The 52,251-nt window shown below is 41.2% G+C and overlaps 1 protein-coding gene and 2 pseudogenes across 7 annotated transcripts; 2 read left to right on the top strand and 1 right to left on the bottom strand.

Moving 5' to 3' along the window:
- Nucleotides 1–1,895: 1,895 nt before the first annotated feature.
- Gm2011 (predicted gene 2011) lies at nucleotides 1,896–22,781 on the bottom strand (annotated as a pseudogene). Its single transcript, NR_160689.1, has 4 exons — nucleotides 22,601–22,781; nucleotides 11,781–11,881; nucleotides 2,230–2,308; nucleotides 1,896–2,122 (listed from the first exon to the last, which is right to left on the bottom strand). The product of NR_160689.1 is annotated as a predicted gene 2011 (transcript).
- Gm10731 (predicted gene 10731) lies at nucleotides 14,452–16,261 on the top strand (annotated as a pseudogene). Its single transcript, NR_045392.1, has one exon. The product of NR_045392.1 is annotated as a predicted gene 10731 (transcript).
- A 75-nt stretch (nucleotides 22,782–22,856) lies between the features above and the next one.
- On the top strand, nucleotides 22,857–51,672 carry Mfsd8 (major facilitator superfamily domain containing 8). 5 transcript variants are annotated; one of them, XR_867172.3, is made up of 12 exons: nucleotides 22,857–23,096; nucleotides 30,232–30,323; nucleotides 32,605–32,648; nucleotides 34,328–34,568; nucleotides 35,680–35,793; nucleotides 37,580–37,724; nucleotides 39,058–39,113; nucleotides 42,755–42,863; nucleotides 45,776–45,910; nucleotides 47,425–47,542; nucleotides 47,627–47,874; nucleotides 50,017–51,625. XR_867172.3 is itself a non-coding variant. In NM_028140.5 (12 exons), the coding sequence occupies exons 1-12, from the start codon at nucleotides 23,032–23,034 to the stop codon at nucleotides 50,221–50,223; spliced, it is 1,560 nt and encodes a 519-aa protein (NP_082416.2). In that variant the 5' UTR covers nucleotides 22,883–23,031; the 3' UTR covers nucleotides 50,224–51,672. The 5 variants fall into 5 exon arrangements, 2 of the variants coding, with proteins under 2 accessions (NP_082416.2, XP_006500851.1); NM_028140.5 differs by having other exon boundaries at nucleotides 22,883–23,096; nucleotides 47,439–47,542; nucleotides 50,017–51,672; XM_006500788.4 differs by having other exon boundaries at nucleotides 23,006–23,096; nucleotides 34,432–34,568; nucleotides 47,439–47,542.
- The last annotated feature ends 579 nt before the right edge of the window (nucleotides 51,673–52,251 follow it).

Raw genomic sequence — 52,251 nt, 5'->3', positions numbered from 1 at the left:
TATATAGGCGGCGCCTTTTTGGTGCTTGGGGTCTTCCTCTTAATGTTGAAACTGGTGTAATAAAGTTGCTGCAGAAGGATCCAGTTCCTCACGAGTGTGTTCTTGCTGGCGAGACAATAGCGTGTGTGAGAACCTTCTGCATTTGATCTACCACTGAGACAACATGGTTTAATGTCCCATTTTTACATCATAAATGCTTTCATACATGATTATAAACTTTTATTTAAACTGAAAAATGGTTAATAATTGTACTGAGTATTTAATATTCTGTATAACCTATGAATTTATTCCCACCTGAAAGTGAGAAATCAGATATAAGAAGGTAAGTGGCAGGTATAGGTCACAAGTGCAGAAGCAACAAACAGCACAAGCAACAGTGCCCTCCAGTTTCATGAGCCAGGCTATATATAAGGACACTGTAGCTGTCTGTAGACACACCACAGGAGGGCATCAGATCCCATTACAGATGGTTGTGAGCCATCATGTGGTTGCTGGGAATTGAACTCAGGACCTGTGGAAGAGCAGTCAGTGCTCTTAATCACTGAGCCATCTCTCCAGTCCTGTATATTTCTCTTACTAGCAGAAATGTGCATCACTTTCTTTTTTGTGTGTGAATAATCTGACATCAACTTGAAAACTAATTATTTTTCTAAACGTTTACCTTTACTATAAATGCATTTCATTACTTTAATAGCAAACATTTAACTAAGTCCAACATAAGTACCTTAAGAAACAAGTAAATTTATCATTACTATAAATATAGGAGTAAAATATTTATGTTAGCTGGAATATCCCACAAAGGGGAGGGAGAACTTTTCTTTTTTTCTTTCCATTTTTTATTAGGTATTTAGCTCATTTACATTTCCAATGCTATACCAAAAGAACTTTTCAAGACCATATCTAGAGGTTTATCTAGAGGTTAGGCATGGTCCCCCAGATAAGGAATGGGGCTACTCACCCATCTCCAAAATTTTAACCCACAATTGCTCCTATCTAAAGGAAATACAGGGACAAAGAGTGGAGCAGAGACTGAAGGAAAGGCCATCCAGAGACTGCCCCAACTGGGGATCCATCCCACATGCAGACACCAAACCCAGACACTATTGCAGATACCAAGAAGTGCTTGCTCACAGCAGCCTAATACAGCTGCCTCCTAAGAGGCTCTACCAGATCCTGACCAATACAGATGCTGGATGCTCCAAGCCAACCATCAGACTGAGCACAGGGACCCCAGTGGAGGAGTTAGGGTAAGGACTGGAGGAGCTGAAGGGCCCTTATCTGGCATCAATGGGATGGGAGGCCCTTGGTCCTATGAAGGCTTGATGCCCCAGTGTAGAGGAATGCTAGGGTGGTGAGGCAGGAGTGGTTGGGGTAAGGGGGAACGAAATTGGGGATTTGCAGAGGGGAAACTGGGAAAGAGGATAACATTTGAAATTTAAATAAATAAAACATCCAATTAAAAAATGTGTACATTAGTCTCATTATACATCTAATGCTGGTTGCACCTCACAACCTTTCTGCTTCAAACTTATGAGCTCATTACAGGAATTTACCACCATACATGGCGCACTCTTTACGTTTTTGTTTTTTGTTTTTGTTTTTGTTTTTAATATAGAGTAGTTGTGGCTGTCTTGGAAATTGCTATGCCTCAAATTCACAGAAAACCTCCTGGGATAAAAGGCATGCACCACTATATCTGGCCTTTACTCTTTGTTGTTGGTTTTTGGTTTTTTGTTTTTTTGAGCCAGGATTTTTTGCAGCTGAGGTTGGCCTCAAACTTATTATGCATCCAAAGCTCGCCTTGAACTCTGCTTTCCATTACATTTCTTTTTAAAAGGGCATAAACAGTATTTTCTTCTTTTTCATTCTTTCTAATAATTTTCTGAAATGATATATGAATTTAACTAGTTTTGAAAAGTTAGTTACCATGGGGGCTGGAGAGATGGCTCAGTGGTTGAGAGCACAGGATGTTCTTCTTTTGAAGAGTAAGTACATAAACAGAGAGAAAGAAATGTTTTGAGTATCACAAAAGGATATAATAAGGGTTTTCTAACAACAATGAAGCCATCCTGGCCTCCTTAATCATAGGACGAGCCATGAGTGTTCTGCGCCTCCAGTAATGCTATGGAAAGAAGAGATGATACATTAAGAATACAATAATAGGCAAGTGCTGAGGAGAAGTGCTAAGAACTTTCTAGGTTTGAAGTCCTATGATATCCCAAGCCTTACATGGTCTCCTGTTCCAGCCAGATGAATGCACACAGGTCGGTACCTGCTGTTCCATTCCTTAGGCACGATAAACTGGAATCTATAAAAAATGAGATTTTTTTTTAAAATGAAAATTAGCCATAAACTATACACACATATATCCATGTATATGTTTTTGATTACTTATGTTTAATTAATTCATGGAGAAGGTCTTGTCATTATATAATTTAGGCTGGCCTGAACTTACTATGTAGGTTAGGCTGGCCTCAATCTTGTGGTCCACCTGCCTTAACCCTCTGAGTGCTGGGATTGCAGGTGTGTATCATCATGCCCAGTTCTAAACTAACAAGCTAAAAAGTATCATAATTAAGCGCTCTCTCTCTCTCTCTCTCTCTCTCTCTCTCTCTCTCTCTCTCTCTCTCTCTCACACACACACACACACACACACACACACACACACACACACACAAAGGATGGGCCAGAGGATTTACATTTACTAATGGGTATTTGTATGTGTGGGGATGAGTGTGCCCTGGTGCAGGTCAAAGGTCAGAGAAGACTTGCAGGAGTTCTTTTCCTCCACCACAGGAGTCCTAGGAATTGAACTCTGTCAGTCTTAACAGGGTGTCTCTACCCACTAAGCTATCTGACTGGCCTATACTTTAACTAACCTGAAGTAAGTACTTAGAATTTTGACATTCAATTTGTACTTATGTGTCCAAAAGCTAGAATATTATAAACCTAATTTCTGTTAGGAGGAAAAAAACATGAAAGCAGGAAAAAGACTTAGAAAGATTAGGGATTTGGTGGGATGGAGAGGGAATGAGAATACTGGGTATAGAATGTTGTAAAGAATACTATGTTTATGAATGAAACTGTAAAGAACTAAAACAAGTACTATTGTAGGATCCCGAAATACCTCTCCTGGGCATATATCCAGAAGATGTTCCAACCAGTAAGAAGGACACATGGTCCACTATGTTCATAGCAGCCTTATTTGTAATAGCCAGAAGCTGAAAAGAACCCAGATGCCCCTCAACAGAGGAATGGATACAGAAAATGTGGTATATTTACACAATGGAGTACTACTCAGCTATTAAAAACAATGAATTTATGAAATTCCTAGGCAAATGGATGGACCTGGAGGGCATCATCCTGAGTAAGATAACCCAATCACAAAAGAACTCACATGATATGTACTCACTGATAAGTGGATATTAGCCCAGAAACTTAGAATACCCAAGATACAAGGTACAATTTGCAAAACACATGAAACTCAAGAAGAACCAAGACGAAAGTGTGGACACTTTGCTCCTTCTTAGAATTGGGAACATACACCCATGGAAGGAGTTACAGAGACAAAGTTTGGAGCTGAGATGAAAGGATGGACCATGTAGAGACTGCCATATCCAGGGATCCACCCCATAATCAGCATCCAAACGCTGACACCATTGCATACACTAGCAAGATTTTATCGAAATGACCCAGATGTAGCTGTCTCTTGTGAGACTATGCCGGGGCCTAGCAAACACAGAAGTGGATGCTCACAGTCAGCTAATGGATGGATCACAGGGCTCCCAATGGAGGAGCTAGAGAAAGTACCCAAGGAGCTAAAGGGGTCTGCAACCCTATAGGTGGAACAACAATATGAACTAACCAGTACCCCTTAGAGCTCGTGTCTCTGGCTGCATATGTATCAGAAGGTGACCTAGTCAGCCATCAGTGGAAAGAGAGGCCCATTGGTCTTGCAAAGTTTATATGCCTCAGTACAGGGGAACACCAGGGCCAAGAAGTGGGAGTGGTGGGGGGAGCGAAGTGGTGGGGGGGAGGGCTTTGGGGACTTTTGGGGTAGGATTAGAAATGTAAATGAAGAAAATACCTAATTAAAAAAATAAAAATAAATAAATAAAAAATTAAAAAGGGAAATTACCTATGATGCCACTCATGGGGAGGAAACAACAAATAAGCTGCAGGCATGCCAAACTTCTAGCAAGTTTTAGAAATGGACTTATTTAATGTGGCATGGTGTTACTGTCAGATGAAACTAGATGACTATTCTCTATAGAAATTGAGCAGTGAAGCTGGGGATACAGTTAAGTACATAAGCAGGGCTGGAGAAATGGCTCAGTGGTTAAGAGGAGCACTGACTGCTCTTCCAGAGGTCCTGAGTTCAAATCCCAGTAACCACATGGTGACTCACTACTGTCTGTAATGAGATCAGATGTCCTCTTCTGGTGTGTCTGAAGACAGCTATATATACTTACATACCTAAAATAAATAAATAAATCCCTGTTGGGAGGCAGAGGCAGGTGAATTTCTGAGTTCGAGGCCAGCCTGGTCTACAAAGTGAGTTCTAGGACAGCCCAGCCAGGGCTACAGAGAAACCTCGTCTCAAAAAACAAAAGAAAAACCCAAAAACAAAAAAGAAAGTAGTGGAGTCAGGGTTCAGTCCAGATACATTTAATGCCAAAGTCCTTGGTTTTTGTTCTATACAACATTGCTTGCATTTTATTTTGATTTTATTAAAAGAAAAAAAAATCAAACCAAAACCAGATACCAAAAACCAACCAACCAACCAACCAACCAAGTCTGGGAAAACGGGTCAGTAGTTCAGAACACTGGCTGTTCTTTTTTTAAAAAAAGATTGATTTATTTCTCTTAGGTATATGAGTACACTGTAGCTGTACAGATGGTTGTGAGCCATCATGTAGTTGCTGGGAATTGAACTCAGGACCTCTGCTTTCTCCCGTTCTGCTCACTCTTTCCCAAAGATTTATTTATTTTATATGTAGTACATACACTGTAGCTGTCTTCAGAGACCCCAGAAGAGGTCATCAGATTTTATTACGGATGGTTGTGAGCCACCATGTGGTTGCTGGGATTTGAACTCAGGACCTCTGGAAGAGTAGTTAGTGCTCTTACATGCTGAGCCATCTCTCCAGCACCCTGGATGCTCTTCTAAAGGACCCAAGTCCAATTTCCAGAACACACAGAAATCCAGTCTCAGATCTAGCACATTATTTTGGCCTCCTGGGTACCAGCACATACATGATGCAGACATATATGCAGTTAAAACACCCACACACATAAATAAATGAATAAAATTTAAAATAATAATTATCTTAGAACAAAGAAAAACTACTGCCTACCACAAACAAATACATGTTATGTTGGTTCTGTTTTGTTCTGTTTTTCTTTTTTTGGCTTTGAGACAGGGTTTTTCTGTGTATCCCCAGCCATCCTAGAGCCCTATCATCTTAGAATTTTTTTTTTTTGAGACAGGGTTTCTCTGTATAGCCCTGTGTGGGGAGCCGCCCTCACATTCGCCGTTACAAGATGGCGCTGACATCCTGTGTTATAAGTGGTAAACAAATAATCTGCGCATGTGCCAAGGGTAGTTCTCCACCCTATGTGCTCTGCCTTCCCCGTGAGGACAACTCGGCCGATGGGCTGCAGCCAATCAGGGAGTGACACGTCCTAGGCGGAGGATAATTCTCCCTAAAAGGGACGGGGTTTCACCATTCTCTCTCTTGCTCTCTTGCGCTCTTGCTCCTAAAGATGTAAGCAATAAAGCTTTTGCCGCAGAAGATTCTGGTTTGCTGCGTTCTTCCTGGCCGGTCGCGCGAACGCGTGTAAGAGTTGGTGCTGAAACCCGGGACGAGAAAACCCAGGACAAGAAATCCTGGGATGAGAAAACCCGGGACGGTTACCATCACCTGCGCAAGGAAGATCCCTCATTCCGGAACCAGAACTGCGGGTCATAAAGGTTCCCGTAAAACAGACTGTTGAGAAGGATCCAGCCTGGATTCAGAACTCCTCAGCTGGGGAACGGTGGTAATGAAGTGTTCCCGTAAAACAGACTGTTGAGAAGGATTCAACTGCGTGAATTCAGAACTCTTCAGCTGGGGAACAGGGTACCCGTAAGTATAGCTTTACAAGGTAAGTCTGGTCTTGAACTTTCTAACGAAATTCAAGACAGTCTATCAGAAGTAAAGTGGGAAATAGCTTTACAAGGTATGTTTGGCCTTGAACTTTCTCTAGTGTTAGGAGCCTTTTTGTTCCTTTTCACATGTTATCAAGCGGTTAAGGCAGGGCTGAAAATTCTGGATGAAATTCAGGGCAATCTATCAGAAGTAAAGCGGGGAGAGAGAGTAGGAGCAAAGAGGAAATATGGCGCACAAAATAAGTATACAGGCCTTTCCACGGGTCTTGAACCCGAGGAAAAGTTTAGGTCAGGTAAGAATACCTGGGGAGCGATTAGAAGGAAGGAAAAGAAAAAAGATCAATTAGCGGAGGTCTCTAGGAGAAGGAGCCTATACTCATCACTAGATGAGCTCAAGGAGCCAGCTCTTAGTAGCTCTGAATCAGATGAAGAATTCTCCTCTGAAGAAACAGACTTGGAGGAGGAAGCAGCTCATTATGAGAGAAAAGGGTACCAGCCAGATAAAATGCTAGCTAATCAGTCAAGGAAAAAGCCAAAAGCGGCTGGCGAAGGCCAGCATGCTGTTCAGCCTCCGGGCAGTCGGCTTCAAGGTCATAGTGCACTTCCGCCCTATGCGGAGCCCCCGCCCTGCGTAGTGCGTCAGTCCTGCACAGAGAGGCAATGCGCAGACTCGTTCATTCCAAAGGAGAAACAAAGGAAAATACAACAGGCATTTCCGGTCTTTGAAGGAGCCGAGGGTGGGCGTGTCCACGCTCCGGTAGAATATGTACAGATTAAAGAGCTTGCCGAGTCGGTCCGTAAATATGGAACCAATGCTAATTTTACCTTGGTGCAGTTAGACAGGCTTGCCGGCATGGCACTAACTTCTGCCGACTGGCAAATGATTGCAAAAGCCGCTCTCCCTAGTATGGGCAAATATATGGAATGGAGAGCTCTATGGCAAGAGGCTGCACAAGCGCAGGCCCGAGCAAACGCTGCTGCTTTGACTCCAGAGCAGAGAGATTGGATTTTTGACTTGTTAATGGGTCAGGGAGCTTATACTGCTGATCAAACAAACTACCACTGGGGAGCTTATGCCCAAATCTCCTCCATGGCTATTAGGGCCTGGAAGGCGCTCTCCCGAGCAGGTGAAGCCACTGGACAACTAACAAAGATCATCCAGGGACCTCAGGAGTCCTTCTCAGATTTTGTGGCCAGAATGACAGAGGCAGGCTCTTGCAGCCTACAAGGTCTTATTGTCCACCCTGGAGTTGTAGATCAGGATTATAAAGGGAAACTTCAGGTTCTCTGTTTTTGTCCTCAAGTTGTCTTTTCTATATCACAAGGAGACAGAATAGCTCAACTAATAATTTTGCCAAGCCTACGTGGCTGTTTTTCCTTCCTCTGGTATTCCTTGAGCTGCCAGAGGGATTGGTTCTACTGAAAATGATTCTGATTACTTAATAATGCCTTTAGATTGTTGTCAAATTTTATCTACTCATGTAGGGGTAAACCCTCGTGGCGTCAGGCCATTATAGGTCTGGCAAATGGATGTCACGCATATTTCCTCCTTTGAGAGAAATCAATATTTACATGTCCATTGACACATGTTCTGGCATCATGTTTGCTAAGACTGATAATGGACCAGCTTATACATCTCAAAAATTCCAGCAGTTCTGCCGTCAGATGGACGTGACCCACCTGACTGGACTTCCGTACAACCCTCAAGGACAGGGTATTGTTGAGCGTGCGCATCGCACCCCCAAATCCTATCTAATAAAACAGAAAAGGGGGGCGTTGAGGCTCTACCCCGAGTACCAAGAGTGTGTCTATGGCACTCTTTACACTCAATTTTTTAAATCTTGATGCTCATGGCCATACTGCGGCTGAACATCATTGTTCAGAGCCAGATAGGCCCAATGAGATGGTTAAATGGAAAAATGTCCTTGATAATAAATGGTATGGCCCGGATCCTATTTTGATAAGATCCAGGGGAGCTGTTTGTGTTTTTCCACAGAATGAAGACAACCCATTTTGGATACCAGAAAGACTCACCCGAAAAATCCAGACTGACCAAGGGAATACTGATGTCCCTCGTCTTGGTGATGTCCAGGGCGACAAAGTCTTTCTCAGTATATGTTACAGAATTGGATGGCTGAATTTGAACAGACCCTTCGGGAATTGAGACTTCAGATCAACTCCACGCGCTTGGACCTGTCCCTGACCAAAGGATTACCCAATTGGATCTCCTCAGCATTTTCCTTCTTTAAAGAATGGGTGGGATTGATATTATTTGGAGATATACTTTGCTGTGGATTAGTGTTGCTTCTCTGGTTGGTCTGTAAGCTTAAGGCCCAAACTAGGAGAGACAAGGTGGTTATTGCCCAGGCACTTGCAGTACTAGAACATGGTGCTTCCCCTGATATATGGTTATCTATGCTTAAGCAATAGGTCGCTGGCCATTCAGCTCTTGCACCCCACGAGGCTAGTCTCATTGCACAGGATAGAGTGAGTGTGCTTCTGCAGCCCGAGAGAGTTGCACGGCTAAGCACTGCAGTAGAAGGGCTCTGCGGCATATATGAGCCTATTCTAGGGAGACATGTCATCTTTCAAGAAGGTTGAGTGTTCAAGTGTACTTCTCCCCAGGAAAAACGACATGGGACCAGACCAGGACCCCTCTGGGTGATGAGCCTGGGAGGAGGTTATGTGTACGGCTCCTTTACCTGCACACTGGGGATTTGACCTCTATCTCCACTCTCATTAATATGGGTGGCCTATTGCTCTTATTAAAAGAAAAGGGGGATCTGTGGGGAGCCGCCCTCACATTCGCCGTTACAAGATGGTGCTGACATCCTGTGTTCTAAGTGGTAAACAAATAATCTGCGCATGTGCCAAGGGTAGTTCTCCACCCCATGTGCTCTGCCTTCCCCGTGAGGACAACTCGGCCGATGGGCTGCAGCCAATCAGGGAGTGACACGTCCTAGGCGGAGGATAATTCTCCCTAAAAGGGACGGGGTTTCACCATTCTCTCTCTTGCTCTCTTGCTCTCTTGCTTGCGCTCTTGCACTCTTGCTCCTAAAGATGTAAGCAATAGAGCTCTTGCTCTCTTGCACTCTTGCTCCTGAAGATGTAAGCAATAAAGCTTTTGCCGCAGAAGATTCTGGTTTGCTGCGTTCTTCCTGGCCGGTCGCGAGAACGCAGGTAAGAGCCCTGGCTGTCATGGAACTCACTCTGTAGACCAGGCTAGCCTCGGACTCAGAAATCTGCCTGCCTCTGCCTCCCAAATGCTGGGAGGCAGTGCCCAGCATAGAAATTTAAAAATGAAATGTTTTTATTTGTGTGGGGGGGGGCACACGTGGAAATCAGAGGACAACTTGTGGGAATTCTCTTCTTCTAACATTCGAGTCCTGGGAATTGTCATCAGGCATGCTCAGGTGTTCTTACCTGGTAAACTGTCTCACTACTTGTACTGCTTAGTTTTGTGTCAACTTGACACAGGCTGGGGTTATCATAGAGAAAGGAGCTTCAGTTGGGGAAATGCCTCCATGAGATCCAACTACAAGATCTCTCAACTAGTGATCAAGGGGGAAAGGCCCCTTGTGCGCGGGACCATCTCTGGGCTGGTAGTCTTAGTTCTATAAGAGAGCAGGCTGAGCAAGCCAGGAGAAGCAAGCCAGGGGAAGCAAGCCAGTAAGGAACATCCCTCCATGGCCTCTGCCTTAGCTCTTGCTTCCTGACCTGCTTGAGTTCCAGTCCTTACTTCCTTTGTGATGAACAGCAATATCGAAATGTAAGCTGAATAAACCCTTTCCTCCCCAACTTGTTTCTTGGTCATGATGTTTGTGCAGGAATAGAGACGCTGACTAAAACAAATTGGTACCAGCAGAGTGAGGTATTCCCGTGACAACCTGACCATGTTTTGGGGAGGACTGTGGAAGGACTTTGGAACTTTGGGCTAGAAGATCCATTCGGTGTTAAGAGCTCTGCAGGTATTGTGTAGGAGTTTGGAAGATAATATTGAAAACAGTGCAGAAGATGGAGGCCTGGCTTGTGAAATTTCAGAGGGAAAATTAAAGTTCTTTTTAGGGCCATTGTTACTTTGGTTGTGAAGATTCTGTGGTTCTGGTTAGCTGGGGTTGAAGAATCAGCTGTGATTAACAAGATACCAGAACTAGTAAAGTGAAGCTTTTGTATTACTGGGACTATTGATGCTGGTTAGCTGGAGGTAAAAATTAGTGGTGATTAAGAAGAGACCAGCATCACTGAGGTGACATCTTCTGGGAAGTGTTTTTTTGAGTCACAGAGGCTGTATTCCAGAGATAACCAAGGTTGTACCTCATGCTGCAGTGGGACTTGGTAATGTGTAAGAGAGTCACCCAGGTGATACTCGTTTTGAAGGCATGAAGGGGTCACGCAGAGCAGCCGAGGCTCGGCACTGTGAGAGGGAATGGAAGGCCATTGGTGAAGGTGCAGCCTCAGTTGCAATTGACGACCCAGGACTGAAGGGGTCATGCAGTGTTTTGGAGATGCCAGTACCATGAGATGACCACCAAGAGCAGCAGCAGTGGAGTACAGGCATCTGGAGCCTAGAGGACAACTTGTGTGCTACAAAGAGCATGGCTGGAGAAGTGACCCAAGCCCTTGGAGGAGCCCAGAAGATCGTGAGTTGGATCTCAGACATTGGACGGTTGGAGATTGATTTTTGCTTTTGATTGTGACTGTGCCCTGATATTTTCCCTCTTGAAGGAAGAATCTATTTTAGTGGAGCCCACAGTTAAGAGACTTTTAATTGTAAAAAGACTTTGGATTTTAAAAGAGATGGATCTTTTAAATAGTTTGAAATTTTAAGAATATGTAAAGACTGTGGGACATTTAAAGTTATTTAGACCTTGGGGATGAATAAAAATGTAAGGGTTGAGGCTTATTAGTAATGTGTTTGTGTGTCAGGATGACAAGGGGTCAATTGTACTGGGTACTTTTGTGTCAACTTGACACAGCTGGAGTTATCACAGAGAAAGGAGCTTCAGTTGGGGAAATACCTCCGTGAGATCCAACTATAAGGCATTTTCTCAATTAGTGATCAAGGGGGAAAGGCCCCTTGTGGGTGGGACCATTTCTGGGCTGGTAGTCTTGGTTCTATAAGAGAGCAGGCTGAGCAAGCCAGGAGAGGCAAGCCAGTAAGGAACATCCCTCCATGGCCTCTGCATCAGCTCCTGCTTCCTGACCTGCTTGCGTTCCAGTCCTGACTTCCTTGGTGATAAATAGCAGAAAGGAAGTGTAAGCCGAATAAACCCTTTCCTCCCCAACTTGTGTCTTGGTCATGATGTTTGTGCAGGAATAGAAACCCTGACTAACACTACTAAAAGTGAACATTTAAAAGGTAAACTCTACTTAGAAATGAGCAGAGCTGGTATATGACTAAGATCCTTTGGAAATATTTCTATGGGACTGTGCATGTCTGAATTTTTACAAAAATGGTGTTGACTTCTTAAGCTTTCACCTCACCTTGATATCACTAACTATGCATGGAGGGCAATTAATCTCCTAGTGTGAATGTTGAGGGCATTATCCACACTCTGTAAGCATAAGCAGTACTTACATGCACTGCTAGACACAACTCACTCATCTTACTTGCCAAACAGATGCTTACCTTGCAACAACAGATTCAATTGGCATGATACCAGGCACATAGTGGGCCATGGGAGAAACAAAGTGTCCATCTAGGATCTTACAATCTGACTGTTCTTCAACCTAAAGGAAAAGAAAATGGAGGTGTATACAAAGTAGACTAAGATAGAGGGCTATCATGTACTTTTTTTTCTGATAAAAATAAAATCTATTCAACTAATCACTAACATTCTCTTAGTTCTTGCACACGAGCATCATTTTTACTTACAACAACTAAGCTACATTCTCAGAACCAAAACTTTTTCATTGCTTACTTTTTTCTTTTTTGCCCCATTTTTTAAACCAAAATATATATTTTCATTTAAGACTATCTACAGTTTCATATTTATTTAGTAACTACGTAACTGATATGTTCTGAAATATTTCATGCTTTGTCTTTCAAACTCCTTCATTTATATTTACGTAGCAGGGAATTATCTATTGTGTCCTTTTTTTTTTTAAAGATTTATTTTATTATAGAGTACACTTTCATTGTCTTCAGACACACCGGGAGAGGGAGGGTATCAGATCCTATTATAGATGGTTGTGAGCCACCATGTGGTTGCGGGAAATTGAACTCAGGACCTCTGGAAGAACAGTCAGTGCTCTTAACCACTAAGCCAACTCTCCAGCCCCATTGTGCCTTTTTAAAGACACTTTCACAAATATTTGTTTTCCTTCTATGCTGGAGTATAGTTGGAAAATAATAGATTTAATTCACACACTGGCAGGCAATTTTCAAAATAAAGTACAAGTTAAAGGAATTCAGTACCATTCAACAGGGCTAGGAGTACAGCTTAGTACAGAGCATGTGGCAAGTAGGGAGAGCCTGTATTCAACTCTAGGTACCACAAAAACAAAAACAATCAAAATCATTCAACTATATAAAAGCAATCAAAAGTACAATTTGGAAGCAGCAGTAACTTGGTGCAATCTAAGCTACTATCAAGCATTCAGAGTGGTTTGATATCACATTTCACTATGTGATATGCTGATGCATTATGTAAGGACAAGGGGGGATTTTTTTCTGTAGTAAAAACAATTCGTAGGTACCTGTACTAACATATGTTTAAAATCAATTCAATTTTGAAGCTGAGGCAGGAGGCCCATGAGTTCAAAGCTAGCTTGGGTTGCATAGCAAGACATGTCTCAACAACAACAACAACAACAACAAAAAACCCCAAAACAAACAATAATAAAAAAGGCAATTTGCTAACATTCAATACCTGAGCTTACTTCTCAAGAATTTACTTTTTAGTATAAAAAATCCTATTTCAAGTCAAAGGTTAAAATTAAAGTAGCAGGAAGGTATCACATATTTTCACTATAATAAAAAAAAAAAAGCAGACAAAACAAAACAAAAATCTATGTCAGTGGCTGCAGTTGTTCAGATTCAGTATTTTGTACCTGTGAATTAAGATTAGTAAACTGTTTTTCTTCCTTATAGCAGGTATTCTATCAATGATCTATATTTCTTGGCCCCATCATTAAAAAGACAAAACTAGAGGCCTGGAGAGATGGCCCAGTGGTTAAAAAAGCACATACTGCTCTTCCTGAGGTCCTGCATTTGAGTCCCAGCACCCACAGTAGGTGGCTTACAACTGCCTGTAACCCCAGCTCCAGGGGACTCTCATCCCTCTGAGCTCTGTGGGCACTTGCATTCATGTGCACAAACAACCCCCCCCCACAATTAAATATAATAAAAATAAATCTAAAAAAAACCCCAAAACATGCTGGGTGTTTTGGGGCATGCTTTAATCTCAGCACTTACAGGTGGATCTCTGAGATTGAAGCCAACCTGCTCTACAGAGTGAGTTCCAGGACAGCCAGGGCTATATAGAGAAACTCTTGACAAAAAACAAAAAATTCAAAAACAAACCAAAACAACCAAACCACGCCCCCCCCCCCCAAAAAAAATCCTACCAGGAGCTGGAGAGGTTCATGAGTTAAATGCACTAGCTGCTCTTCCAGAGGACCCAGTTTCAAGTCCTAGCACCCACATAGGCACTCACAACTGTCTGTAATCCAGTTCCATGTGATTTCATACCCTCTCATAGATATGCATGCAGGCAAAACACCAGTGCAATAAAGAAAACAAAACACCTCACCCAGAAAACCCCAACCACCCAACCAACCAACACCACCAAACCCAAAACAAACCACAAACCCCTAAATAGTAGAAGCAACCCAAATGTCTACGAATTTATGACTAGATAATAATTATAAGTCACTGAAAAGATTACTGATGCATGGTAAAACATGGACAAGCCTTATAAACATACCAAGAGGGGCAAGAGGGCAAATGCACTTGTGGTGCCAGATTGACAACCCGAGCTCAAGTCCCAGAATTCACTTAAAGGATAGAATCATGTCTACAAAGTTGTCCTGTAATCTAGGAATTGACATGTGTGAGATGGCTTGTGTGCCTACCCACACAGACCATGTACACAACATAATAATGAAAATTAATAAACTCAAGAATACTTTCTAAGCCAAATAGCAAAGATCACATACTGCATAATTCCATTTCTAAGAAGTACCCTAAATATGAGACTCCATAGATACAGACACTCAAGTACTTGATAAAGGCCAAGGTGGCTTTGTGACGCAGTTAGAGCTAGGGGAAAGCTGAGGCGCGCGCTCTACCAGCCCTCTTCCACCGCGGCCGTGGGAATGGACACATCTTTTTCCCACGTGCGAAAAGCCAGCCGGCCATGACAACGAACACATCCACCACCACAACCGCAACTGTGGCACGCTCTATCTCCTCCTTTACGGACCCTCATCATTTCCCCTCTCACAACCACATTATAAGGATGGCCTCGGCCAGTCAAGGGCATTTTGATGCTTACGAGGCACTGGATCTTACAGAATTTGCCAAAAAACAGCCTTGGTGGCGCAAGCTTTTCGGGCAGGAGAGTCGGTCTGCAGGTGAGAAGTACAGTGTGGCAACCCAGCTCCTTATTGGAGGTGTCACTGGCTGGTGCACTGGCTTCATATTCCAGAAAGTTGGAAAGCTGGCTGCCACAGCAGTGGGAGGGGGCTTTTTTCTCCTCCAGCTTGCAAACCACACTGGCTACATCAAAGTTGACTGGAGTCGAGTAGAGAAGGACATGAAAAAGGCCAAGGAGCAGCTGACAATTCGGAAGAGCGCCCAAATACCAACTGAAGTCAAGAGCAAAGCTGAGGAGGTGGTGTGCTTTGTGAAGAAGAATGTTTTAGTAACTGGAGGATTTTTTGGAGGCTTTCTGCTCGGTATGGCATCCTAAGGGTATCGCTTCACTTCCACTGTTCACCAGCCTCAACACTCCATCGTAGGAAACTCCAGACTCTTCTTCCTCTTCAGGCCCTCCTCTCTGTTGTAAATCTGAACCGATTCCATAGGCATCTTGCCCATGCAAATTTACACAGGCTCTCCCATGGCCTTGACAAGCAAAGTGGGAAGCATGTTTTCCATCTGGAGGCCAACAAGAATGGTCCTTTTCCCGTATGTAAAATCTGTCCTAAAACATGTTTTAAGATCGGTCCCTAACAGTTGAGCTCGAAGAGGGATGCACAATTACCTTACTATGCTCTTCATGGGAAGGAACTGAATATATCTGTCTTTGAGCACGGGAAGAAAGAAAACCCAGTTTTGGGAGTACCATGCACTAGCCAGCTATTTTAGGGGGACAGTCTCCTTACAGAATTTTACAAGTAAACTGATTGATGCCTTCTTTTCTTCTTGACAGCTATCCCAGTAATATAATGATAGTAGTTATCTTAGTTAAGAACTCAGAAGTATGTCACTTCAAAAACGGCCATAACATAAATACTACGACCTATTTCTTGGGTCCCTTTTTAGGGGGGTGGTTGGGGTGCGCCTAGGGCCTTGCTCATACTAGGCAACGGCTACTCCACAGCTATACTCTTAGCTTTTTGGGTTCTTTATATTTTGAGAGAAGATCCTACTAAATTACTCAGGCTGGCCGAGTACTGACATCCTCCTGTATCAGCTTCCTGAAGAGGTGGGATTACAGGCCCAAGCCACCAGGAACAACTGCCCCAGGACCTTAAGAAAGAACTGAAGAACACATCGCTGAGTCTACTTTGCCCCTTCTCAACATTCTCATTTGCCTTTTCCTCCAGGAATAGGTTGCAAGAACCTACATAGTTTGGTTTCCTGCATCAGGGCCTCATCTTCTTCAATCCAATATCAGCTGGGTGAAATTTTCTTCTAGAAGCTTCAGTGGAGAAGAATCTGCTTTCGGGCTCATAGGTTTGGGGTACAATTTATATACATGCAACTACAGGAGTTATTCATATTTGGTCCTTTGTCAGCAAAGGACAAGCTCAGCACTGGGATGCTATCCGCAGTTCTTCATTTTACACTGACTGTGCTCTCCATATAAGTAAAAAACTACAGACTTCCTTTCTTCAGGGCCCGGTGGAGAGAAAAAGAAAAAGAAAAAGAGAAAGAGAAAGAGAAAGAGAAAGAGAAAGAGAAAGAGAAAGAGAAAGAGAAAGAGAAAGAGAAAGAGAAAGAGAAAGAAAGAGAAAGAGAAAGAGAAAGAGAAAGAGAAAGAGAAAGAGAAAAAGAGTACCCCCTTGGAGTCCAACACCTCTGCAGAAAGGGAAGTGTGTAAATTCAATGTTTCCATTTTATGTTGATTAGAAAGAAAAATCATGGCTCCAGCCCAAACTCAACACTGTGAGTGTCAGAACACAATGATCTTAAAGAACAACCTTGGAAGCTATATACTACATGGGAAGAAGAAACTAACTGTACTTCTCAGCCTTTGAGTATAGGTTTACCCTTTATTACCAGGTTTAAATCTTCATATTTCCACTAGTAGGGGAAAAAAGAACCCACACAAATTCAAAATAACAAAAAACCATACTAAAACCACAGACTTCATAGACCTAAGGAACCACTTATTTATAAGCCAACTGGCTCTTTGCAGTTTGTTTAAATCATGTTTATATTCTTCCATTCACTTAAAACTGTTACTTAAAATTAACACTTCCCTGCAGAGTAAATTTGTCAATTAGTACTTTGTATTTCAGTTATTAAAGAAATGGTAAACGGAAATTGGCTTTTATGGTTTTCTTTTTGAAACAGGATTTCGTAATTACGGCTGACCATAAACTTCCAATCATTACCTCCACTCATGCAACTGGAAGATCTTTTTAAAATATTCTCATCTCCATATCTCCACTATATACATTTTCTACTGAAACAATTATTATTATTTTTCTTTTTCCTTTTAGATAGGGTCTTACCATCTAGCCCTAGGTGGCCTGGGAACTCACAGTAATCTGCCCCCTGAGTGCTGGGATTAATGATATATTAATGTATACAAAATTGAACTTTTAAAAACATTTTAATTTTTTATTACATATTTTCTTCATTTACATTTCAAATGCCATCCCAAAAGTTCCCTATACCCTCCCCCCACCCTGCTCTCCTACCTACCCTCTCCCACTTCTTCGCCCTGGCATTCCCCCGTATTGGGGCATATAAAGTTTGCAAGACCAAGGGGGCTCTCTTCCCAATGATGGCCGACTAGGACATCTTCTGCTACATATGCAGCTAGAGACACGAGCTCTGGGGGTACTGGATAGTTCATATTGTTGTTCCACCTATAGGGTTGCAGACCCCTTCAGCTCCTTGGGTACTTTCTCTAGCTCCTCCACTGGGGGCCCTGTGATCCATCCAATAGCTGATTGTGAGCATCCACTTCTGTATTTGCCAGGCACTGGCATAGCCTCACATGAGACAGCTATATCAGGGCCCTTTCAGCAAACTCTTGCTGGCATATGCAATAGTGTCTGGGTTTGGTGGCTGACTATGGGATGGATCCCCAGAATCACTTAAGTCAGTGTATCCTTTACCCTGTTAACAGAAATCTACGGCTGGTGAGAAGGCTCAGTAATTAAAAGTATTGGCACCATGACTGATACTTCTTTGATCCCCAGGACATACATGTTTGGAAGGAGAGAACTGACTTCTGTAAATTGTCTTTTGGCCTCCACTTGCACACCACAACATGTGTTTATATACAAATACAAACAAGTTAAAAATGTTTCATACTCCCAAATGATCTCGGGTCTTTGGATATATGGGGTAGGATGGAGATACATTTTACAGAAATACAATTCTAAATGACGAACAGTTATGGTTTGGATCTGAAATGTTCTCTGAGTATTCTAAAGATTTGCTGCTCAGTGTACAGGGAAGTGGTACAACCTTATGAAATGGTTTAGTTCCTGGGTATGTGTGCTTGAGGTATATCAAGAGCCTGGGTCCCTTTCTACTCTGTCTTTTTATCTCTCTCCTTCCCAGTCCATGACTGGAAAGGAGGTTCTCTGCCATAAGTTCCATGTCATGATGTTCTTCCTTGCTACAGGTCTAACAGCAAAGCCATCAAATGAACACTAACTCGGAAACAATGAGCTCAGATAACCTTTTCCTGGTAGTTTGAATGAGAATGGCCCAATAGGCTCATATATTTGAATACTTGGTTCATAGTTGGTAGAACTATTTGAGAAGATTAGGGGCATGCATAGCCTTGTTGGAGGTGTCACTGGGGGTGGGCTGTGGGGTTCCAAACACCATCCCCAGTTAGTTTTCTTTGACTCATAATTGTTGATCAGAATGTGAGCTCTTAGGTACTGCCCCAGCACCATACCTACCTGCTGCCACATTCTCACCACAATGGTCACTGACTCACCTTCTGAAACTAGACCCTCCAAATAAACTTCTAGAAGTTGCCTTGGTCATGGTGTTTCTATTACAATAGAAAAGTGTTTAATGTGTTTTTCAGTTTAGGTTGTTTTTTGAGGTATTTTGTCACAGAGACAGGAAGCTAACATTGATTTAAATTATTTTACTACTTAGGTCTTTCTGTGATGGTTCATAAACTTATTACTCATATTTTTGTATGTATTTATTAAATTGCAGAGCAGTTGTATACTATAATAAAGGTCTTGTCTTCCTCAAGTATACTAGGATCTACATTCACCTTTGGAATATCACGTATCATGACACTAAATCAATTATATTTGAGAAAACAAACAAAACCCAAATAATCTTCAACAAGAAACAGTGTACTATTACAAGCTTTTTTTTTTTTTTTTATTTCTACATAGCCCTGGTTGTCCTGGAACTCACTATGTAGACCAGGCTGGACTGAAACTCGTAGAGATCTATCTTTGGCCCATGTGTGCTAGGATTAAAGGCAAATGCCAACATGCCCAGAGCACTTTTTAAAAATTATATTAATTTCTGCATGTGTAATAAAGTACCTAATGACAATGAAATTTCCATTATTTTGCAGTGAACAATATTCATTACATACCAAATTGTTCACTCCTTTGTTTTTTAACCCAGTACTGCAAAATTTCCCACATCACTTTGCTTTTCTATGTAATAGACCACTTCAAGTCTAGAGGCAGCATAGTTTCTTGCTATATTTACCTACTATCACGTATCTCACAGGTAAAAAACAGAAAACAAATCAAACACATATAGGGCTTATTATGTATTTGGTTTTGAAATTTGGTATTATACAGATATTCAAAAATCCAATTTCAGTCTCAGAGCAGTATAAAATGATTTCTGAATGTCTAAATGATATAGTTCCTTCTTTTTTTTGTGTGTATTTGTGTATGTGTGTATGCTGCATGTATGTAGGTTTACATGACAGTTATATACATCACTCGCATGGTAGTAGCGTCATAGACACAAGTATCAGTGACCAGTCTTTTACAAAATGTTGGTTCCTTCGACTCAGATCCTCCTGCTTGTATAAAAAGTGCTCTTACCTATTGAGCCATTTTCACATCCTCTAAAAAAATCTTTCTAGGCAGAGCTGGCTATGTTCAGGATATCCAGAACTATGAATCTTCTGAGTTGGGATAAAGACAACATCAGTTTACATTAAAGTGCCATCTGGAGCTATTCCAGGCACTAAAAGCCCTCAGGTCAAGCAAGACACCAGTGAGATCCTGTAGAAATAGCAATCCCTTTTGAAGTACCAATGGATACAAGGGACATCTGTGTTTTTAAATAGCAAGTGTGCAGAGAAGAAACAAAGTGGAACAAAAATAGAAGTGCCATCACAGTGCCAAGGAATAGAATGTCTTTCCTAGAAATGAGTTTTATTGCTAGCGTGGCACTCACAATCTACAAATATTACTCCATCTAGTACTTTTTAATCTCCTATTACTTTGATATCTAAGTATTTAAACAAACATTACTTTTTCTTGCTAGACTTTTGTTTGTTTGTTTGTTTGTTTTTGAGACTGGGATTCTCTGTGTAGTCCTGGCTTGCCTTCAAGTCATAGAGAGTAGCCTACCTCTGCTTCCCAAGTGTGCCACCACTGCCTGGCTCTTCCTAGACTTTTATGTATGTGATCTCAAAGGCATAAGTAAATTTCAAAATTGTCATTGTGGTGAGAAACCCATTTCTGCAATCTGTCCTCTGACCTCCTCGTATCCTCTGTAGCATATGTGTACTGCAAAATAGATTGTAAAAATGTAATATTTTTTTAATCTACCATGTGTGCCAACTTCCCTCTTGCCCCCCCAAGAGACATAATTTTCATTTTTTAAATGTTTATTTGTCTGAGTGTATGTATGCATGCATGTTCCTAGTGCTTATTGATGTCTAAAGAGGGCATCAGATTCCTCAGAATTAGATGACATGTTACCATGTGGAAATTGAATTTTGATCCTCTGCAAGAGCCATAAGTGCTTTTAAGGTCTGGATCAACTCTCCAGCCCATGTCACACATTAAAATCTCTCTAGCTCGCTCTCTCTCTGTCTCTCTGTCTCTCTGTCTCTGTCTCTGTCTCTCACACACACACACACACACACACACACACACACACCAGCTATTCTTAGGCTACTGATTTAATTGCTTTTATACTGAAGAAGAGTAGGAAAATAAGTGGGAGGGATGTAACTATTCTAAAAAATCATTGAAGAAAACCCAACAAGGGGTTGGATGTATAGCTCAGTTGATAACTTTCCCGTTAAACACTTGAAAGGTTTAGTGGAATTCCTAGCATCACCAAAAGAGAAAAGGGGGTAGAGTGGGGGGACAAATACCTAAGTCCCCAATTTTTGAGTAATACATTCAGAGAGGTTTAGTCTCTTCAACTTTGACTCTTTTTTCTTGGTGGACTATTTAAAAAATATAAAACAAAACAATACAAACAAAAACCACTGTTTGTCCTCCCCCATGTTGCTTTGATTGCTACCTTTGATATGTTTCTGAGTTTATTTAGACTTTAGGAGTTGTCTGTGTCCTCACTGAATGTGTTTTTGTTGTCTGAATTCATCACTTGGAGACAGTAATGGAAAGACCTGAGTTTCCCCACTTAGCTGTGTGACCTTGAGTGAGCCACCTCAACTGGAAAGTAGAAAACTATACTTGGCCTAATACAGAGCAACAAATTATTTCATTTAAATAAACACTAAATACTTGCTTTGCTATTAGGAAATATGAGAAAATATTCTTGATATTCTGTTTACAGGAAACCTGGTGGTAAACAGCACAGGTTTTGTTGTTAGAGGAGTCCTGTTTCTTGAATTCAAGCTACTGTTGGTTAGCTCTGTAGCCCTCTGCCATCTTCCTATTCTCTCTGCCTTTCACTTCTTTGTCTACTTGAGTCAATCTCTCTCCTCTTTAGAAAACCATTGTAGGGATGAAATGAGGACCCGAATAAGAATAAAATTTCTTTCAACATATACCAAATTGTACTTGATGGAATGCTAGTTAAATTTTTCTTCCTCTATTACATATGAGTCACAAATTGTGCAACTGTCCAGGGATTAGAAATGACAACCATAACACAGGAAGAATATTGAGGTTAAAAAAAAGGACTTTATTTTCTACCCATCTGTAGTCTTGGAACCAATAACGAGAATCTCCTTGTTTCTGTTACTATAGATAAATGTGCAGGACTGAATACAATGAAGTATCTAATAATCAGGATTGGATTCAAAGATAATTAACAGAAGACATTTCAAGTTTAACAGTTCTCTAGTAGGGTATGCCTGATTGGCTGCACATGAGATGATCACAAATGAAAGATCAAAGGAGAGGAGATGGGAATACCACACAACAGAGAGCTCCTGAGGCAGGACAAACGCTAAGCGTTCAAGGAGTTCAAGAATTGAGACTGGGCCCCAACTCTGAGAGATTCCGGGTAACTTATCTCGACCTCCGGTCTTGATCAGATAGATAAGTATCTGCTTTACCCGTGTCCTAGGAGAGATGTGATCCAATGAAATCACATGACAATCTTATCTATAGTTAAGAAAACATTACTTTAGGAGACACACGATGACTTCTAGCAGCAATTAGCTGACAAGTCCAATGGCAGGGACAGAGACTAGGAAGTCAACAGTATCTGAGTCTGTTGAGTGTTTATGTTCCTGGTGCTGAAAGCAGCGGGTTGGAGCTAAGCAGGCTTTGCCTAGGGGCTGGTTTTTTGCAAAGTTGAGGTTCTGGGGCCCGGAACCAGCGAGGTTGTAGCCTCCTCAGACCCGACCTTCAGTCCCCTCAAGTGAGGAGCCGGCGGGGGCATCAGTGTCTGGCTGCCATCAGCCGCGACTTCCAAGTCTCTCAGGAGCGGAGTCAGGGGTATAACAGCGGCTGCCTACCATCAGCCTCATCCTCAGTCCCTTTCAGGTGAGGCGCTGATGGCCAGCAGGGTTGGGTCACAGGGGTCCCCAACGCCCTCTGTCGGACAGGACACTGCTGCCTTCATGCCGCCTTGCACGTAAGCAGATGACAGAGGCTGTTACTTACAGGCCGCTCGCCGAGGCACACCTGAAGGGGAACTCGCCAAGCCTCTGGCCACCACCGCTCTCCACGCTTAAGGCACCGGACTTTCGCCTCAGCTCGGACAGCAGAGAGCTGAATCTGCTCAGGTACAAAACAGCAGGCGAGCTGCCAGCCAGCCTGACAGGGAGGACGTCCTCGGGGCGGGGCGTGGCGTCCGCGGGACACGCCCCCAGAGGCCGGCTCTGGCCTTGCTCCACCTCTTCCGGCCTTCTCTCTGTTTGCCACCACCGCCTCCTGCAGGGCCCACACACTTCACATTTCCCTTCGGCTGCCGGTCCGCTTCCGGCCTCACGGCGCGCAAGCGCACTCGTAGGAGTGTTTTGACAGCTCCGGGCCTGGAGAAGGAGCAGGTGTCGCGAGAGTGGGCAGCGCGCCGCCTAGCGAGAGCTGGAATTATGGCGAACCTGGGAAGTGAGGCCGAGCGGGAGCCCCTCTTGGGCCCGGGATCACCCGGAAGCAGGTGAGCAGGCGGGTGGGACTAGCTGGGAACAGTGAGTCCACTGTCCGGACCCGAAACCCGGCTGCACATGCGCATGCCCAGCAACGCCTTCGGAGCCGCTTAGGACAGGCTCCGGGATAATGGCGTGTACTTGGGAATAGAGGAGAATCTTGGTGCTTGGAGAACTTGTGTACCTAGAAAGCTGGGCAGGGGGATGCTTCACAAAGGTCACAGCAGTTTCACATTGTAGCCCTTGTGCTGTGTGTCTTAAGCATCTGCCTGAATCCTGTTATGGTAATTCCTTCTTGCTTGAGAGCTTCTTTTTCTTCACTATTTTTCCTTTGTTTTGTATGAAGAAACCTAAGCTGCCTCCTTTACAGCAGACACTGCATTCTGTTGACCCTGTGTAGCTGTCCACTGTCACAAAAGCCCCAAATGGTGGTTTTAACCGACACTCAAGAGCTAAACTTGAGTTAGACTTTTCCTAACCTGCCTAATAACGTCTTCATATTTTGCAAATAAACCCACTTAAAATGACTCACATTTGCTCAGTATCACATGTCCAAAATAAAGACACCTTTAAGCGTTTCATTAGTATTTTCATCCTTGTAATTCTCATTTTGATCCTAATTTATGAGCACTAATTTAGAAAAGTTGGGCTTGTCTTACTGTAGCAATATGTATTCTTACTTTTACGAAGCAATAAGTATTATTTCATCGAGTCTTTTATTTGAAGCGCAGTGTGTGTTTTATTAGGTTCATTTTTTGAGGGGGAACGGGTGGCACATGCATCATGCTTTGTACAGAGGCCAGAGGATGGATTACAATTTTATGTTTCTTGATTTTTATCTTGAGGTGATTAAAATAAGTAGCAGTGTTGACATTTGTTTTAAAAGAGCTGCATCCCCCAGGCCTGTTGAGACCTTCGAAGCTGTTGGCTTCTGCCCTGCTTTTTGCTGTGCCGCAATCCTTTTGGAGTTCTTACAGCTCTATAGTTGCCCTGCGTATTCCACGCCTAGAAGAGGCCATCCCTCTTCTCCCTTTTGAAATCTGTCAGCAACCCTCATTTATGTTACCTGCAACTCCTGCCAACAACTTTTTTTCTTCCAGGCTTGTTATTTGCCGGGACCCTGAAGTTATTTTTACTTACTGTAATTTTGTGCTTCTGATGTACAGGCTCTGCCAGGCTAGAGCTCCCTGTTAGTCACGTGCATAGGGCTGTGGCATTTCCATTTCCTAGCCTTCTTTGTGCTGCTTGCTTTTCTTTTGTTGTATTTCATGTCTGGCCTGTGTTTTCCAGAAAGAGTGTGGGATCCTTGAGTTATATATGTACAGCTAACCACAGAAATATGATTTTGATTGAAATAAGCTTAAACACATTTTCTCTTACTTTTCTCTCCCTTTTAAATAAGTGATTGTGTTAGGCTTCATCTATAGGTGAAGATGGACAGATGTTCCTGTCCATGAAGAGTTCATTAGATTGAACTCTATGTTCTGTGTTTAGCATTTTAAAAATTAAAAGGAAATATGTATGCTGTTTTTAAAATCATAAGTTGATTCCCTAGCTATGACTAACTGCAGGGTTTGCTCACTTGTACTTTACTGTACAAAGTTCAGTATAGTAAGCCAGCAACCCTTATCAAACAAGATTGACTAATCAGGATTTATTGATGTAATTGGATTAGATCCTTCTTCTTTTCTTGAGTGTCTAGTGCTCTCAACTGACTTCCTTTATGAATTCTATTTAAGAGAACAGAGGCCGACCACTTTTTCTGTAATAGTCCTATTGGTGTATAGTTTAGATTTGTTGGTTCAGGCCCAAAGGCAAAGTCATGGATAGCATAGATACTTAGAAGAGAAAATCTGCAGATCATACTAAATGAGTGCATTGTTTAGTCAGTAGGTTGGTCTATTGGCGAGAAACTTGGTCTTTGAAGTTAGTCTTTTGTCATCTGGTAACAACTATTCACCTGTAAACCAGTTTTATCTATCAAGCTAAAGACCGGTGGTGTCTGGATTTGACCTAAAGATTATAGATTGCTAGCCTTACCTTAGGTTTTTTTGAAATGCTACAGACACTTCAAATTCTTATTTCAGTGTTTGTCAATAAAAGAAATATTACTGCACCCTCTGTCCTAACATGTCTGCATTACCTCCCTCCTCTCTTCCCTCACTCCCTTCCTTTCTTCCTTCCTTTCAGGTAAGTTCTCACTTTGGAGCCCAGGCTGGCTCACAGCTCAGTCTGGTAGAGGCTGGCCTTGAACTTAGGGTCTTCCTGCTTTCCCTCCTTCGTAGTGCAATAACAGTAACAGGCAGGTACTAGTATGCTTGTCTTACAGTGCAGACCTTTTGTTTCTGTCATATGTCTGCAGTTATATCAGTATGCTCTCTCCAGATGCTCACCCTTCTTGCTCTCCAGTTCTGAGTCTGGCTGTTCTGCCTTTCTGTAGTGAGACCAGAGCGAATTTTGAAAGTGCAGTGCTGCTCTGCCCCAGACTCTGTGCAAAAACACTCACTGAATCATATTGTTTTACCCAGGTGTTCAGTTCATGCCAGTGTATTATGTATTTTTCTTGGATTTTAAGTCATATATTTGTTAAACATTCTGCCATCTGGAGCTGTGGTTATCAAAATATTAGAACACCATGGTTTTACTTGAGAGAGAATTCCATCAGGAAAATGAATGCCAGGATACAGCAGAACTAGTAGATAGAAGGTAAACGTTAAACAAATCCCCTTGGAAAGAAGTACAGCATTTTTTGCTTGTTTGTTTGTTTGTTTTAGGTTTTGTTTGTTTGTTTAGACAGGGTCTCACTATGTAGCCCTGGCTGGCCTGGAACTACTATGTACATGGCTTCTACCTTCAAACTCACAGAGATCCTGCTGTCTCTGCCCCCTAAGTGCTGGGATGAAAGGCATGCGCCATGACACCCAGGTTCAGTTTTTCTTCTTACAACCCTGTAAAGCAGAAGTCTGTAAAGCTCAGCCTCAGCCATCTAACATATGTGTCATCAAAATAAAAAACGTATGCTAATTCAGTAAATCAACATCCATATTCTGTTATTCCTTCTAAATTAAAAAAGAGCATTATGGGGGGGGGGGCTAGAGAAATGACACAACGGTTAAGAGAGCAGACTGTTCTTACAAAGGTCCTGAGTTCTAATCCCAGCAACCACACTGTGGATCTGTAATGAGATCTGATGCCCTATTCTGAAGGGTCTGAAAATGTGTACTTACATATAATAATAAATAAATAAATCTAAAAAAAGCGTAATATATACTTATTACTTTAAAAGATTTCAAATACATGGAAAGATTGAAATAATTTACCTAATACCAATTAGTTTTTCTTCCCAATTAGTTTATCTTCACCAGTCAATTGTCTTTACACACACACACATCTAATGCTAAAGTAAAGTAAGTTTCAGATATTACGAATATGTTATTGCAGTCTGCCTTTTCCAAGAACAAATACATCCCTTACAAAACTCCACCAATATAATTAGAAACACCAATTAAGGAGTATTATACAATTTATACTGTGTTCCATTGTTTCTCTAGTAGCTCTAATAATGCAATGAACACATACATACTCATACAAGCCAAGTATTGTTCATGTGTTGGTTCCATCCTGTTTTGAACTCTAGTTTAGAACTGTCCCAGCACTTGGGAGGCAGAGACAGGCAAATCTTTGTAAGTCTGAGGTCAACCTGGTCAACATATCGAATTCCAGGACAGCAGGACTACCTAGAGAGATGCCGTATCACAAAACAAAGCAAACTTTTACTGGCTGTTACTGGTCCTATCTTTGCTCATGTAAGAGTTGACTACTAGGTCTGGGTCAGTGTACCTAAGGGCTATCTCACAATCTAGTTCCATGGACTTTCTTAGTCACAAGAGTGTCACATAACTAATACTGAGAAATGCTAATATATTCCCTGAGAAGTGCAGGCTGCCAGGTCCCCATGATTGAGAATGTCAGACTGAATGTCGTGCACAGATACACATGAAGGCAAAACACTCGTGCACATAAAAGTAAATTTAAAAACAAAAACAAAAAAACTAGAGGCAAAGTCTTGCTGTCTGTCCATCCCAGGCTGGTGAGGAGCTTGCCATCTTCTTAGCATCTTGACCTTTTTTTTTTTTTTTTCTTCCCAGAGTGTCTTGGGCCCCAGGCTGACCTTGAAGTTCCTATGTAGCCTGAGAGATGACCTTTAATTCCTGACCCCTTGTCTAATGTTGAGACACCTGTTATGCCTCAGTTACTTAAGTGCTAGGATTATGGGTTTGGCAAAAAAAGTTTGTTTTTGTTTTTTTTTGTGAGACAAGTTCTCACTTTACAATCCTGGGTATCCTGGATCCACTACATACCAAGGTTGGCACTGAACATGTAACTGCCTTTTGGCCAGGAAAGATTTTTTTCTTTTAACTAGGGTCTCACTATGTAGCTGTGACTGTCCTGAAACTCCCTGAAGCCCAGAGCTCCACCTGCCTCTGCTTCCTGAGTGCTAGTGCCACTACCACCCTGATCCTTCTTATAGAGTGATCATGTGTTTCATTTTTAATCATCTGAGATTAATAATGCGTCTCTAAAAGTATAATACTAGCAAAGTATTAAATTGATACAAGAATCCATATTCTGAGATTCAATGATGCATGCTTTTCCCAGTATGTAATTAACTGCAATGGTATACATTAAATTCAAGTATGTTGATTTTGTAATACATGTTTATCTTTTTCAGATATTTTATATCACGATTAAAAGGTCTGTGTGTAGGTCACTATATTATATCTGCAGTGCTTTAAGTACTCAGAATGTATCAGTAATGGGGGCTGGAAAGATGGCTTAGTGGATATAGGAGATTGCTTCTCAGCTTGATGACCTTAACTTTGATTCTTGGATCTACTGGGTAGAGAAAACTGATTCTCAGTTTATCCTTTGACCTCGACATGCATGCTACAGCACTCAAACACAAATGTAAAAAATAAAACATGAGTAAATATAATAAAAACGAAACACACAAATATCAGTAATGAAATATCCTTGGCAAATAGTACATCTAAACATGTTTCTTCTTCCCTGCCATTTTTTGGTGGTTTGTTTGAGATAGGGTTTCTCTGTGTAGCCCAGGCTGCTCTGGAACTTGATCTAGGCTGCCCTACAACTCACAGAGAATCACGTGCCTCTGCCTTCCGAGTGCTGGGATCAAAAGGCATGTGCTACTACCAGCCTCCTTCTGACAATTCTAAGCCGTTAAATTTGAAAAAAGAAAGCTTTTCAATGATGATTAAATTTGACAGCATCACAGTCTATTTTATAAAATATTCTGGGACCACAGACATCGTGGTACCAGAACTTTACTGAGGGAAGAGGATTTAGACTCTGTGGCCAGCCTGGCATAGAACCATTTCTTAACAAATAATAGTGGTAACAGAAACAAATCAACCAATCCCTTTCTCCAAAAGAAAATACTCTTGGAACATAAGTGGGCACTTTTTCTGTTTAAGTGTTTCTGGATTTGTTGAAAGAGCAATAACCACATCAAGGTAAATTTGCCAACTCTGTTTGGTACTTATACGGTCATTTAATGAGCATAAAACTCAGGCATCACCTACAGAGGTAGGATGTCAGTTATATACTCACTTTTAGTGAGTTACAAGTTTATTCAGAAGACAAAAACCAGTCTGCTCTATCACATAAGCTCTTTGGTCCACGAGTAGAACTTATTTGGTAATTCATGTCAGAGCAAAGGGCGGTGGTCCAGGAAGCTCCAGGCTGGCACCGTCTTAGGTTCCATCATTCCAGTCAGAACAGCTCACAGCAAAAGTAATATGCTTTCATCAAGAATGAGTGCCAGCAACATGAGAGTAATTACAGAAAAGTAGATCTTTTTAAAAAAGACTTATTTATTTATTTATTTATTTAATGTATATGAGTATATCATTGCTGTCTTCAGACACACCAGAAGAGGACATCAGATCCTGGAATTGAATTCAGGACCTCTGGAAGAGCAGTCAGTGCTCTTAACAGATGAGCCATCTCTCCAGTCATTTGTGTGTGTGTGTGTGTGTGTGTGTGTAGGCACGTGTGTGCCATGTTATACATGTAGAGGTCTCTAATTCTACTGTGTGGGTTCTAGGAAGGGAATCCAGGTCATTGGGCAGGAACCTTTACCCATCTCACCATTCTCATAGTAATTAATTTTCAGTATATCCCATTTGGGGCACATCTATTTCTTGTAGCTACTTTATGTAACTTTTCTTGAGAAAGGGTGTTCATTCATCCTGTTAGGTTAATACCTTTCTCTTGCATGTAGCAATAGAAAAGGGGAGCTGGGGACATGGCTCAGTGGTTAAAATGCTTGCTGTGCAAGCGAGAGGACTAGAGTTTGGATCCCTAGAAATTCATGTAAATGCCATGTGGTTATGATGGCCCACCTGTAATTCCAGCATCGAAGGAAAGAGCCAGGGGTCCCAGAGCAACCTGGCTAGCCAGACTGTCCATATCTTCCATCAGGCCACCATATGCACACTCACACCATATAAACACTAAAACTTGAAAGCGAAAAAAAATAGTGAAATAATTGCTTTGAAAAATGTTTTACTTTTAAAAGGTATCTTGTATCTTCTAAATAACTGTGTCTAGTGGTGCATTAATACAGTCCTAGAATCCAGGGAAATTTAAAATGCTTTTTCAGAGGTGAATTAGTGTAACCATAGCCAATATTAATAAATTTTGCTTGTTATATACGTTTCATATCTTTAGTTTGTTGGTTTGGTTTTTTGAGACAGGATTTTCTATTTAGCTTTGAGTGTTCTGGAACTTGATTGTAGACCAGCTAGCCTCCAACTTAGAGATCTGCCTGTTTCTGTCTCCTGAGTGCCTGGATCAAAGCACTGTGCCACCACAGTGTGGCCCAATTGTTAATGCATAAATACCTGCTCCTAGTGATCAGGAGGTCCAGAACTTGTGCATTACCCCAAATGCTTGGGGTTTTCTAGTTCCTGGATCTTTGGAGGAGATAGTACACGTGCATTTTGCTGTAATTCACTGAAGTCAGATGGGGGAATCTCCGCCCACAGTTAACATTTTGGATTTGGAGTTTTGAGATTAGGAACTCTCAACTCTGTTAACCCTTTTCTTCTTTCCACCTAGAGAATGGAGCGAGATAGAAACCCAAGAGCATTACAAGAGTAGATGGAAGTCTGTGAGGATTCTCTACCTTACCATGTTCCTCAGCAGTGTGGGTAAGTGCCGGAAGCTACACAGCTCTACAGTTCAGAGTAAAATGCTTTAGCTTTGGACAATTTGAAGATTAGTTACCTATCCATTTATTTGTTGTTTTTTGAGATAGGTTTTTCTGTATAGCCCTGCTTGTCCTGGAACTTTCTCTGTAGACTAGGCTGGCCTTAGGGATCTGCCTGCTCCCTCCCTCAAGTGTTGGGATTAAATGCATGCCCAGTTTACCTATTTAGAAAAAGCCTTACTATGTAGCCCAGGCTGGCCTTGAACTCAGGGTTCTACTATCTGAACCTCCCTAGTATTGAGATTATAGGTGTGTACCATCATACCAGACTGATTTGATTTCTTCCTTTAAAATAGTTTTTATTACTCAACTGTCTTAAGAAACGATTTCAAGTTTTATTACAGAAAACAATTGCTTCAGATATTAATTGGCATGCTAGAGATTTTACTTGATGTAACTTTCTTTATTGTAAAATGTACTTTTTTAATGTTCTGGTTGGGAGATATTTTGAGAGTTTCACTGTGTCCCCTACACTGTTAATCCTCCTGCTTCAGTCTCCTAAGTGCTGAGATTACACGTGTGGGCCACCAGGTCTGCCTAAGAATTAGCTTTTTAACTCTTTTATTCATCAGAGACAATTCAATTCTAAATACTTAGAGAGTTGTGTACACCTCAGTAATAGAGTGCTGCCTAGTATGGTCAGAGTCCTGAGGTCCCCAACACTGCCAAAAAATAAAATAATAATAATAATAATAATAATAATAATAATAATAATAATGAACACAAAACAAAGCCAAAACACAAAAAAAACTTTAAAAAACAAAAACAGGAAGATGAGGCTAATAATAAAGTCGGCTATATTCAAAACAGATGTTGGGACACCAGGATGACTCAGTGGATAAAATTCAACTAAGGACCTGAGTTCAATCTCTGGAACCTATATAGCACAGGCTACATACTGCGCCTCTATCTCAAAAAAACTAGACTTCTATTTTTTCTTTTGCAGTTATTATTTTGTCTATGTGAGTATTTTTCCTGCACGTGTATATATGAAGAGGTCAGAAGCTGTTGGGTCCCTTGGAACTTGGGAACCAGAGTTACAGATGGCTGTGTGCCAACATATGGGTGCTGGGAACTGAATGCAGGTCCTCTAGAAGAATAGGTGCTCTTAACCACTGAGCCATCCCTTCAGCCCAAGCCAAGGCTTTGTGAACGAAACACTAATAGTAGAACAGTAGAAACACTACTACATGGTGCATGAATCTTAGGGCTTTATGCTTAGTGAAAGAGGCCAGATCTGCCTGACTCTACCCCCTCTCCTTAGCACTAGGGTTAGGATGATGACCTCTGCATCCAGCTTTTTATAATCCTGAGAGTCCAAACTAAGGTCTCCATGCTTGTGTGGCAAGCACTTTACACACTGACCCATCATCCCAGCCCTATGTAGTGCACTGTAAATACAGTCACCCTCCTGTTGCCCTCTCCTATCCCCTACATGAATTGTATACTTTAAACATACATTTCTTTATGTAAAGCAATGTCCCAAGTTGGTTTGAATCTCTTGATCCCCTTACAATAGCCTCCCAAATGCTGAGATTACAGAGATGGGCCAGTATTCCCAGAAATAAAGCTAAACATTTAAGAGTAGGCCTTCCATAATTTCTGACTAGATTTGCCTAACATTTAGAATGGACAATAGTGCTGGGCTGTAACTGGGTGGTAGAGTACATACCTAGAATTTGAGGTTCCCCTATGACTACAGAAAAGTAAAACAAACAAACAGAAAAGGGCAACATTGACAAACAGTGTAAGAGTTTTTCCATTATAGTATTGAGTGGGGAAACCTATCAGAAACCAGGACTTTGCCTCTGAAGTATGGCATCCTCAAGTAAGTTAGTTCATATTACTTCCCTTGAGATGGTGTTCCAGCTCCCTCGCTTCCTTGCAGTGAAGTGCTCTTTCAAACAGTACAGACAATTTCCCTCTGATAAAGTGGCCTTTCTTGCACTCATGTGTGCTATGAGAGGAGAGAGACAAATTTTTTGCCCTTGCTAGATCAAGCATAGTCAGGGACTATAATTACCTCGTTGTTTCTATTTTGTTATTAGAATTTATTATTATTCCGATAACTAACATTTTACTGCTTGATAAAATAAGCATTGTGTATATAAATTGTCAGGTTTAGAATATCTTAAAAAAATCTTTGCTGTATTTCCAAAAGCTATGGCTCCAATAGTGATTACATCGTTATAATGCAAGTAAACATGTCTGCCTCTTTGCAGGTTTTTCTATTGTGATAATGTCCATCTGGCCATATCTTCAAAAGGTTTGTGCACTTCACTCTGTTTTTGAACTAATAGTAGAGGTAACTCTAATGTTACTGAGCATTGTCTAAAGAGTGTCTTTAGTATTTTGTAGTTTGATCTCTTTAGAATAACTTAGAGTAATAATTACTCAATAAGTTGGTCATATGCTTTATTGTACAGACAGAAACATTTGAAGCAGAAAGGGTGCTGGGCCAAGAAGCAGACAACTGCCTGGAGAGTAGCAGACAGAGTAAAGCTGTGGTTACCAACTTACTCAGTTGTCCCTGAGTCACTACCTTGTTGCATCCTCCCGAGGGAAGAGCAGCTCAAGAAGACAAGTGGATTCTTAAAGTGTACAGATCATATTTCTGAGGAATAGTTTCACGTTTTCCTGTGGAATTAATTTGGGTTTTCAGGAAAGCTGGTGTAAAGGATAGGCAATGTGGCTCTCTTGATATTCCTGGGAGATTGGTTTTCAGGTCCCCCAAAAGTATACCAAAATGTGTGGATGTGCAAGTCTGTTACATAAAGTGATGTAGTATTTGCATATAAGGTGTGCACATTCAGATGTATGCTGCAGTCATCTCTAGATTACATACGATGCCTAGGACAATGCCAACATTATGTAGTTGCTAACTGCTCTGTCCTAGAACAGTGACAAGAAAAGTGTCTGTGTTTGGTTCAGTCTCGTTCTTCGTGTGTGAAGGTCAGAGCTTACACCGTCCTCTCCTCACCTGGAACTCTTAGCCTCTTAACGCTGATTACTTAACTGTAAATTCTCTGTATCTCTATCAGCTCACTCTTTGCTTGCTGATTTTGCAGAGATCCATGTGTGTTAGGCTTTGGCCTATGGCAGATAAGCAGACAGCAATGTGTTTAACTTACTTCAGTGGCCCAGGCTCTGCAGGGCTGCACACAGTCATCTTAGCTCCTTACCAGCTCCTTCTCTCTCTCTCTCTCCTTCCTTCCTTCCTTCCTTCCTTCCTTCCTTCCTTCCTTCCTTCCTTCCTTCCTTCCTTCCTTCCTTCCTTCCTGTGCTTTCCTTCCTCTCTCCTCCCCTTTCTCCTTTCTACCTTTTGGCTCACCCTTCACATCTCTTCACTTCTCATGTCCTCCAGAAAGCTGTCTCTGGTTGCCATTACCCAGTTTGGGCCAGAAAACGTGTGCTGTTCCTCCTCATCCTGAAGCTGTATCCAAAGGATTTAAGAAACCATGGTTTGGAAATATCTCTCCTTGAACTGTCCTGAGTGGCAGCTATGTTTACAGAATTTGCATTGTAGTAGGCATTATAAGTGATCAGAGATGACTTACACCCATAGAGGATGTATGGTTGGTTTGCAAACATGTTCTATGTAAAAGGCTTATGCGTGCACTCATTCTGGTGTCCTGGAGTCAGTTCTGAGGATGTGAAGGGTTGACATCACTTCATCTCTGTATCATTAGTCCTCCACAGAAATACTAACCCACAACCGTTCTGGTAGGAACTCAGGTGGTTCAGCCACTCTACAATACAGCCTGGGTATTCGCCACAAGTAATTATAGTTTTACCAAGTGACCTAGCAGCCATGTTCCCAGGCACTTAGTTACTTGTTTCTGAGACTTACGTACATGTAGAAATCTGCCTTGGAATGTTTGTGACTGCCAGAAGCTAAGCCTGCTGTTGTGTAATGACTCTCAAAGCATTTACTTCTCTCTGCAGATTGATCAGACAGCTGATGCAAGTTTTTTGGGCTGGGTTATTGCTTCATATAGTCTTGGCCAAATGGTAGCTTCACCTCTATTTGGCTTATGGTCTAATTATAGGCCGAGAAAAGAACCTCTTATCGTCTCCATCTCTATTTCGGTGGCAGCCAACTGCCTATATGCGTATGTCCACGTGCCAGCTGCTCATAATAAATACTACATGTTGATTGCTCGTGGATTGGTGGGATTTGGAGCAGGTAACTGTGCATGTATGTGTGTTTGTGTATGTTAGGTCACATTCTTCCTCCTGTTCATAGCCATGTCTCCCCTGTGTCATCCTTTCTCAGTTTCACATCCCTGGTTCAGCAAATTCTGCCTCTGTCCATGATCCTTCTGTTATGTGCATGTTCACCAGTCTTCACCCTCAGGGCACACATTAAGTGCTATGTGTAGTGTGGAGCCCTCTCAGGCTTCTTGAATGCATCCTTTTCTATTTTTGGCCTTTGCTTGCCCTATTGTATTGGTTCTATCTTTCCCCACCAATTATAGTATGCTCTTTTTTTTTTTGCATTAGAAGCAGTAAATGATATTTTAAATGTTCTGTGGGTCCTAGCAGAGAGTCTTTTCTAAAAATAACTGCTTGATACATTTTTAAAACTTTTATTTTATTATGTATGTCTGTGAAAATGTGTAAGTGTGAGTAACCTCAGAGGCCAGTAGATGGCACTGAATTGCCCAGAGCTGGAGCTACCTTGCCTGTGAGGTGTCTGAAGTGGGTGCTAGGAACTGAGCTCAATTGTGTTACAAGAGAGCACTGTGAATGCCTAACCCCTGAGCCCTCTCCAGCCAAAAGTATTTTACTTAAATTCTTAGTGCAGTTATTAAGTTTCTGTATTTCATATCTATGCAGTTTGGGGCACATTTCCTTAAAGCAAGTCAGTCTGCCATTAACGTGCAGCTGCCTACTATTTGATAAAATCTTGAAATTGTAATGTCATTTTACATTATCTAGAACTGTGTCTTTAGTCCTGTGGGTGGCATGTTTTCTTTTGATTCTTGTTTTGTTGTTGGGGGTTGGTTTTGAGACAAAGTCTCACCATAGACCTCAGGCTGGCCTAGAACTCTGTGCAGCCCAGGCTGACCTCAGCCACCCAGTTGCTGGGAGTACAGATGTGCACCCCTAGCCTAGCTACATCGTTTCTGTATCCAAGACAATACATAGTTATGTGTTTGTTCAGTCAAAATCTTACACCTGTTGTGTGGTAGCATGGAAGGGACCATGATATTCATTAGTATTTCTTGCTCTGTGTAAAGCTGGGTGAGGTAAGCTTTACAGCTGAAGGCTGACTCCTACCCTTTACTCTCTAGGAAATGTTGCCGTTGTCCGATCATACATTGCTGGTGCTACTTCCCTTCAGGAAAGAACAAATGCCATGGCTAATACAAGCACATGCCAAGCCCTGGGCTTTATTCTCGGTCCAGGTAGGTGGTCTTTATGTGCCTACTTAAATTTGAATCAGGATAACCTTTGCGGTTCAAATTTACATGTAATCCACCTGTGAGACTTTGTGGCTAAGGGAAGAAGGAGGGAAGAGCCGAGAAAGTAAGAGGGGTTAACATGTGCAAAGTACAGGGATCCAGATCCGTAACTAAAACCCACTCTAACTGTAAGAAAGCAAAGCACTAATCCCCCGGATTGTGTGTGTGTGCCACAGATCAGACAGAACTCAAGGCTTTGTGCATGCGAGGCAATCATTCCACCAGTGAGCCTTAGCAGGGAAGGACACTAGTTTTGTTTTGTTTTTTTTCAATAAGTCTTTTTTTTAAAGATTTATTTATTCATTTCATGTATATGAGTACAGTGCTGTTCTCTTCAGACACACCAGAAGAGGGCATAGGTTTCCATTACAGATGGTTGTGAGCCACTATGTGGTTGCTGGGAATTGAACTCAGGACCTCTGGAAGAGCAGTCAGTGCTCTTAACTGCTGAGCTATCTCTCCATCCTGAAGGTAGTGTTTTTAATACACTACTATTTGCCTCTATACCAGAGCTCTTAGTTAGGCATTGTTTGCCCATTTTACAGATGAACACAATCTCTAATCTCATGGTAAAAAAAAGTCTATCTAGAATCTCCAAAATAGGTGGTTAGTCCTGGGCCCAGAACTGACGTTTTTCTGGTTGCTTTGAACCCAGTGCTATTGTAAGGACAGCACCTGCTCTTGTCCTTAGCTGAAGTTAGATCCCAGTTACTGACAGGGCCCATGGACAATCATCTCAGCCAAGTTTCAACATGGACTTAATATTAAGTGATAGTAAATGTGCATAATTTAAAGACCACCTACACAGTAATATTATGAATATTTGACTTGAAAATGTCATATTTTTCTTTCTTGTAATGAAGGTGACTAACATTCTATTAGTTTAGCCAACAGGATTGCTCAGTGGGTCTTTACCTTTGCACTCACTGCCAACCTTGGCGGGCTGAGTTTGCTTCCTCGCGAGCACACTGTGGAAGGGCAGGTCAGAGTCTTCAGCTGTCCTCTCACCTTCACAGGCACACCCTGGCAAGTGAGCGCCCTCCCACCCACATGCACAGAGGACCATACAGCAGTTCAATTGAACATTTATAATTTACTTACTGAATACATTGTAGCTTAACTTTCATATAGAGTAGCTTTCTTTTTTTTATTTGAAGAAAAGTAGGTGCTGGGGTTTACTCAGTGGTAGTAGATACTTGGCATGCCTAAGACCCCATTCTCAGTACTCCTTCTCCCCCACAAAAATGAAGAACATGTTATAGATCCATGAAAATATTATGATAAATCCAATTGGGTAAAAATAGTATATGCTAATAAAACGGAAAGATGAAGAGATTATGAGTTGGTTTGTTACAGTTTGTCAATGCACACATCTGTCTCATATCTTTAACAGTTTCCCTGAAGAGCCTTCTTAGATGTTTTTGCTACTTATTCCATCCTGCCTGCAATGTTAATGCCACATATTTAGTACATATAATAATATATGTGCAAGTATGTATATATGTATACACACACACACACATACACACATACACGCATATGTATGTCTGTGATTTATATAAGAAAAGAATAAATTGTCTCCACTAACCAAGAGCCAGTTTTTCACTCCTGTTGAGATTCCTTAGTACACATTGTAGCTCCTATGTACTAGCAGTCTGTGGTAAGCATCTTTTATAGTTTTTAGCTTTTGGTGCCCATATCAAAACTGACGTGTACACATATTTATTAGTTTTTCAGACTTGCTTTGCACTCATTGGAGAAAAAGGTGTGACGTGGGACATCATCAAGCTGCAGGTCAACATGTACACAGCACCAGTTTTACTTGCAGCCTTCCTGGGAATTCTAAACATTATTCTGATTCTTTTTATATTAAGGTAACTACATAGAAATGATAAGCTATGTCTGTAGATTCTAAAAGTTAACAAGCCTTCTTATTACTGAAGGATAATCATTCCTATGAAGTCTTTTTGTGTATATAGGACTGAGGATTGAACCTTGGTCCTCACACATGCTAAACATGCTCTCTACCACTCTGTACCCCCAGGCCTTAGCCCCCTTTATAAATATTTACTTTTATGTTTCTAAGTGTTTGCCTACATGTATATATGTGAACCACATGCATGCAGTGCCTTCAGGAACCAGAGGGAGAATTAGGTCACCTTGAAGTGGTATAGTTAGGTTTCAGAACCAAACCTGGGTCCCCTGCAAGAGCAGCAAGTGCTTTTAGCTGCCGAAGCTCTTCTCTAGCCACTTTTACTTCTTATCTTGATATAGGGTCCTGTTAAATTGCCTAGTCCTGTACCAGGCAGGCCTTAACTTTGCAGCCTCCTGCGTTAGCCTCCAGGCAGCTGAGATTATAGGCCTGAGCGGTGAGGCCTGGCCCTGTGAATTCTTTATGTTCTGCTGTCTATAGATGGGTTCATATTTTTTTGATCAGCTAAAGCATATTATATTGGCAATTGCAGTAATAAAACAAATTAGGAATGAACACAAATTAGGGAGATCTATTCTTGATTTACTAACTGTAAATTTTTAAATATGGAAATGGTATTTCATTTTCTAAAACTAGTACCATTACTTTGTGTTTCTTGTTTTTAGTTTTTAGAAAATGTCTTACTGTGTAGACAAGGCTGCCTGAGAACTTAGACTTCTCTTACCTTAACCTCTGAAATGTTGGGATTATAGATGTTTGTTACAAAACCTAGCATTGTTACATTGTATTTTCTTAGAGTGCTTCATTCAATTTCCCAAAACCACTCATAGTTTTCAAAACATTGAAAAAATTTAAAATGTACTAAGGTAAATCACGTATGCTTCTAAATAAAATTTGAAGAAGTCTTATATGATGATATGTGGTCTTCCTGATCAGGAGAGTGAGGCCAGAGGATTACTTGATCCCAGGCGTCTGACAGCTGGTGCCAGGTGAGGGCCTTTCCTTACCAAGCTCACTCTGGAAATATAGCTCAAGGCTTGCAGCATATTTGTCCAGCATGTATAAGGCCCTATTCTTCATGCCCAGTACTGAACAAAAAAAAAGATATTTTTAGGTTTATTGGTTATATTTATTAGTAAATCATTAATAACCCTATTTCTCAGAAGCCAATAAGAAAAAACTATGTCTGACTATGGAAAGGATAGGGTGCTGATAAAGCAAACGGCTTCTGAATTAAGTAAGGTCTTGTTACTACCTGTGCTTTTCTTTTTAAGAGAGCATCGTGTGGATGACTTGGGACGTCAGTGTAAGAGTGTGAATTTTCAAGAAGGTACTGTTAGCCTGTGTGGCACCACCTGAGTATCCTGATTGTTTGCTTGGTATTCACATGGCTTTTGCCCCTCAGCACAATGCAGTGGGTAACTGGGGAATATTTTCAAAGGTAAAAGAAATATACATTAACCTACTTAAACAAACCTATACCTATCTGTTATATGGTGTTTATGATTGGCAAGACTAAAGCCATTGCTAAAGATCACTTGTGTTTTTCAAAGAGGGTGTCTCAAAACCCTTGTATTCCCTGCCATGCTTCTGGTAACTCTAGGACAGGGTCTGTCTCAAGCAGTTTTTGTGGTTGTTTTGAAACAGTGTCTCAGTATGTAGCTCAGGCTGACCTTGAAAATGATGTGCTTGAGAGCAAGGCTGTCTTATAAATTGAGCTCCTCTGCCTCAGTACTCATGTCACAGTTGTACTACACCTGGCTTCCAGCAGTTCCCAGGACGTTAATCACAATAGTAGGCAGTCTGTTATTTTGTAAATGTGAATTTTCATCTTTTAAATTATTTTGTGGTGTATCCATGGGTGTATGTGTACAGATGTGGGTGTACTCAGAGGTCAGAGATCTACATCAGATGTTTGCCTTGTTTGTTCTCCACCTTACCTTCTTATATTACTATTATTACATCTCAAATGCTATCCCACTTTCCGATTACCCCCTCCACCAATCCCCTATCCCATGATATCCCACTTCCCAGTTACCCCTGTCACCCCCCCAACCCCCCATTCCACGTCTGCCCTCCCTTTTGCCTGTATGAGAGTGTTCCTCCACCCTCCCACACTCTCCCGTTCCGCTGCTCCAGCATCCCCCTACTCTGCTGCATCAAACCTCTCCAGGACCAAGGGCCTCCCCTACTGTTACTGTCCAGCAAGGCCATCCTCTGCTACATATCTCTGGAGCCAAAGATTCCTTTAGGTACACTCCTTGGTTGGTGGTCTAGTCTCTAGGAGAACTGAGTGGTCAGGCCAGCCTATGCTGTTCTTCCAATGGAGTTGACCTCCACTCTTCCAGTCCTGCCAGCTCCCCCACCAGGTTCCCTGAGCTCAGCCTGATGGTTGACGGATGCATCCACATCTGCATCAGTCAGTTGCTGGATGGACCCTCCCAGGAACTGCCACACTTGGTTCCAGTCCACAAGCGCCTCTCAACCACTGCAACAGTGTTGGGTTTGGTGTCTGCAGACATGATGTATCCCCAGATGGGGCTGTTCCCCAGTTGGTCTTTCCTTCAGTCTCTGTTCCATTTTTTTGTCCCTGTTCTTCTTTTGGACAGGAACATTTATAGGTAAAAAAACTTTGAGATGGATGGGTGGCCCTATCACCTTACCATCTGAGTCAGAGTCCCTCACTGACCTACTCTCGCCATCTCGGGTTACTGGTCAGCACCACCACACCTGAGTTTCACATGGACACAGGGGACCTGAACTCAGACCTAAGTGCTTGCACAGAGACACTTCACCAGTCTTCACAACCCACAACCCAGTTCTTTAGAGCTTTTTTTTTTTTTGGCTTATTTAGAAGTTCCCAATATGGTGAGTAGGAATATTTTACTTTAATAAATTGTTGTTTGATTACTGGTTGTGGCACTCAACCATGTGAAAGAATGCAAGCTGGTACTTGCTTAGGGACTTCATAAGATTATACAAAGCCAAGTATAATTTTACTAAATACTTGCATATAAAATCATTTTAATATTTCAATAAATGTCTTGATAAAATGCAAGTGGTAAAAACTCATTTGATTTTCTTTTAAATGTAAAGGTAGTCAAGTTTAAAGAGCTTTTCATTGCGTGGGATTGTAATTTCTAAGTACATATAATTGGGGGTAGGGTGGAGTGCAGTTAACAGCACTCCCTGCTTTTGCAGAGGACCTGGGTTCAGTTCCTAGCACCCACGTGGTGGCTCACAACTAACTGTAACTCCCGTTCCAGCGGTTCCGAAGCCCTCTCTGAACCTTTACAAGCACTAAGTATATACTTATGTGCAGGCAAGACACTGATATACATACAAATCAATTAATTTCACTTAAAACTTGGATCAATATATTGAAGTAGTCTTACCTTAAAATCCTTGTAATTAGGTACTTAGTCAACTTCCTCAGCCTATGATACATTTCCAAGATTCCTACAGCTACCAGCACTGTGAGGCTGCAGGAAACTAACCATGTATGTTGGAATTGCCACTCTGAAATTAGGCAGCATTCATACTTGACTGGAAGTCAAGAGAGGCTCTGGATAGTAACTAAGAATTAGAAAGGTGTTCCCCAGATAAGACGAGGGTCAGAAGAGCGAGGGACTGCTTCTGTGAAAGGATCCCGATGAAGGAGACCAGTACTCTTGGTGTGACTGAAAAGAAAAGTCAGAAGTGATTCCTATAAATACTACAGACCATTTGTAAACCTCCTTTCTCCTGAGATAGAAACTTACACATGCTTTCTATGGCTTTCCCTGAAGAAAGCCATACCATGCTTCTCCCTTGCCACCACACACACATATACACATGCACACAGCTTGTCCATTCCTGTGTTATTTACATCATCCACACTGAGTAACAACATGAGGAATGGATGTCCTTGGATTTATATGGCTGTGGGTATAACTTTGAAGTTGTGTCAGGTATGGTCTGTACTGAATACACAATTAGTTCAAGGTGAGAAATTGTGCTTTGCCCTCTAAAGCCACTTCCATGCAAAGATACAAATGATTTTCATTTTTGAGATAGGTCTTGTCATATAGCTCAGGCTGGTCTTCAACTCATGATTCTGCTGCCTAAGCCTCCTGAGTACAGAGATAACAGTGTATATCACCAACCCTGGCATTAACATAACTTGTAATTAATATATTCTCAGACAGTTTAATTTATGTACACAACATACACTGACTGCCCTCATTCCCGCCCATTTCTGATCTGCCTGCCACTCCTGCTCAACCCCCTTACCCCCAAAAGTCTAACGTAACTTTTTTAATTACAGGGAAGTAAAATTAAACATTTTAAATGTTTATTTTGTGTATGTGACATGCTGCACTTTGGGAGTCTGCTCTCAGCACAAAGGTCTAGGGAATCAAACTCCAGGCTATCCTTGGTGGAAGGGCCTTTTGCCATTGAGCCATCTTGCTGGTCCCAAAAGAAAGACTTTTACTAGCACAAATTTCATATAGTGTTGAAATTAAAAAAAAAAAAAAAAAGGCCATTGAAATGAACCAAAGAACTGGGAATTGGTTTAATGAACTACTGATAGAACTTAATGAAATCATTAAGTTTAAATTTTAGATAAAGTCAAAAAATCAGTACCTGGCACTGAAAGCAAATGCATTTTCCATGATGTCTATAAAATGCACACTTGGATTGGGAGACACCAGTTGGAGAGACATAAGCTAGCCTGAGTAATTCCCGCAGACAATGGACTCCAGTGTGCTTCCTGAAGAGTGGCCAAATTACTTTAAATACCATTGAAGACTGCTTACTCTCTGAGCACTATTCCCCCCCCCCACACCCCCACCAGCCCCATCCAGCCTTGGCCTCCCAAGTCCTGGGATTATAGGTGTGAGCCACCACTCCTGGCTAAGAATTTCCTAGTACTTTACCATCATGTGAAAATTAGATATATAGCTAATACTAATTTTCTCCTATTTATAGAAAATACAGATGAACCTCAGATTCCTGAAGGAAGTATTGATCAAGTTGCTGTTGTGGCTACCAATATTGTGTTTTTTGTGGTTTTATTTATCTTTGCTGTTTATGAAACGTAAGTTTTATTCTGTATTTACTTAAATCACATTACTTACTAATCCATGTTCTTTAATGCACTCCTAATTATGCATAGATTTGGATTTTTTTTTTTCGAGACAGGGTTTCTCTGTATAGCCCTGGCTGTCCTGGAACTCACTTTGTAGACCAGGCTGGCCTCGAACTCAGAAATCTGCCTGCCTCTGCCTCCCAAGTGCTGGGATTAAAGGCGTGCGCCACCACTGCCCAGCTAGATTTTGACTTTTAAAAATTTATGTAAGAGCCAGACAATGGTGGTGCACATATTATTTCAGCACTCAGGAGGCAGAGGCAGGCAGATCTCTTGAGTGTGTGGCGAGCCTGAGCTACAGAGTTAGTTTCAGGACATCCAAGGCTACACAGAGAAACTCTGTCTGGAAAAAACAAAAACCATCCAAACAAACAAAAATTATGTTAAGGCACAGTTTTCTTAAATAAGACTTTTGTTTGTTTTGTTTTTCCTTCCTTCCTTCCTTCCTTCCTTCCTTCCTTCCTTCCTTCCTTCCTTCCTTCCTTTCTTTCTTTCTTTCTCTCTCTCTCTCTTTCTCTCTCTCTCTCTCTCTCTCTCTCTCTCTTCTTTGAGACATGGTCAAATTCTTGATTAAGACTAGTCTAGCATTGGACTTATAGAGATCTGTCTCTGCCTCTCAAGTTCTGAAATTAAGTGGATCTGCCACCATAACCAATTTAAATAAAAATGCATGTAGATTATCATAGCATAATTAACACCAAGTCTGGCAATATTAGCTACATTTAATCTTTGATCAATAATTATAAAATTTGTAACTCATTCACAGGACCCTTTCAAGAGAGAAAAGTATGTGTATAAAACTAGATACTGTAAATGATTCAGTACCAAATGCATTATACACACACACACACACACACACACACACACATACAACCTGCAGGCACTTTATAGTTTTTCAACCAGGAAGGGGAGGAATATATTACATTTGCATAAGCTGTAATGTTGCCATTTGACAACTTGTTTTTTTTTTCACATACACTGTAACATTTTTGTGTTAATACATACAGATGTGCTTGGTGTATGTATTTTTAAAATTATTCATCCACATGAAAATCACAATTCATTTCAGGGAAAGTTTTTAATGTAAAATACACAGCACATAAAATTTACATTAACCTTTCTCCCTAATACTGGGTATTGAATTTAGGTCTCCAGCATGCTAGGCAAACTGAGCTACACCCTCAACCTGCTCACTTTTTATTTTGAGGCAAATTCTCGCTAAGTTGTCCAACCTGGCCTTGAACTCACTCTGTACCCCAGACAGGCCTTAAATTTGGCTTATACACTGTACAACATTGCCCAGTATTTTAAATAGTTTAAACATTTTTTTAGACTTATTTTTATTTTGTTTAATGTGTTATGTGTTTTGCCTGCATGTATATATGTGCACCATGTGTGTGCATGATGCCAACGGAAGTTAGAAGAGAGCATCAGTCCCCTGAAAATGGAATCACAGATAGTTATGAACCACCATGTGGTACTTAGAGCCAAACCTGGGTCCTCTGTAAGGGTAGCAAGTTCTCTTAACGTCTGAGCCATCTTTCCAAACCTTTTAGGAGAGATGGCTCAGTGGTTAAAAGCACTGACTACTCTTCCAAAGGTCCTAAGTTCTATTCCCAGCAACCACATGGTGGCTCACAACCATCCATAATGAGATCTGACTCCCTCTTCTGGAGTGTCTGAAGACAGCTACAGTGTTCTCATATCAATAAAATAAATCTTTAAAAAAAGAAAAAAGGAAGAAAAGTAAAGTTAAATACAGTGGCATTAAGTATGGTCACAACTTTGTTTGTGACCATGACAAGAACCTTACCATCATCCCACACAAGCTGTTTACCCTTTCACAGTTACCTCCCGCGCCTTTCCTCAGCTTCTAATGACCTGTATAAGGTGCCTCCTAGAAGTTACATCATGCAGTATTTTGGTTTTACACATCTCATTTCATTGAGTGTGAGGTGTTAAGGGGTCTTTATGTCACGGTGTATCAGACTTTCTTAACTTCTTAGGCAGGTCCCAGCTATTCTTAGCTGCCTGTTCATCTGCTGGCGAGAGCTTTGTTGGCACCATGCAGCTGTGTTGAGTGATGCTGCAGTGCAAGGGTCTGCTTGAGTTCTGGTCTTGTGTTCTTGGGTTCTGTACCAGAGAGGAATTGCTAGGTACATGTTAACTGTGTAGCCCTTGGAAAAACCATGCATCTGCTTTCTCTATCAGCTCATCTGAATTCAAAGGCTAGGATACTGTATTGTTCTTTGTAATGAAACATTTAAAATATATATTGTTTTGTTGTTAGCCAACAGAAGACAGTAGAGTGTAGCGATAGCCTTGGCAAGGAAGGAGAAAGCCATATGAAGGCAGAGGTGTTCATAGGGAGGGAAAGAAACACAGTAAGTAGTACTGATGGAAAGAAACGCTAATCATAATGTGATAGATAGTGTGACACTGCTGGTAACATGCACACTTTTAATAACAAGGGAAACAATCTAGACCGTACACTTCCAGCAAAACTGAAATACATTTCTGATTTTGAAAAAGGTATCAATGTAAAATTTCCCTTTGTAGAGGCTCTTTCCAGGGAATAGTGGTCCCTCTGCAGACCACTAGAGAAGCTGGTCAGTCGTCCAGAGTCCCACCCTTAAAGCTAAAAGCACCACCTCGCTATGAGTCATTGCTACACTATGGGAGGGTAGGGGTGTAATTTATTTATGCTGTCTTCTGTTTGCAAGCCTTCTGCAGTGTAACTGTGTTTCTTATTTAAACTGAAATTTAAACGGCCGCATATTCTTACAGGTATTATTAATGTCCTTATTAATAATTCTTAGTTAACAACTACCTTTTAAAGAAGCACCATCTCCTTTTCTTAGAATCCTCACCCCACTAACACTGGATATGTACGCCTGGACCCAGGAGCAGGCTGTGCTCTATGATGGAATCCTCCTTGTTGCTTTTGGAGTTGAGGCAGTTCTTGTCTTCATGGGGGTTAAATTACTTTCCAAAAAGTAAGTTATATGTTTTTACTTTTACTTTAAATCTTTTTTTTGAAAAATAAAAAAGATATATGAAACAGGCCTAATATAAATGAATGCGCTAGTAAAGTAACTTGTGTTGCAGTTTTTTCTCATGTGTTACCGTTTTCTCTCATATGTTTTTCCTTTTTTTGCGAAGACAGGGTCTTAGTATGTAGCCTTGGCTAGTCTGGAATTCACAGCATAGACCTATAGAACTGACTGGCCTGGAATTCATCAGTCTGCCTACCTCTGCCTTTTGAGTGCAGGGATTAAGGGCATACACTACCATGCTTGACTGTATTATAGTTCTTCAAAGTTTGCAAAATGATGCAAACTTTACTGAGATTTATTTTTATATTTTTATATTCTATGCCATAACTTTGGTAAAGCAAAATGCCTTGCCAAGTAAATCACTGTATTCTAATCTATTGTTATATAGTTTTTAATAAATATTACTAAAAGTGTATTTCATTAAACATTGTCTTGCTAGATTGAATGAGTAAGTTGGGAAATTCTGGTTATTAAAGCCTATATTGATGGCTGAGACAAGAAGACCGTGAGTCCCTACATGCTACATATTAAGAATATGTCTGAAAGAACAGACTGAATTTACATAGATTGTGTGTGCGTGTTTTGTTTGTTTTTATGAGGCAGGGTCTCATGTACCCTGGCTAGTCTTGAATTCCTGATGCTCCCGCCTCTACAGCCCAGGCACTGGGATTATAGGCATACATATTTTAGAACTTCTAATTAGGTCTTTAGCTTACAAACACTATATTCTCACCATGGCAAATACAATTATTATTTTTCACAGTTATTTGCTCACATAACTTTGTGTATGTGGTGCTGGGAGTTGAACTTAGGGCCTCAAATATGCTAGGCCAATGTTCTACCACTCTATTCCCAGCCCCTAACTAACTTTAAAAGAATAATTTTATGAAAGTAACTATTAGAAACCCAGTATGTAAGGAATATGGGAATGCATGTATAAATTGAGTTTTGTCATGTAATTTATTTTTCTCTCTGGGTGCTGGGAATTGAACCAGGGCATCAAACATGCCAGGCAAGCACTCTACCACTGAGCTATCTATCCCCAGCTTGTCTTACAGGCAGACACAGGTTGTTAGCTCATGAACAGCTTTCATGGTTTATTCCCTAAATCATAGGTGTGATTATTCTTCACCCTGGCTGAGTCTCTGTCCCCTAATAGTTACTGACAAGCTCCACTTTCTATAGGAAGATAAACACATTTATCTTCTAGAGTCCATCCCCCTAGTCTGAAATCAGCAGTTTACTAGAGAAGTCTATTTTTTTCTAAGTCAGGGTCTCACTATGTAGCTCAGACTATGGTGCTACAGCAGTGTCTGATGCTGGTTGCTTTCAGTAGGGTATTCTATGTAACATCACAGGAATTCATAACTATAATAAACTGTATAACAATGTCACTTAAATTTTTTAGTTATAGTAATGAAATCGTATATTTACATTTCATTTCAAAATCATAGTTTCTGTTCCACAGGATTGGCGAGCGTGCTATTCTCCTGGGAGGATTTGTGGTTGTATGGGTCGGCTTCTTTATCTTGTTACCCTGGGGAAATCAGTTTCCCAAAATACAGTGGGAAGGTATGGTGATTTCAATTCTTTAGCACCAGCCCCTGCATTCTTTACAAGTAGCAAGTGATACCTTGCTCTATCTTTATTTTACAGATTTACACAACAGCTCAACCCCTAATACTACATTTGGGGAAATAATTATTGGTCTTTGGAATTCTTCAAGAGAAGATCACAGTGAACAGCCAACTGGGTGCCCAATTGAACAGACCTGGTGCCTGTACACCCCAGTGATTCATCTGGCCCAGTTCCTGACAGCTGCTGTGTTAATTGGAACAGGCTATCCAGCCTGCAGTGTCATGTCCTATACATTATACTCAAAAGTTCTAGGACCCAAACCTCAGGTAATCCAGCACTACAACTGTGTCAACTGCAGTTTCTTGCTTTTGCTATAGTTCTCTTCTTACACAAGCTGGCTTAGCAGACTTTGGGGGAGGCTCAGGGACTGGAGCTCACTCATATCCCTTGCATGTCTGAACTTAGGTTATACCTCTGTCTCCACCTCCCAAAAATTTGTAATGTGTTTGGTAAGATTTTTCTGATGAAAGATTAACATTGCTAAATCAGAACTCAGATGTCAATAATTATGAGCTCAAAATAATTTTTATTGAAAAAAAAATCTCTGAACTTTAAATTTCTAAAACTCATTCTTAAAGTAGACAGAAGAAAACCAAAATTGGCAGCCAAATTGGACTTAGACAATTACAAAGGATGAAAACATAACAGTTTTATGTTGTTGTGCTACACTGAGATCTATCTGTATGTTTTTTAAGCCTAACTGTGGTGCTAGGATTGGATCCAAGGCTTTGTATGTTAGTCTACTGCTCTTCTACTGAACTAAAGCCCTGGTTCGAAATTAATTTCTAAGTAGGAAGGTAAGGGGCCAAGCTGGGGATGATTATACACATCTTAGCACCCAGGAGACTGAGGCTGGAAAATCACTACAAGTCCAAGGCTAACCTAGTTTACATAGTGAGATCCAGGCCAGCCAGATCTATATAGTGAGATTCAGTCTCAAAAATAAACGACACGCCGGGCGGTGGTGGCGCACGCCTTTACTCCCAGCACTCAGGAGGCAGAGGCAGACAGATTTCTGAGTTCGAGGCCAGCCTGGTCTACAAAGTGAGTTCCAGGACAGCCAGGACTATACAGAGAAACCCTGTCTCGAAAAACAAAAAATCAAAAAACAAAAAATAATAAACGACCCAAGACCCATTGGCTGGAAGTATAGCTCAGCAGTACAGCCTTTATCCTGGAGTACGTGATACCTTAGTCTTGATTCCTAGCATGTGTACATGCACATGTTCGCACACCAATTAATTTCTGTATTCATTATATAACATTAAAAATATATAGGTGCAATATGAATAACAGTTTTTGAGAGAGGACATACTATTAATTTACTATTTTAATGAAGTTGGGCTCCATTTCCAGCCTCTTCTTTATGACTATGTAACGCGTTTATGTAATTAAGGGGTCTATCATGGATTAAGAGATTTACTTAGAGTAAAATGTTCTACTTCATTTTATATTTATAATCACATATTCATGGTCATATCATTTACTTATTTTCTGTATGTTTCAAACTCTTCTTTTTAATGGCAGTTATTTAAATGGCTCCAAATTATCTTACTCTTTAAAAGTTAAACTGAGCTGGCTATCTGACACATGCTTATAATTAAGGCATTTCTAAGGCAGAAGCAGGAAGATCTCAAATTTCAGGCCAGCCAGTGCTACCTGGTGACTCTTAGGCAAACCTAGACTATACAGTAAGATCATTTTTAAAAGACAAACAAGGGGATGGAGATGTGGCTTAGTGTGCTTACTGCTCTTCTAGAGAATTGGAGTTGAAGTCCTAGCAGCCACATCAGGTGGCTTGTGTGACCTGTGACTCCAGCTGAAAGGGATCTAGTACCTTCAGACCCCACAACCACATATACGTACACACACACGCACACCCCGTCTAATATCAGCACTCTCTGGCCAGAACTCAGTATGTAGGGTAGGCTGGCTATTGCCTGGAGAACCCAAGGGTTCTGCGTGTGTCTTAACTTGCCAGCTCTGGGATTCCAGAACGTGCTACCAGGCCTCATTTTTGTTGTTGTTCTTAGTATTTTATTGAGCAGTCACATAATGCATCTTTATCATATTTGCCCTATTCCCACCCCCAGACCTCCCGGATCCACCTCCACACGCTCAGCTTAATTTGTTTTGAGGACTGAACTCAGGCATTTGAACTTAAGGCACTGAACCGTCATCTCTTTAGCCCAGATCAGTTGAGACAGGGTCCTGTCATGCAGCCTGAACTGGTGATCCTCCTGCCTCTACTTCCCATGTGCCAGGCTACAGGCCTATAGCACCATACCGTTTATTTGCTGTATTCAGAGACATTTCAGAGAGTAGAGAATGTGATTGATTACAAGTTTGTTTTGATTTTACAATAACTAAACCTGAATTAATCCGTTGTCCTGTCTTTCCCACTACAGGGTATATACATGGGCTGGTTAACCACTTCTGGAAGTGCAGCACGGATTCTTGGGCCTGTGTTCATCAGCCATGTGTACACTTACTTGGGCCCACGATGGGCATTCAGCCTTGTGTGTGGAATAGTAGTGCTCACCATCTTGCTAATAGGAGCTGTTTACAAAAGACTCGTTGCCTTTTCTGTCAGATATATGAGGATCCAGGAGTAAGTTAGAGAGTCTGTGCTGTCTACTGTCTTCAACTCAACACTGAGTAACTTGACTTTGAATGGTAGGATGTATAAAAACATTCTGGGTATAATCTCCTTATCAAAGGTGAACTGCTTTCATATCATACTTTACTGGAGTCCCATGAACTCAACAGTGAAAAGATAATGGTCTGTAGGTATGAAACTACACTTAGTGTGAACTGTAGGGCTCTGTATAAAGCAATGGACTATGCAGTGGAACTGGACAAAAGTTCTGTATTAATCAGAGCCAACATTTAGTTTAAAAAATGAAACATTTTTTAAACTAAATAAAAATATTTTTTCATTAATGTTTTTTAAAAATAAAAATGCATTATTATTCAGCTTCCTAATGAAATAAAACTGAGCCTTAAAACCTGAACACCATTCTTTCCACCTTATACTACATGGTCTTCTGAAGCTGTCAGCAGTAAATGATGGCAGGCAGCATTTTCCTTCAGCCACTTTGTTTTGTTGGACCCTGGATATCCTCTCCTGCCTTTCTGTGTTTTCTTTCATCTTTGGGTCACTGCTGACCTTAAAATTCCACCTTTGTGTGGTATGCCCAGAGACAGAAATAACCAGTGAGAATGAGAGCACGCCAACGTTTCTGTGTAATTCACAGTAGTTTCTCACAGCAAGCTTAGAGCTGAAGGTAAGATCCTGATCTGTGATACATATGAATGAAGTATACAAGTCGCTTGTCTTTAGAGGCTACCTCATGATTGCTGCACTTCCTACAGGAAAACTGACCTGAACACTAACAGTTCTTCAATTGCAAGAAACCATTTCTACTTGTGACTCAGATTTGCAGATATTTGGGGAAAAAGTAAAGTGCACTGAGTGAAGAAGCCTTTATCTTAGCATACATGTTCCCACCAAGAACATGACAGACATTTCCCAGCCCTAGAATTCTAATACTGCCATTCAGAAAGCTACAACCCAGCAAAATGACTGCACCTTCTTTTTTACTGAGACACTCGCTTCCTGGGAGATTAGACTAACATCACCTCAACACCAAAGTGAAGTAAGAGGTATAGGGGAGGGAGCTGAGAGGTAAAAACTGTTAATAGTGTATATTAAAGAAGGAGTGAAAAAAAAAGGAGTGAAAGGGGCAATGGTCTTATTTTTGCAAATCTAGCAAAGGATTATTTTCTTATTCTGAATGTATTGTCACTTCATAAAGCATCTCTAGCCATTATGCTTTTCTATTTAAAACAAGCTCTTTTCTTGTATGAAAATGAAATAAGCTTGTGAATTTTAATTTAATGAAGATAAACTACTATTTGGATCTGACTACCATTTACTGTTGAAGATTTATTTGTAACTTTATTCCATTTTGAGTATTTATTTCAAATAAAGCAAGACTGTAAGAATCTGTCATATTTCCAGTACATATGAAGAGGACCTGAATACATGCCTATTCCAAAGCAAGACTGTAAGAATCTGTCATATTTCCAGTACATATGAAGAGGACCTGAATACATGCCTATTCCCATGTACTTGTTGAGACTTGAGCAGTAGCTGCTAAGTAGTTTACATCAGGAACCTCAGACACTGAATAGCTGGTATCAATACTTATGGTTGGCTGTGAGAAGGATGATAGACAAGTAGGAGGCAGAGGCAGGTGGGTTTTTTTTTGGTTTTGTTTTGTTTTTTGGAGTTCAAAGCCAGCCTGGTCTATAGAATTTTTAGGACAGCCAAAGCTACACATGGAAACCCTGTCTTGAAGAAACAAAACAAACAAAAAAGACATAAACAAGCATAGAGTCCATAGGAACCCAACCTGAAGAGAAGATTAGGAAATTTCCCTAAGAAGGTGAGGATTTGTCAGAACTTGGTGTAAGAGCATGACTGGACGGACTGGGAAAGGGTGGGGCAAATGCACCGAGGCAGAAGGCAGGGCTTGCAAACAACCTAGAGCTAAGACATTTTGGAAGGTTTCTCAGAACTTAAATCAGGTCCACAGTGGCCTATTCCCATGTACTTGGTGGTATCTGACGCCTTTGAC

Source organism: Mus musculus, chromosome 3, assembly GCF_000001635.26.
Source record: "Mus musculus strain C57BL/6J chromosome 3, GRCm38.p6 C57BL/6J".
Taxonomy (NCBI): Eukaryota; Metazoa; Chordata; class Mammalia; order Rodentia; family Muridae; genus Mus; species Mus musculus.
The sequence above is the reverse complement of the archived record's forward strand: the minus strand, read 5'-3'. Positions and strand labels throughout refer to the sequence as shown.

Excerpts from the sequence above, each read along its gene's own strand:
- Mfsd8 (NM_028140.5), top strand. The coding sequence starts at position 23,032 with ATGGCGAACCTGGGAAGTGAGGCCGAGCGGGAGCCCCTCTTGGGCCCG. Across the intron at positions 30,324-32,604 it reads CATGTTCCTCAGCAGTGTGG|GTTTTTCTATTGTGATAATG; the intron begins GTAAGTGCCGGA and ends GCCTCTTTGCAG. Across the intron at positions 47,875-50,016 it reads TTCTAGGACCCAAACCTCAG|GGTATATACATGGGCTGGTT; the intron begins GTAATCCAGCAC and ends TTCCCACTACAG.